We start from the raw sequence: 72089 nt of genomic DNA on the forward strand, positions 1-72089 counted from the left end.
AAATGAGTGCTTGCAGTTACTGAGTTACTCTAAGAACTGATTTCCTACAGCATCCTCAGCAGCCTGTTCAGTAGCACGCTCGTTATTTTGTACTTGATGATTCACTGCTCTCTCTAACAGTATCTTAAAGTTTGAAAAATTGCTATTTAAATGTAAAAGAAAAAAATAGTTATTTCTTTGGGAGTCATCAAGATGAGGTTAGCTTTCTTTACAACATTGAAAAGCATGTATTCTGAAATGTTCACCTTAGTATTCTTTTAAACATGATCCTGTTTTAGGTTCAGACTATCAGATAACAAATGGTAAACCAGTGTTATCTGTGGGACACTCCTCTCCTTCTGCTTCTATTTGCAGGAGTTAATTCATAAAAATAAGAGCAGGATTAATCTGAGTGTATACGTAAATATATAGTACTCTGTATTTCTCACTTCAGTTATAAAATGACAAAAGCCATCAACAACAGACATTCCTTTATTCATGCAACAATTAGTGTTCCTAGCAATGTAATTTTAATTGTTTTCTAAGAATCAGAAAAAAATCTCTTAAATACAAACCTAGTATTTACAGTGTGTTTTCCTCGGTACATTTTTATATCGGCTTAGCAATATTTAAACTGTGATATTTGCTAACTTCTGCGATCTCAAATACGGAGGTATGGGACACAAGCAGAATTATCCCTCTCTCTTTAAACAGACTATTCCAGCATTTTGTTTTCAGCATGTTACCAAATTCTATGTACATAGTCATGTGAGGACTGAGAAAAATGCACAGGGATCGTCTTACAATCAACACATACTAATTACAAAATTTACTCATGTCCTACTTTTCTGAAATTAGAAGCAATATATCCAATGTAGCTACTTAAAGAATATAAATTGTAAAAAAACCCACAACAAACAAGTATGTTCTTTGCATTTTGCAGCAGTTAGGTTCCCAGGAAAAAAGCCAAGGCCAAGAATGTGACTTCCGCATTAATATAGCCATTTGTTCAAATCAACATGCAAAAAAATTGAGGATACACCAAGCAACCCCTTTTTTGTAGAAGAAAAGTGCTATATATTCTTAATTAAATTTATACATTGCTTTGAAGTATAAGGACACAAAGAAGGACTGGGGTACAATATAGATCAGAACAGATAAACAGGAAAGAAAAATATAAAAGCAGACCTCCAGTTTGCTGGGGAAGAGAAGAATCAGGTAGAGCTATTCAGATAAACAGTCTAACTGACAGGCAAGAAAATGACCTTGTCAACAACATTTATTAAGGACTACAGTCAATGGACCTGTGAACGTGAGAAAGGATAGGAGGTGAATTAATAACCTTTTCCTCGCAGTTTTGGATGAAAGTGAGAATGACAGTGTAACTTGGAATGGGAACAGAGAGGATTTTAGAGAAAAGATGGGGAATTTGCTTTTGCCCATGCTATGCAGACATACAGGAGGTAGTGTTAGAGAGGCAAAATGAAGTGCAGGAATATAGTTTCTTAGTTCTGGAGTGAAATCCTCTTTTAAGTGCAACCAATTTAACAACACATCTTTTACAATTTCCTTTTATCCTAAAAGTAACTCGTCCTACAGTAAACTAAACTGCTTCAATTCTAACCCTGATAGCAGTTTATGATGTCAATAAAGCTTCCTCAGTGAATCATTGCTTAACAAAACATTAATATGTTATTTTCTAAAAGATTGGTAAGAAAAAGTAGCAGCTGGGTGGAAGACTTCAGATTGTGAAATTTGGGAAACTTTTATAACATCTAGTATTTAGTTTCTCCATTTTCATCTTTTTCCTCAGTTGCTACTGCAATCACTGAGGATAGAAATTTTGTTTGTGAATGGAAACTCCATTATACTCACAAAATGAGTTTCCATCCATGCAAATGCCAACATAAAAAGTAAGGTTTCCCTTGCTACTAGGCCATCTGAAATCAGGCATCTGGTCTAACTGCTATTTTAATGTTCTAGTTCTTGTGCAATTACTAATTCCTGAAAACAGAAAATAGAGGCCGATATATAAACCTGAATTTAACACCAATTCAGTTCAGGGGAGAAGCTTCCACAGATCAGTAAAAATCCAAGACAGGCACAACAAAGATGGAGCAGATACAGCACTTAAATTTTTACTTGCCCTTAACAATGACCTTAAGTAATTATAAGAGACTTCTCTTGAAAAGAGCTATGTATGATTACTTTTTATTCCAGTTGCCAGTGTCCTGAGGGCACTACCAGCCCTGACTGTCCCTGCCTGGCCTCCCTGGGGGTCCCTCACCTGCCCATGCTCCAGGACCCCATCTCAGTCCCCTGAGGCCATCAGCCCCTGCCCCAGTGGTGCCACAGCAGGGACCTTCTTGAGGTCCCCACAGCACTGCCCTGCCTATCCATAGTCCCTGTCAAGCCAGTTCCTACCTACCACATATGTCCCCATCCCTAGGGAGGTGCCCGATGATCAGGCCTGAGGCTGGTCATGGTGCCCTCTGCTCTTGAGTGGGGTGGTGGGAAGGGCCTTTGCTGCCAGGCCCTGCTTGGTATTATCCTCAACTTCTGTCCCATGGGAACCACTGGCCCTCACTAGGCCCTGGCATAGAGGAAGAATTGTAGGAGGAAGAAGGAGAAAGAAGCTGCAGGTGAGTTCAGATGCTGTGGATGAGTTACCCTCTGCTGCTGGCAGAGCCTTGCAGGATCTTTTCTTCCCATAGCCATTGCACCTGTCCCACACTGCCTCATTCTCTCCCTGGAAGGGTTTCCATTGGGAAATTAATTTCAAAGTCAAGCAGCAGCAGGAAAGGAAAAAAGCAGCAGAAAGAAAGAGAAGAAAAAATGGTTTTGTTGGGCTGCTATGCTTTTTTTTAATAAACAAATCTGGGGTCACGTCCAAAGTTCTTGAGCCCTTTTGTTTACTTTTAATTATGGCATTATTACATGTTGAACAGTTGTTCTTCACGGTTTTTAAAAACCAACCTTATTAGAAACTGCCAATTAATTAATCACTTTTTGAGTACCCTTGCAAAATATACAATAGTAGCAAAGTAGAACCTGTCAACTGAAACAATGACAATAATAAATGTGAAATGTCAAATGAAACAAAATGTCAAATAAAACAATGGCAATAATAAATGTAAATTATTTGTTATGGCTGTACAGTTTATATCAAACTCCTAAACAAAACCTTCTATGATTTTCCTTTGCATGCAGTGGCACAAAGGCATGTATTTCAATAAATGTGTTGCCTAGGAACTGAGGAGAAAATTATTGCTGGTCTCACTGTAACACCTGGGAACTTCCAAACTGAACAGGAATCTTCCCCAAAGATGGCATTTCTGTTAGATTTTATTAAATAAACGTAATGCCTAAAGCACACTGGGAAACCAGCACATGAGCTCTAATTGCTTGTGTTTTAGGATCTGAGAAGAAATTATTTCAGAAACTTAGCCAAACTCAGAATTCCATGTGTGTTTCTTTAGAACCTTATCTTTGCTAATGATGAATTCTTGGTAATACAAAAAAAAGTTTGCCTGAGTTTTTTGAACTCAGAGTATTAGTAATGTAAACTCACTAAGAAATAACTAGCATCCAGTCCAGGAACACCATTTCATTGTAAAGTAATACATTCCATATATAAATTATACACTGTCATGGTTTGAACTTGGCTGGTAGCCAATCACCATGTGGACAGTGGTTTACTTCCCCGCCCCTCCCCCCCCTCCCCCTTCCCCGATGAAATAGGGGAGGGACAAAAAACCCTGAAATTCATATGAATAAAAAAAAAGTTTAGTCATAGTAACAAAACAACAGTAACAATAGTAAGTCCAAGCAGGTAATATACAGTAGTTGCTCACCGACCAGTGACAGGTACGCAGCCTGCCCCCAGCAGCAATCCTGACCACATCAGACATCCTGTTGTGCCAACGAACGTGGAAACCAAAACTGAGAGAACACGCTCCCTTATATACTGAGGATGACATCACATGATATGGAATACTCCAAGGATCGATCTGGGCCCGACCCTCTAGCTGTGCTCCCTCTCAGCTCAAGGACAGTTAACTCTATCCTGGCCGAAACCAGGACATACACTTATACTAAGTTTCCTCTGTCTTGCATTTGAGTCAGTTTATTGTCTGTCTTGACAATGCCATTGGCCACAGTGTCAGAGGACACAAATGAAGATAGGGCTATTGAGATACTCTATTTACCCTAGCTTTGCTATGGTTTACTGCCTTTACATCTTCAGGTAATTGTTTTAACTGGACACTAACATACTAACTTACTCCTAAACCAGTGTTCTAAGCAGTGGTATTGAACTTTTTGTATTTACATTCTCCACTTCCGGCTGCTACCTAAGTAGCTCTTGTGAAATTGCACTGGCTAAGTTGGAACAAAACTACTCAGCCTTACCTCCAGTTTGAAGCCAACTGAAACCCAAAGAGATTTCTGAGAACAGGCACGGAATGTTGAAACAGAAGAAAATTACTTCCTTGTGACTAAAAAATTTGGCTGAGCCAATTCTGGTATAAGGGAAGAAAGTTAAATGCAGCACTATTTGTAATCTGAGTTCAAAGACACTGACATGAATAGCATGAGTAGCATTTTAAAACTACTGTTAAAGATTTCATAGAATGTGTAATGACTTGATTTTAATATTGGTATAAAAAAGTAATTTTTATTCATGTAACAACAGCATGCACATTGTCTACAATGTATTACTAACTTCATTGCTTGTACACACTTAAAAAGAGAATCCAATAAAAACAATACAATCAATGTTTCTGTTAGTGTTAGCAAACATTAACAAGATCCAGCTCAAAACTTTCCTGCAGAAAAATCTGAAGAGTACAGAGCCAGGAAACTGGAAAGCCTTGAAGAGTCAGGCCACTAGGAAGTCAGGGGACATGATGGCATGTCTGCTGATGGTGGGAAGATTTGTTGCTCCTGCAGTAGTTGCCATCCCTGGTACCTCATCTGCAATCTTGGCAGAAAGAACTGCAGCTACCCTGTCTTTTGAAGGCTTTGCATTGATAAAATAGTCATGGTTAACACTTCTTTTCCTGCAACTATGATTTTATCAGTTAATATAGAAAGCTTTGTATGTTTATCGTATTTTCAGAGATGAAGATTCTGACAAACTCTGGAAAAAGAAATGGGAGGTAGGAATGGCTAGAGAGAAATGGATGAAGTATAAGTAACTTTCCCAACAGCCTACCTCCCCAGCTGTCCCTGGCTAATTTATCACTGGTCTAAGCTTCTCTTAGAGTGGCATGCAATGACAGCTAAAGAACTGGTCTCTGCTTTTCCATACCTGCTAGCACAACCACAGCCTTTGAAAAATTCATGCAGTACTCATACAGTCAGTGCAATAGATTATTTGTGGTAACAGCCCATGCCTGGGCAAACAAGTGGGCTAGTTTAGTATGTATAATTGATTGTAAAATAAACTGAAGCAGGGGTGACTCAGTCTTGCAGCTTCTTCTCAGCGTTTCCAGTAAGAGATAGGAAACTGCCCTCTTTTAGAACCACCACTGGGACTAGATGCCTCCTTTTTGTTCCAGCATGAGTCCTGTCATAGAGGCACAGTAAGCCCTAAGAATGAATGTCGCCAGAAAGAGACAATGCTAGAAAGTCATCATTGGAAGAAAAACATTCCTGATAACGAATTTCTTTGTGTTTCTTGCTGTGTTCCTCTGTGTTCTCACAAACTGCAGCTGAGGACTAGGTACCTGCTAGTTTCTGTTGAACAATATGAATATAGGAATTTTACACGTATTCTGTTATGCAAGATGTTTCAGTCACACTCTCAATTTCCCAGTGCAACATAATTCCAGAAATAATATCTTTAAAAGTGGTGTTCTTACAGACAGCTGAAATTAAACCTTCTTCTCCCTGTCCCCATCCCCACCCCCACCCCCCCACCTGCCAAACCCTTAACTTTTAGCATTAAGAGTTAAGCCCTTTTAGCATTAATCATTAAGATACCATTAGGACAGCAAAATATATTACTGATTTTGTTGTAGGCACCAAGTGTGAAACATATAATACAGCAATTAGCATAATACAGACTGTCACAGTATCCAGCAGACTCTCATGTTCCAAAGGAGAGCTCCAATACTTGCTGAATCTGGAGCCATGAACGTTGTTGGAACTTGTAGTCATAGTGCAGATTGCTTTAAATTTTCGGCATTTTGGCAGTTCACCCATTTCTCAACAATATTTAATTATTCTAAAAACATAGATGTCAAAGATGAGAAAGAATAAATTTCATACCTTTATGTCCAAACAAAATTAATTTGTTACGTGTATGAGAACACAAAATGCAGTTCTCTCTTTACTTATCTGACCACAGATATATAAATTTGCTCACATGTGTTGTTATTTCTTTTCTTTATCAAGGACTAAATGGATGTTCTAATACTATTAACTGCAATTTTTTGAGTTTTTTTAACCTAAGTTCCAATACCAAAATCCTGACTGACTAATAAGCAAGTAACCAAACTCTTTGTCCTCCCCCAGTGATTTGATACAATGATAAGCTCAAGCTTCTCTTTGGCCTGTACCTTAGAACTGAACCTTCCAGACTGCCCTGTCACTGGCAGGTGCTAGACAACCTACACTTGCTTGCTATCCCTTCTCATTCTGCAAGTTTTATTACGTTGTGATGAAGTTGTCTTCTCTAGAGATATGCACTGAAAAGGCCAGTTTCTTCTGTTGATCACATACCTGGATTTCTGGCTCACAGGCAAATTCTTAACACATTGCTTCAAGTTCAACAGGGCAGTAGCTTTGCAGCTGGCTGAAACACAGATACTGATCTAAGCCCTGCTGACTCATAGCGAAGACTAGACCTTCAATTTATGTTGAAATCACAGGGTAATGACCACTGCTATAACTGAGTGCATTATTAACCTTTAGCCATAAGCTGTTCTTAGGCCTTTAAAAGCTAGAAATTAAATTCAAATAACAGATAACAGAAAATATTTTATGCATTGAACTCCTTTCTCCTTTTTGTAAGACAAACTTGCACTTTCAATTTTGTTATTCAAAACAAATACTGTCAAATAAACAAGATGGGAAAAACAGAAACATAGATGCTAGTATTTGTTTCATGAAATAAATGAACATTTTCCTAAATACATTATTAAGAAAAATTTTGTGGTCTAAATCAACTAAACTGGCTAATCAAGTGCTAGGCTGCAAGCAGATGAAGACCAAAGCAGTAGCAGCGAGTTAGGTATTTCCAGAGTATAACAATGTCTGTGAATACAAAGCTAAACAAAGTAGCAGTGAAATAAACCAATTATTTCAAAATCTGGATTCATCCTATTACATCCCTGCACACATCCTGTAACCCATACAAAAGTTTGGGGTTTTTTTCTTTTTCTCATTTTAGCAGTCCAGTTTAGAGCCCTCTCCTTGAACTTCCAAGCACCAGGAATGCCAAGTGAAATTCCAGTTAACTTTGTACACTTGAGACCTCATGCGGCCACTGTTGCCTCTTAGAATCAGTGTGTCTCTTTATTTCTTTTACTTCATGGGAGTCATACTAGCTGTTCTATCTCAAATAGCCAGACATACAACAGTTGTATTACTTGAAAAATGAATTTAGAAAATTCTCCAGCTATTATCTATCTCAGAAAGATAGAAAATTGGCAGCTTGAGACATGCTATTATGTTTCCTAAAATGTTATACTCTTAACATGAATCTACTTGTAATTTTATTTTTTGAACAAAAATGGGATTATGGGAAAATAGTAGACTGCTTTCTCACACTTCCAAATGATTTTTAAATATCAGAATTGTGAAGTGGTAGTCCTGTATTTAATTAAATATAAAAGTTTATTGCTTCAGCTTTGAATTGAACTTAATGTAACATGGAGTCCAAATTTACAGAATTTTTTTTAAAAGTTCTCATTCAGATGTGTAGATTTAAAATAAAGCTGCTTTTATAATTTTTCCTTTCTTAAAGGACAAATTAAATAAAGGTGAATTAAAGTGAGTTTGAAATATTACACAGGAAAATGTTATGTGAATTAAGCCAATAACATATATTTATAAAAAAAAAATTTAACAGGTAAAGGTGACTGGACCTGTCTTCACAAGCATCTCGACTTAAAGAATGTATTGAGAAAGTTAACAGTAGTCCAAGTACAGGATGGGATATGAATAATGCCTTCCTTTAAAACTGCTTTATTTTCTCTTCCCTTCTTCTTCCTCATCCTTTCCACATATTTGCAGCTGGCAGGCATCCTACAGATTTGAGTGGTCAGACTGTTTCTGAAGGTCAGACCCAGAATTCTGGAATGTTTAATCTGGTTCTGAAAGAGAACCTGAGTCTCCGTGAGATAACATTGGCATACAGGGTGATGAATGGGTGAATACTGCCTTTAAATTTCATTCAGACTAGGTATTAGTTGTAAACCCATGGGGTGACTGATTGGGTAGAAGTTTATTTTTCATAACTACTCATGTATTTAGTTTTTACTTTCTCATGAACATTTGAAACATTCACTGCATTGCTGGGTGTAGTGCTGCAGATGTAGCTTAATGTTTATGGCTAAATCAATTAAATCTGATTTAAGATTACAATTTACATATTGCCACATAATTTATTAACTGGGCATACTGTATTTATGAACTAAATTTTAAAATATTTCATAGTGGGTAACACAGCTTACAGTAATGTTGCCTCTGAAAAATAAATGCCATAATGAGTTCCATAAAAATACCCAGCATTTTTTTGATTCATCCCATAAAAACATTTGGATGATTAAAGTAAAGGTAAGTGATTTAATATTGATTTTTAATATTTGTATATTTTGTAATATGTTATACTGATATTTTATTTATTATATAACATTTTAATGTATTTTACCTGGCTTAAACTAACAAATCCTGAGAATTACCACATTTTTAGGACTACTTTACTTTCCTGTTTCCACATAATGAATTTATTCTTCACTCACATCATGTCCTACTAGAGGCACACAGATATTAATATCAATGGATATTGTTCCTTTGAAACTTCTGAAAAGTATTTTCTAAGCAGTTTCACCTACATTTATGGAAGAATATTTCAGTCATTGAGAGTTCATATATTCTTGATGGTGAATACAAATTGTAGTGTTCACACAGGTCTCACACAGGTGTCTCATTGACACAAAGGTGATTATTAGAGTGGATAAAGGGTATGAAATGGTTATAGTCAAAGGAAAAAAATCCTTGCTAACGATGTAAATGTCAGGATAACCTTCAGCTTCAGTAGTGTCAGGTTTTCATTCTGATAGTCTTACATCAGGCTTTTAAAATAACTCCACTCAATGGGATACCTACTTCTTGCATACTTCAATTGAGAATCAGCATTTGTAACTCTATCCTAAAAACCTTCTTGAAAATTTCCTTTTCCCTTCTGGAAAATTTAAACTTCTCTTTTGAGATTTTCACATTTAAACATTATTTCAAATACACAGTTATATCACAGTTATACTCTGCTTTTTATATGCTTTTAAATGCTCTTCCCAGAAACTGGTGCATTAAGCTATATGCATAGTTCCCCAAGGGAACACATCTCTCAGCAGGATTTGATTTAAAATTCTTTGCTTGTGAAGAGTTAGATAATTATTTAGTGAAAAATATTTGGTGTCACACCAGTTCCAAATGTCAGCTGGGGCATGTGTTAGCATAACTTGTGACAGCTAACGTTAGTAGCAAAAATAATGGAATCACAGTAAGGACAAGTTAAGATGGCACCAGATTTGCCAGAAAATTCCTGATGTGTTGTCTCTATAAAGTAGTTTGAGCTGCTATATTTAAACAAACTCACTTTGTGTTCTTTTTCTTCCACCCAGGTTGTGACAGCTATCTCTTACATTACTTGCCAGTCTTAATTTATTTAGAATGCTTCCCACTCTGTTTAATTCCTCCTCAAAGTTTCCCTCAGATAACTAGCACTCTTCCAAAGAGAATAAACTCTAAGTGGAGTCAGGTTATAATTTTCTCCTTGGTAGTAATCTAGTACTCTGAAATATTTTTACAGTCAGAATGAATTTTAACAACTACTTAAAGCTTCTGCATCTGCATGGGTGTGAAATGCATGCTTGGAACAACTGAAAGACTATCTAAGGTTTGGTTAAGATTACTAATAGCTTATAGTTGGAGGCATAATAGGACCTTGAAACAGACACAGTTAAAAAATTGTGTCCCCCCCATCTGTTTGTCATTTCCATGTATGCAGTGGTGTGAAAAAAAAGAAAAGTGCATATAATATTAACTAAAGAAATAACAGGCGGGAGAGATGCACATCTGGTGATATTTAATATAACATAGTCCAAGAAAATTTGAACAAATACTTATGAGTTATTTCTTAATCAGATCAGGCAGGGTCTCCAGTGCACTCTCTTTCCTCCTGTCCATCTCTTCACTGGGTTTGCCCACCTGTGCTTATGACAGTTCTGACATGGTGCAGACGTGCTGCCCTGGATCAGGCCTCTGGAAGCAGAGCTGTGTGAGCAGGAGCTGGGATAAGCCTCACAGTGGGGCTGCCCCTGCTTCCCCTGGGAGCTGCATCAAGCTCAGGTCCACCTGACTGCTTTGCTGCTGCCCTCAGTGCCCAGCTCCCCAGCCCTTGTACAGCAATAAGTGCTGCTGCTCCCTGACAAGACCAGTCACAAATGTACTTCCATCATGTTCACAAGTCTAACAGTGATGTATCTGTATTGTCTGCAAGCCTCAGCCACTGCTCACTTTCTTGCTTTCTATTACAGCTTCTGTTACCTTCCCTCTTCTTTTTCTTATCATAGTCCTTCAGCCAGGCTACAAAACTCTATCCTGTGTTTCTGATGTCAAACAGAAAGCACTAGGTATGTTCTCTCAGTTTTAAGACATCCACAGTTAATCCTGAGAGTTTGACTTTCTCCTGCTGATGCATCTTAAGGCATCTCAGGTCTGAGGACCATCAGAGCACTAAGAGGCCCTGACCTGCCTCATATGGGGTCCCCACCCACATACCCTGCCCATGGGCCTGGGGCTCCAGAAGAGGATGCAGAGGGAGGCTGCCAGGGCTGATGAGGCCCCTGCCCTGTTGGCCATGTTGTTGGCATTTGTTCCTGGCTCCCTGTCACTTATGCAGCCACTGGCCCTTACTGCTTCCTGATCTAAGGTTAAGAGTTATGCTACCTGGCATCTCAAACAATTGTTACCCCTTAACAGTTGTATCTAGTGCCATTGATTCCTTCAAGACATTCTGCTGGTCTGGACATGATTTTTCATCCCTCAGGCCTCCTGAGTGTGTCAGTGCTGATGTCTCCACATGGAGAATTCAGACTTTTTATGGGGAAGTTGGACAGAAACAGACTGATAGCTCATTCCTCAGCTGATCCTCACCTCTTGAGAGGTGCTAACTATCAGTAGATAGGTTCATAGCTGTCTTGTTCTCCTGGGCCTCCCTTTACAATATCATTTTCTGAGCTGCATAGGTGAAAAGAGCACAGCAGCCTTCTAGCCCAAGTAAATATGGCTGTCACTGCTTATAACAAGACACAGGCTTTGTGTCTAGCTGATGAGACAGGCCTCAGGACTTTAATATGGACTTCACTTGAGCTGCCTGAAGACTCAGGATGGCTTGCTACACTCTTCCCCACAATCCAAACTGAAGCCATCAACCTTGAGATCCAGAGGGTCTGTGGAAGTGTGAATATAACACCAAAGAAAAAGGTGGACACTAGAAGTTTGTGCATGTAATTTTAACTGTATACAACTTGAACAATAAATGTTAAAACCATGGTAATTGGACTAACAATAATTCATTGATTAGACTGCTAAAACAGTGTGTTTATATTGCCCAGAACAAGATTGAGTTTAGCAGACTATTGGGAATTCAAGCAAGCTACTCTAACTTGGATCCCACAAACTGGTGACAGCATGAAGTGCCCTTAGATCTGTCAAAATCTTCCCAGGCATTGCTGTTGGTGATATGTCTCCTGCCACTTCTGATGGGTATGCTATAACTCTCCTGTTGTATTTAGTGATTTAATAATGGCTGGAAATCCTCTCATCCTTTTTCACCCTATTGTTCTTCTGTCACTCTGGATTGGCTCTTGTAGTATAAGGTGTGGGGGTTCAGTCTTATGCTGAATGCAGCCCTTTCTTTCTGCAAGGCTTCTTTAACATCACCTACTTTAGTAACCTAGCGTATGATGTAAAAATATGAGTGTGATTTAGTTGATGGAAGGATGTCAGTTTGGCTTAGTTATGTTTTCTCAGAGCTTCAGCTTCCCTACCAAGTCTCCTTTAGTAAAACAGGTAATGATGACCAGGGTATTTTAGTTACATGCCCCAAAACAGAAATCTTCTTGTTCCATTACATTACACATTATAAGTGTCCAAACAAAGATCTAGTACAAAACTAAACTGAGTATGAAGTAACTTTCAAAAACTGGTAGATACAATCCCTCAATCAGAAATTAAGAAATGTATTATTAACGTTTTTCCTGAACAACTATTTTATGATTCTGTGTATAAATGAAAATATAATTTAAATTACTGTGCTACAGACCCCTAAAATGATAATTTTCTCTATAACTTCTCCTTAAAAATAAACAGTTTAATAAAGATCAACATTTCCAGTCAAATAAATCACTTAATCACTAGAGAATCTTTGTAAAAAAAAAATCCTGTTATGGCTTAACTTCATAATTTGGCTACTGCATTTGGTAAGAGCTAACATACAAAGGGTTTGGGATTTTTTTCCTTACATCTATTTTTATATATCCTGTGAAAAAAATCTACTTGATCAACCTGATATTCAGTGAACAGCTGAACAGGAAAATTGCAAAATTTGCAGCTAAAAGTCTCTAAACGCCAGTACAACTGACTTTGACTTTTCAATTTCTTTTTTTTTTTTTTCAATTACAACTTTAAATTTTTATATTTGCTTTTTAAAGTTACTATCAGTATTTTGTTATTTTTCTAGTTTAGGAGAAATATAACGGGCAACCATCAACTGGAAATCTTCATTTTTAGAGTTTTGTCTGTGCAAGGCAGTTTTTTAAAGCTCAATCTACTACTAGATTATTTTTTTGATAGAGGTATTCCAGGGACTTCATGAATTAACAATTTTCATGCACAAATTTTCTATTTTGTAATACATATTAATACTTTCCAGATTTTATAGTTCACATATATAATCATCATGATGATTATTTTAATCATCAGTTAAAAAAGAACCTGCCCAAGAATCACTCATAGAAACATTATTTTTGGCCAGGAGGATAATAGTTAGTGAATGAAATCAGATTTAAGTCTCTTAAACAAACAGAAGCTTTATATATTTAGAAAAGGGAAAATCCTTGAAAAACCCTGGGCAAGTTTATGCTGCATCAATAAAAACATGGAACAGAATTGTGTAATTTCAGCTTTATTACACTTAATGGTGAAAATTTCCGGTAAAAGGCTAGAACAGTTTGAAATATTTGACATTAAGACACTTCTGAAAATCAAAGCAACAAATGAAGGATTTATATATTTATCTGAATATATGCCCAACATCCAGACAGAAGTATCTAGCTGGTAAGAAGCCTTGTTCATGCACTGTGGGGCTATAATTTGCAAAAATGCTACAAAACCCATATAATACTGATCCCTTGAATTGCAAAGAATGTCATATCAATTGATCCATCCTTTAAAACAGAATGGATTTTCTGAAATTGAAAATAACTTTTTCTCAGAAAAATCTGAGATTCCTGAAAAAATTCAGGTGTGTCTTCTGTCAGTTTTTAAGACAGGAGGCATCAAGTATTGCAATAACACTTCCCAAACCTAACAATCATATGATTTTGTCACCTATTTTTGAAACTTTGTCTATACAGACTGTACAGCTTTAATATTGATTTGACTTCTTTTGTAGTGGTGTCTCTAACATACTAGCAAGTTTATTTCTGTACACATTTCTTTCAGGGATTTTTTTAAAAGCCCAAATAGAGAGACTTGATACATTCTCTTTCTAGATGCACATTCACAGCAGTGTTCTCTGTCAGTAAAGAGGCAAAGTCAGTAGTAACTAAAACTGTGTCACAAAAGAATTATACCATCTGGCCTCAAAAAGCACTTTTTTATGCTGCTGAAATCTTTTTTTTTGATGACAGATCACAGAATCACAGTAGTTGAGGTTGACAGGGACCTCTGGAAGACATCTGGTCTTACTGTGTACTTAAGCACCACCTACAGCCGGATGCCCCAAATCATATCCATATGGCTTTTGAATATGTCCAAGGATGGAGACTTCACAACCTCTCTGGGTAACCTGGCCCAGTGCTCGGTCACCCTCACAGTGAAAAAGTATTTCCTGATGTTCTGACAGTACCTCTTGTGTTTCAGTTTGTGCTTATTAACTGTGGTCCTGTTGCTAGGCACCACTGAAAAGAGCCTGGCTCTGTCATCTCTGCATCTTTCCTTCAGGTATTTATAGACATTGATGAGATCCCGAGCCTGTTCGTCTCCAAGCGGAACAAGTCCCAGCTCTCTTAGCCTGTCCTCATAGGAAAGATACTCAGTCCCTTCACCATTGTAGAGGCCATTTGCTGAATGCTCCATTAGCTCAATTTCTCTCTTGTTCTGGGGAGAACTGGACACACTACTCCAAGTGTGGCCTCACCAGTGCTGAGTAGAAGTGATCTGAGGATGAGGACAGTGAAGCAGTATGAACACAGAGGGAGTGTCCATTTCCACCTGCCATATGAATGGTATAAATAGATTAAATTCACTGATTAAAAAAGGGAGTTGCCATCATGGTAAGACCAGCATTTAAGAGAGAAATTTTGCAGATTTACTCATTCCTGCTCGGTATATGCAGAATTTACTTTACATCATAAATCATTACTAACTGCCTGCCACTACAGGCCATGTATTTGCTGATGAAACAAACTATGAGGCAGATCAAATTTCATTTGTTTTTGTTCACACTTCGAACCAGGCAGAAAGAAAACAGAAGAGACTGTCCAGGTCTAGAAAATACTGAAACTAGTGTTTCTGAAAAGAAATTAAATAATTAGTTCTTCTCTATTTATCTATTCATTAGATCCAAGGGTAGAAAACAATCCACAGAATTTACTATGTGAAAAATGAATGATCGTTGTAAGGGATTTGTCACATTAGCTCTCAATATGTTTACAGGTCAAAGAGCATGAAGTTTACAGAAAACTGGCAAGGTTTGGTTAGAAGTAAAATTTTATGGTGTTGAGATAAAAACAGGAGGTGATTTGAGTTTTCACATTCAGGCATATTCCTCAATCAGTTTAACAAATGATGGGAATAACTATAAGAATTAATTGTAGGATACCAGTTTAACCCCTTTACTATCACTAACCAAGTAAACAAACCTGCATATACTTCAATGTATTTCTCAGCAGTGTAAACTGGTTGGATTTCCCAAGGGTGAAAATGGCACAAAAGTAAGAAGAGAAGATCCACTACTAATGTCTTAATAAAGATAATAATTCAAGAAAATGTCTTCTTTGCCATATATTCAAAACAGGGAAAAGTTAATGTTGCTTCTTTGGGCCTATATTGGTGGCAGAATTAGACACAGGGCAGATTAAGAGTTACATGACCTAATTAACATAGATACAAGACTCTAAACAGGCAGAGATGTTAATGCTGTACTGGCAAAAGCACATGACTGCCCTAAGGCAGAATGTAATTTAGAGATATCTTGAGCTAGTTCAGATCCTACAGCAGAAGACTACACACCTGTAGGTTTGCTTTGTTCACTTTCAAAAAAAAAAAAGTGTTCAAAAAGAAACAAGACCAGACCATTTTTGCATAAATAACTAGAAAACTACACATGGACAATCAAAATGCTGATTTTACATTGTTTCCAAAACAAATGCGTCATCACAGAATCACAGAATCACAGAAACATCTAGGTTGGAAAAGACCTTGATGATCACCTAGCCCAACCATTAACCTAACACTGACTGTTCTCAACTACACCATATCCCTAAGTGCTATGTCAGTCCTGTCATGACTTACATGGAATTAAGATTTTACTAGAAATGCGAAACAATGAGGATAGTAAAGAGAAAAGATAACAAATTAAATTCCTGGTCCTGCAAGCCAAGCAGGCAGGCTAATTTCTACTCTGTTGTGACTCTGGGTGCTAACATATCCTAATCCACAGGCCTCTTCAAAACAGGGAAATATACTTGGTAGAAGTGTTAATTACATCTTTAAATACCATAAAGTAGATAAAAATTCAATACCCAAGGCTTTTCCTCACTGGAAAAAAAATCAGACACAAAGGAAAATTCTTCATTAAAAAAGGTAGTACTGGTTTTTCCCAACTTCCTTTGAGTGAATTCTGACCTAGGCCAAATGAGAGAAAATTATGTGGAGTGAGATACCACAGAAGAGATAAAATAATCCACAGAGGAGAAGGATTTTATTCAGAGTGCCAAGTATCAGAAATAAAGTTGTGGAAAAATTTAACAACTGAAACATTCAGCAAACACTGAAAAGCTGCCTGGAAAATGTGTTGTAAGGATCCCAGGTAATCTAATTTGCATCCTATTTTATAGCTGGTAGCGTCAAGAGAGTATTGTACTGACAAAATGTTGTGCCATGTTTCTGGGAGATAATCTTACAAGGTGAGAGTGGGTCTGTGCACTACTTGGCGTTTAAATGAGAGGGGATGGCTTTGAGATGCTTGAAAAAAACATGTTTTAAATATGCATTTTTTGCCTTATCTGCCTTATCTGATGGCAAAAACTTATTCGGTTTTGCAATTCAGAAAATGGCAGTTCTCAGACTTTTAAAAATGCAACTCTATTTCTTAAACAAATTCACACGTCTTATCTAGCATTCCTATGGTGGGTTTATGTCTGATCAAAAATACGACACACCATGATACCATGCAACAGGAGAACTCCTATGACTTGTGAGACTACAGAAGCTGTAGCTGATCAAATACAATATCATGAAGCTAGAAAAAGGCTACATTTAATAATCCTTCCACAAATTTAACATTTTTTTCTTTAAATATCTGTTTGTCTTTCTGCAAGGTATTCCAGTATGAATTTTGATATTCTTCTGAGTTAACCATCAATTTTTTCCTAGAATATAGTTTCCCACTCCCACTTTACAGGAACTTTGGGTCAGAAAAAGACCTCCTAGTTAAACAGTTCTCACGTCCTCATCCTTGTCACAATTTGATCAAGCTCCATCTAAAGTTTTAGAATTCACTAAATCCATTAGAAGTTTGTTCCACAACTATCCTCTACTGAAGATTAAAATTCTAAATTAGTTATTTTGCTCCTTTGTTTTAAAATTTTCTGTTGCCTTTTGTCCTTCTCCTTATGGTTGCTTATTATTACATGGAGCACTTCACATTGCTAGACTGAACAACCTTGTTCCTTTCAATTATTTGTTGGAAGATAAACTTCTCTAGTAATCTTTCTGCACATTTTCTCCTCTAAAAGTGATTTCTGGGAAGTTGAATATCCGAGTGGTACACAGTATGCTGGATAGCAGCTTGTAGAACAACTTTAGCAGTTCCCCATTAGCTCTGATATCAATACACACATAAAATGTAGGTCATATTTGCCTTTTCCATGAGCAACCTTCATCTAGTCCAACAGATTATTCACCTCACATTCTATTACCATTTTTGTCTGAGTACCCTAGATACTTTCCTGGAAACCAGTTGCATTTTGTCAGGTAGGTTGTGTATCCAGCCTTGAATGTCAGGAATTTAAACTTCTTTAACAGCTTTAATTAATGTCTCATTTTAAAGCAGTTTATAAAAGCTGGTTGAATCCATTGCATTTCACTGTAGATTGCTTGTTGAGGAACAACAGTATCACTCAGGCAACGTAATCAGTCCAAAAATACATAATATTTTATTTCCTCTCTTTCTCCCTATCCCTATGGCTTTCTCCTAAAATCTGTATTCTACTAGCACAGTATAAACTCTTGAAAGTTCACTCCTATTTAATTCCCTGGCTTATTCAATTCCCTATTTAATTCCCAGACTGTGTCTAGACTGGACACCACAATGCTACACTCCCCAGTTTTCTTAAGAATGTTGTTTTCAGCTGAACACACTATTTTTCATAGCAAACTGAACTCACTTCTCTTTTTCCCTTCCCTTCTGTCACCTTCCTGTGATGATAAAACCAAAACCATTAGTTGGGAGGGTGACAACTGGATGTGCATAATAAAAAACCTAGCTGACCTGGCAGATCAAGGGAGGTTTTTATGTCTCATTAGCAGTATAATAATTTAGCAGTTCCATGGATTATTCTTACTAGTCTAGCATGTAGGCACTCGAGTGAAGATCACAATATTTTTTCAAATGACACGTCCTACTTATATTTTAATTAGGGAGAACAAAATCAATAAAACGCAAAGAAACACAGACAAAAGAATACTAATAAAGGGGCTCTTGGGCTGAACCACAAACTGAAATGATAAAAAGTCAATTTCAAGGTTTGGGAGCTATCAGTGACCAGCAGAGGAACACTACACTGGGGAGCATCTATCTGAGCTCCTGGAGGCTTGGGAAGGTCACTGCTGGCTGTGGGGCTGGGGCAGCACCTGGAAGGGACCCAAGGTGGCTAAGGTGGAGGGTAGGGAAGGCCCAACTGCCAGGGAAGTCCATGGCCCTCCAGCTCCAGCCATCACCCACTGCCTCTGCAAGCTGCAGCAGCAGCAGCAGCAGTAGTCGATTTCTCATTTGCAATTTATCTATGCAAATACATAGACACATATTCTCTACTCTATACTGGTTTTCTCTTTGCAGGAGGTCATCTCCATGTAGTTTCTGTGCTGCTAATGAATACTTGAAAATGTGTGCTTCTCTTTGAAGAGCTGTGACACCAGGGGAAGAGAGGATGGCTAGGAACTCAGGAGGGTGCCCTGGCTTTCACTGTGAAACCAAAGTCACTGATGGTATCTCCTGTTTCAGCCTTATTTCACTTGTCTCTAAAATGTTTGGGCTCTTGAAAAGGGAAGGACACTTCAGGACAAACCTATACTGCCCAGAGATTAGCACCAGTGGTGACAGCTAACAGATCCCTGGACCCCTTCCCAGTTGTTCTTGCACAGATCAGTAAAATAATTCCCACTATATGCAAACAAACTTGGTACTTCCTTGTACACTTCAAAAATTCTCATGGTTGATGTCTGCAAGCAAATTAACTTGTTCAATGACTGGAAGCTCCTGCAGGTGGAAAATTTCTGTGGTACAGTAGGGGAATAATATTTCCGAATGATGACATTTGCAAATGTCCAGTGGGTTTTTTTTGGTTGGAGATGGGTTTCCACACTCAAGTGGTTCATGTGCCAACTCACTTGCCTAAAGTGGGAAAGTACCGTATGTGGAAAAACATCCCTTTCACTTTTTCCAACACTTATAAAGAACATGTTGAATTTTTTGGTTTCTCGGAAGAAACATTCATGAGGACTTGTTTCGGGTGCTTGATTATTTGCAGAGCGAATGTTGCTAGAAAAAATCGATGTGCCGTTTTTGCTGCCGCTGCTGGGTATGCGCCACTCGCATCCACTGACCTCCACTGTGTTACCTCCCCACGCCTGCCGTGGGTGCTTCTGCCTTGCGGGCGGTGGGCGCCACACCACGCTTCCACCAGTTGTTAGCTGGAAGTTTAAAGCAGAACTTGATCTGGACTTCTGAACGTGAAACAAAACACAACGCTGCCCTCACCTCACCCCGGGCTGATCCGCCCGACATTAATCACTGCTATTAATGTCACGTTGTTCCCGGTGCGGGGGACTTTCACTCAGGGAGACCGTGGCGCCGATGTGCACAGTCCCGGCCGGCACACAGACCCGGGCCACGGCCTGGCGGGGCTGGAAGCCGTTTCACCGAGAAGCTGAGGGGCCAGTGCGGCGGGCAGGCAGAGAGGCACCAGCAGCGGCCACTGCAGCCCCCTCCCCGGCGCGGGGTCGAAGGCGACACCACCAAGGCAGGGGTCTCGCCGGGCGGCGGGAACCACGAGACACCGCCCACAGCGGCCCGGGCGGGGCCGGGCTGGGCTGCCTTCCTCGGAAGGAGGGGAAAAGTGCCACCACCTGCCCCCGCGGGTCCGGCCCTCCCTTGTGGTATTATTTAGAGGAGCGTTGCGGCCGGGTGTCGCTTGCAGTCGGTGCCGGACAGCGGCCTCTTAGCACCATGAACGGTGGCGGTATCGAGAACCCAGTGTTTGAGCCACCCAGCCCCGACCTAGGTCGTCAGCGCCAGGCGAGCCCCGCCGGGACAGATGCCGGCGTCCCTGCGGCGGTGGCTGAGGAGGGGCCCTGCGGGTGGGGCCGCTGCGCCCCTAAGGCTCTGCAGCTCTGCAACAATCCTGAGGGCTACCTGGCTGCCTACAGCCTCCTGGCTATCTTCCAAGGTAACCCGTCCCTAACGTTTTGTCCAGAGCCGCAGGCCTGCTACCCTCCTCTCCGCTTTCCCTGTGGGACCTGAACCCTGCAGGCCTTCTGCTGCCCTGGGCGTATTTCACTCTCTGCCCTGGAGCCGTGGGGGAAGGCAGTCGGGAGCCTGGGCTGAGGAAGACAGGGGAAGAGTGGTGGTGATTTGACGGGGGGGTATGGGGAAGCAGGGTTTCTCCAGCTGCCAGTCTGGTGCTGTTGCTGAAAAGTGACAGTAGTGGCTTCACTAGGGGAAGAAGGTACTCTGGTGCCCTGGGTAGGGAAGTTGCTCATACAATATTACTCTGTACTTCATGCTGTTTCTCCTTTTCTCTTTTTCCCACCTTTTTGACCGCTGCTGAGTCTGTCGTTCTGTCAGCTCTGTGGGTCGCGCTCTCGTCTATACTGTGTCCCCGTTGCTCACAGGGAAATAGGGCTCCATATGTGCTTCACAGGTTGAGATGTGAGCCAGGGAATAAAATGCACAATATAAATCAATAGACAAAATTGTAGTCCCCTAGCATGTATTTTGTTACCTGCCTGCCAATTGAAAAGGTACCTTGGCATGATTGGGCAGGACTTTAGGTAACTAAGATGGCTTTAAAAAAATCTGGTTTTGTTCTGTTGATCCCAGTGCAGCCATCTTTCTAACAACTAGTGGTTTAACTTAACCTTGGGGGGTCCTGAACTTTAGCTTGCTCTTAATTTCTGTTGTTCAGCTGCAAATATGCTTGTCCATATTTTGGGGTTTCTGTAACAAGATTTGTTAGGACCTTGGCATGCCTTAGGTTTAGAAGGTAGTAATAATGGCTGAGGGGGAGGGGAAGCATTAGAGTATCAAATGCACAAACTTGAAGTTTGTAAACCTTAGATGTATGCCCTTCAAATGGCGCTATTAGATTAATGTTTAGAACCCTTCAACTTTTTTGGACTAGCTAGAAAAGAAAACTCTGTTTCCTGAAAAATTATGAGGCTTTAAAGCTCATCCATGTTGCTTATGAAGAATAAGACCTCTGTAGAGTGATGGGGGGAGATGTAGAAGAAAAGATGCAGTGCTAGAAGAGCAGGCAGCCTATGCCAAAGATATGTGGGATATGGATGTCAGGGTTTCTGCATGGAACCACACTGAGGTAACTGGGATGGTCTGAGGAGAAAGGAGCAGGAGGTTGTGCTTAAAACCTAGAAGGATCTGACTGCTGCTTGTGTTGCTTGGAAAATCCTTAGAACAAGCAGTGTCTGTCAGTATGTGTTTCTGTGAACTCTGTTTTCCACCTGTTTAGAATCTGATCTTTTCGTAGCATACACGTTGCATTAGAAAAGAAGTATCTAGAGAGTTTTGGGCGGAGCCTGTTGATCCTTGCTTGTATTTGAAAGGCCATGCTACAGCTGGTAGAACCAGGAGGTGATTACTGTTGCAGTTGTCCTGCTCTTAGCTGAAACTTATTTTCTCTAACATAGTAAAAAGAAAGGGAGGGATGGAAGAACTTCTTACATGGCAGATTTCAATGGGAGCTGAGTAGTTGAAGACTTTTAGATGATGCGTGTATATTTTTGTGGATTAAGAATACAGATAGGCGACCAAAAATGCCCTGAATGTGACACTGAAAGATTTTGGATTATATTACACTAGTCAAAGGGTCTTGAATATTCCTAGCACTTCTAAATTTGCTGTAGCAATATTTCTTAAAATGCAGTTTGCTGTGCTGATCTGATTGCCTACTCAGCTGAATAATGAGTTCAGTATCATTTAAATTTTATCTCTTAGTAGTAATGTGGATAGGTTCCTGGTCATAAAAAGGTTCTTCTATCATAAGAATCTTTGTCCCCTTAGGATGCTATGGGTGTTAGTTATGATTCTTATCCAGGTCTTGGTCCTGTTATCTAACTGTAGATATATGCCAGACCTCAGAGAGGTACCTATCTAATCTAGTTCAGATTTAGGGGTTTAATAAAAGGAAACTTCTGATGCTTGTTTTGAAAGCTCATGTAAGCATGGCTGTTAAAGACCTTGTGGCATTCTTAATGATGTGTTACCTAGATTTTCTGAACAAGTACCTTTCCTTTGGCTAGATCACAGAAAGGAAATCGGGCACTGAAGAATCAGGTTGCAACTCTTTGAGAAGGAGACAAAACAAGAATAATTTTCAGACAAGAAATTCACTGCTGCATGTGAAAATTTATGGAAAATATTCAGGTCTTGCAATGTCAGAGTTTAGATGAAAGCACACAAAACTCAACAGGGATTTTGAAGTTATGTGAACTACTATTGTCCTCTATCTTTGGGTCTAATTATTTGATTTACCCTCCAAATTACAGAAATCATCAGTGATGAAAATAAAATATATGTGTAAAAATTGTACCTCTAGGAAAGTGTATTTCCTAATATATTGAAGAATAACAAAGTAATCCTTAACACATTTTTGATGTATATAAGTTGTTACACTAGACTTTTTATACAATAAGTGAACATAGTAGGTAGTTATCTGCAGTGACCTGATACATGTGGGTAGATTTTTGTATGTGTGTGTCTAACTGAAGGCATGTGTTTATTAGGTTATTGTCTAGCTGTCCTAGAAAAGAGGTTATTATTAGCACCTGATACGCTATATTTCACCTTCTCAGAAGATTCTAGGTGAAACTTAACTCTTCATTTCCAGCTGTTTCTGTTTCAAGTACATGTTAAACCTGTATTTCCAGAATAAAAACCACATCTTTGCGTATAACATGGTTACATGACTAATACCTGCTTTCTGTATGGCACTGAGAGTTGCGTAAATGTATGATTGTATCTTGTAGTACAATAACCAGATATGCTGCAGTTCATAGCTGTAGTAGAAAACAAGGTAGAAGTTATTTCACTATTTGGAGTACAAGAAGGACTGTTTATTCCTTCATTCAGTAATCATTCCTTATTTAGTAATAATTTCCTTATTCAGTAATAATTTTATTAAACAAAACAACAGAACCACTGTTTGAGACTGGTCCAGTCTAATGTGTCTGAAAACTTTGGATAGCACGAATATTTTATACCCTGATTGGATTTGTTACTGGAATGACTTTTTAAATATTTTTGGGGTTTTTTTTGTTAATTGAGTGTCTGCAAAATACTGCTTATAACAACTTTGTTGCGTGTCTGCAAACCACCATACTTATACAACTGTAAAGCACCTTCTTTTGTTAAATGGATGAAGAAAAAATACTTCTGTTTGTCGTTAGAGCAAATGAAGTTGGTTTATGGTTAATCTGGATTTTGTGGGTCAGTACACACTGTACCTAAACTTCTAACAGATGTGGCAGGACAACAAGGTTTTACATGAGAATAGTTAAAAAATAATTTCTATACTGCTATTTAAGTGTTGAGCTGTCCTTGTAGGATTTGTTTTTCAGATCAAGTTAGTATCAGCCATGTTCTGTCTTTTCTGAAGAGACTTTAGTGATTGATCATTAGATGATGACATTAGAGAAGTTAGGCTGCCATTCATCACATCTATGTTTTTAGAGGTGAAATATAACTTTCCGATAAAATTAACTGCAAGGTTTTAGGTCTTTAAAATGCAAGTTAAAGGTGGCAACTTAAGCTACAGGTAAAAGGCAATGTTTTCTAGTTCTGTAATCAACTTGCTACGTAGCACACCTACTTCATGTGAAAATGTAAGGCCTTGGTAAATGTTTGAAGTGCTGGCAAATGGGAAAAACTTGTTTGTTCATTCCTTCATGCTAGTATTATTCTTTGGTAAATGCTCCTTAAGAAGAAAGCTGCCAAATGTATAAATAATGGCAGTGGAGGAACACCTGAATACTTCAGTTAATCCCTTATGAATTTAAGTGTGGTGATAAGACTGACAGGTGAAGTTGACATCCTTTATAAAGAGGCTGTAGTAGGGTATTAGAAAATCAAGACTGTGCCAAGAGCTGCCTCCTTATAGAAAGCTGAAGTGTTTAGTTACGGTGGGGATTGCACTGATAAGAAAACAGCTGGTTGGTCACAGATTTGGAGTATTTTTTTCTAATATGTAGAGCACTCTAGGCAGATCTGTTAAAGTTCAGCCTGTGGAGTTGCACTTCTGGATGGTGCAATGCTTACTGAAAACTAACTCAAATCTATTGCTGTCCCCAGTCATCTGTCCTTCTGTTCTTGGAATGACAGCAGAGAATCGTGTTTGAATTTTAGAAAGAAGGATGACTGTAGAGCCTGTGTCATAAGAGATGCTCATGAGTAATCTGTGAGGTTACAGAACTCTTAATCTTATTTGCAACTGTGACTCCCAAGACTACTTAACTTTTTCCTGGGGTATATATTTTATTACAGGCACAGTTTAACTACCATTGTTATCTGACACTGTTACGAAGTACAGCTATTCATCTCACTGATAACAGAATCCTGTCTTGGGACTGTTAAAAGTAAACTCTTCTAAGTTTAATCATTTGGTGTTTCATATACAGGCAGGATGGGAGTTTGAAGTTAGTAACTACAAACAACACTTTGTAAAAATGGCCAGTGTGTATAAGCATGCACTGGCAATTGCAGCTTAGTTCTACTTTTAGGATCATTTTTTTGGAGTTCGCCTGTGCCTAAATAGGGCAGCTTGTGCAAGGCCTTTTCTCCAGGTTGTCTGGTACTTTTACTTTGGAGAACCTCAAGATTCAGAGGGCAAACTTTTTTTCTCAGTTAAAGTAAATCACCCCAGTTGCTCTGAAACAGTTGCAAAATATTTTTAAATGGCTTTACACTCTTTTATATTATAGGAAAGGATGTCTGTTCAAAAGCCTTCTTGTATCTTGCCTTTGTGGGGGCAGGGAGGAAGTGATGTTTGTTTGGCAATCATTATTTGAAAGCTATGTCCTGAGCTTGCTTCAGTCATAACTTGTATTCTAATGCAAGTCATAACCTTGACTGATTTCTGTTTAACTTGTACAGTATCTTATGACACTGTAATGCATTCTGTTTTAAAACTATCTATGCTTCAAACTGATTTTGGAACCTTAATACATTAACAGAGTTTGAGGCATAGTATTTCGCTGGCTTAATACTTGAGTGTTGAATCCTTAATGCCCACAGGAGAGACCAAAATTGGTCACAGATTTGGAGTATTTTTTTCTAATATGTAGAGCACTCTAGGCAGATCTGTTGAAGTTCAGCCTGTGGTCCTGTGCATTTGGCTGGCTTAAATTCACACTGTATCAATCCACTATATACCTGGATTTTAAAGCTAATAAATACCTTAAAATGTATTTTTGTAAATATATTAATTTTAACCCTTCCATTACAATGGTAGGTTTACCCTTGCAGCTCTATCAAAGTATCTTTGACTAATTATCTCCTTTTTTTTTTTTTTTTTTAGGTATTGTGGTAAATGGCCTGATTAATATTAGTATCTCAACAATTGAGAAGCGTTATCTGTTGAACAGTTCCCTCACTGGCTTAATCTCTGCAAGCTATGACATTGCTTTTTGTATATTGTCACTGTTTGTATCTTTCTTTGGAGAAAGAGGGCACAAACCACGATGGCTTGCTTTCTCAGCATTTATGCTAGGATTGGGCTCACTTGTATTTTCCTTACCACACTTCAGTAGTGGAAAATACCACTATGGAGCTAAATTCGAAGGTAAGCTTATCCTTATGTTCTGAAAATTGTTTAAAAAAGAAAAATCTCTGTAGGAATTTGGTGCAACTGTTAATTTGGTACAACATAGTTAATCTTTGTCAAAGTCCTAAAACTAGGGTAGTATCTCTAAAACTGAAAATAAAATGATTCTGTGAAGTCTGTAAGTTCAAGAGCTTTCTCTCTGCACAGTGAACTTTCTTTTTCAGAAGAGATCTGAGTGTCAATATCAGTTCTTGTTCATAAGCAACATTTGAATAAAATGCTTTTTTGACTTGCATTGATGGATGGAATTAAAATTCATCATAAAAAAATGATCTGACACTTCTTTGTAAATAGGAATGCAGGTTAGGTCAGCAATGTAGAATAAATGTTAAAGGAGAGCTGTTACACTGTCTGTTGAAAGGTGACTACATGTTGCAGTTCTTTTGGGTTTTGATCTATCAAAAGCATCTTGAGTAATTCATTCACAAGTTTCACTACGTTCTTCTAAATTGTTGATTAAAACTTGTGGGTTTCTTTGAAATAAAGAGGGAACAAACCGTACGGAACTATACTGAACAAAACAGTACTGAAATCATGAGAGGAGCCAGCTCTCAGATCTTACACATCTTTTCTCATAGAACAAGACTTTTAAGTGCAGTGTGAATGCCAACTATTTGCATCTCAAAATGGCACACCTGTAACTAATGAAGATATCAAGATACGTCCAAAGCAGGATGATATAATCTTTTAGGATTGCCTTAATTGTTATTGCTGTGTTTAATGAGATTTATGCCTTCAATGACTAAGCATGTTAGAGTGCTCACTAAAAAGATCAGTAGCTATTAAGCAATCTGATGGAAGTTTCTCAGTCTTCTGGTTGTTGATTCTCAAATTAATTTTAAGTGTTAATCATGTCACACACTTGCATGAGCTGTCCAGACATTGACCATTAGTTAAATAACTTTGATAAGCTATTGTTCCCCATCTAATAAATGAGGATCTGAGGCAGAAGTTAATTGAACTGAACAAGGCCAAAAGAAAAAACTTCAGTGTTTGGGGGTTATAAGCAGGTGGTTACTTGTTACCCCTTAGTAGAGGGGCAGCAGCTTACTTGCTCCTGGCCCTATTACAGGTCCATTTCTCTACAATTTCAGTTTCAGTATTACCCTCTCTACTTCACTAGTATGGAAGGGAAGCTGAATTTAATACCAAAAACCAGTTGCAACCTGATTGTAGTTTTTTAATTGAAACAAGATACTGACAGGGTGGGAGTGTGAAGGGACATGGCTAACTACTGGAATTGATCTCTTCCCCTGCTACCAATTTTGGTTGAAATCTCAAAGAATCTGTTACTGTTTCATCAAACTGCTGCCCCTTCATCTGCTGCTAAAGATGCTGTAGGTGTTGATACCTTATTGGGGATCATGTTTTACATGGATTTTTGAAATTTAAAAGCTGTAAGGACAATTTTAAATGGAACATGTGCTTTCTTCCCCCTGGCACTGTAAACTGACTGTGTTCATGCTGTTTTGACTGCTGTAATGCAGGTACCTATGCTGTGACTGTGTTGAGCAGATTTAAGGACTTAAGCTGATTTAAACAAAATGCTATCAAAGATAAATGACTACAGAGAGCAGGGAATATCTGCACCATGACAGACTAGATGTAAATCTGCAGGTGCTTTGCAACAGCATCCTTTGACAGTTAAGTAAACCACAGTACATGATTTTGTAGAATGTCTGGTTTAACTAGTTCTGATGTTGATGAAGCATCTTAACTACATTTAGTTGCAGAATTTTATAGCACTGCACCCCAAAAACCTTCCTTATTGCTTATTTGTTTGGATGAGTAGTTTACAAAGATTGTAACATATTGGGAATACTGGGAGTAAAATCTTTTATTTGATGCTTTGTATTAAAATCTACCACCTAATTTATTTTTTAACAGTTCCTAGTTGGTTACTTGATTATTTGCATTACATGTAAGTACAGTGAGTTTTACCTGCAGAACAACTTCAAATTATAGTTCAGTGCAATATTTAATATGGCTGCCATGTTAATTAATAGATCTAGTCTGGAATACAAAATACATCTAGCCTCCAGTATAAAGCTTACAGACTTCCTGGAACTTACTCTTGTATGTATCCTACTCTACAAAACTATTCAGTTGGAAATACTTAGCATAGTAACACTCTTCAGGAATAGTTTAATCCATTTCATATTGAAAGAGTAGATAACCAATGGTCTACCTATTTGCAAAAATTTTTAAGCACAGAAAACATGTCTTGTCTGTAATCTCCAGAAAGACTTCAGACTCAAATTTGTAACCTTGAGGTAATTGCTGTTTGTTCTGTTAACTTTTTAAGGGTCTGGTAATCTTTTTTGGTAATTTTTTAAGGATCGTCAGTGTCTCAGCTGGCTCTGATATTTGTAGTCAGAAGCTCCATCTAGTGGTTTGACTGTAATGAAGCCATTCTCTGATTACTTGTAGACAGTACAGAGGACTGTAAAAACTGCAGATGCTATAAGCAATGTACTTTTAAACTTCTGTCTCAGATCTTATTGAAACATGTTTGAATTTGTAAAAGATGTCTGTCACAGCAAGTGTGAAATGTAGATCCTCACTTGACACGAGGAAGATAACTTCATTGTGATGACAGTTGAGCACTGGGACAGATTACCCAGAAAGACCGTGAAGTTTATACCTCTGGGGGGTTTCAAGACTCTGCTGAGTAAAGTCCTGAGCAACATGGTCTGCATGCAGTTTTGACACTGTTTGGATTAGGAGGTTGGACTACATGACACCCTGATGGCCTCTACCAACCTGAATTATTCCATGAGTCTCTTCAGTAACTGGATGTGTCTTTGGAAAAAAGAAATATCTGTGTTAATAAGTCTTATCATTTGAGTTGAAATGTGTGTGGTGTGATTTGAGAAGAGGGAAAATGACTTGAACACCTTTCTTCAGTTCTCTATTCTACTGGAAACTCATATGGTGGATAAGTCATTTAGGGTCTGAGAGCTAGTGAATCTTTTCAGAAGGGCATTAATTGATCTTCCTTCCCAGAACATGCCAAGGACAATTAGAGAACAAGACTGGCATTTGGGTACTAATGGTGACAGAATATGTGTGATACCAGCCTCTAATTTGACTGTTTTGTCTTGCACCATCAGTATTTCTGTGGTTTATCTGTTAGTCTCTTCAGAGAACAAAACTATCTGATTAGTCCAAATAATGGGTAATGCTGCTGTCCTCTACACTGCTTGGTCTATTTATCTACACCTCTTAGATGTTCTGTAATACGGTAAATCTGCCTTTAGAATCTAAGAACTTGGTCTTCATTGAGCATGTTCATTGAAGCTTTGAGTGACTTTGCAATACAGTGCTTAAAGGGAGACAGATTTATAAGTTTAAAGAACGGCTTGGTTTCTATTTCTTTTTATTTCTCACTCCTCACAACTCTCTTTAAACTATTTTCTGCCCCACAAAGGGCAAAAAAACCCCCACACCTACTGGCTGCAGTTTAAGATGTGACTAGTCTTGACCAGTTTTACTTCTAATGAGTGTAATTGCTAAAGTGTCTCACACTTGGTTCTGCCTTCTTGGCTAGTATGTTGCATTAGATATTTGGGAATATTTTGTCCTTTCCATAACTTGGGTTCAGATAGATGTATTAGATTAAAGCATGCAAGAAAATTTACAATGACTCATTCTGTTGGATGGTGTTTAATGCAGTCTGCTCTTCAAAATGCAGGTCTAATCCCCTGATTTATAGAAGGGAAAACAAGTTTAATGAGAAGAGGTAGTTAAAAATGGTCAGCCAGTGATCTTAAACTTCTCCCAGTGCTTGGTTTACCTCAGGTCAGACTTTCTTGATTGTGTAAAAGCTAGTCTCTTTTCCCTCTACCATTCTTCTGACAGCAGCAAACAGGTTTGTGAATCTAATCCAGGTTAGATTTAACCTGTGTCACTTTACCAATCTGTTTAAACCTTGGGTTGGTAAAAGATGGGCATGACAGGAATGGCTGAGGTAGAGAGAGTAAACTGTTGTTTCATGGCAGCTTTGACTTATGCTGGTTTAAACTAATCTCATAGTTTTGTGGTAAATCATCTTTGCTTTTAAAATGTTTCTTGGAAACATGGAATATGGTCTATGACTTCACTCCGCAAATTCACGTGTACTTGCTGACTTTAAAGAAAAAAAGGAAAGGTCCAATGGCTGATGCAAATAAAACCATTATAATTGTATTAAAGTGCGTATTGATGATTCTTTTAATTTTGTAGTTAGGCATGATCACGTGGTTCTGAAAACAAACTAGTGTGATAAACTTCTTTCATCTCAATGTCAGGATAAATTTCCTAGGGCATATTAATTGAAGAGCTAGAAAACTGAAGAAGCTATAATCAATCAGTTACACAATGACACAGGCTTTTAGATTGACGTGAACTGAGACATTGGGATGGGGATTCATGAAGAACCACAGTCTGTCAGAGTTTGATTGCCATTACCATATGTAATATGATTATTTCATGAAGCTATTTCTAGATCTCAAATTAGGATACACTCTTGTCATTCAACATTGTTCATGGCATTTTCTTGCTCTTCATTACTTGTTCATTGATCTGTATATTTTAACAAGGTACTATTATTTGTGTACTACAGTAGAATAGCTAAATGCTGTGTTAGACTTGTCTAATGGGTATTAGAGGCTAACTTATAACTGCAGGTATATTCTATATATGTGCTGTACATTAATATATGTATATTAACAAAATACTGTAGGACACGGTGTCCTTCTATAGTCAGTTTTAGATGCTGTGCATGCAAATAGTACAAAATTAACCTGATTTTCTGCAGAAAAGAGGAATATTGCTAAAGAAAGCAGCTTGACAATAAATGGAAAATATACTCTAAAAACTTGTAATTTTCAGAGTGATTCATAACAAAATGTTCCCCATGTGGTTGCACTATAACATTAAAATGAGGATTGTTCCTTAGTGGAAAGGAAGGAAAATTTTAATGACTCCTCTTGAAATGAGGTTTTCTCATCACTCTACATTGACCAATATCTCTGCAATCACCTGTTGTGTGCTACATGATTCCACCACCACTGTGGTACTGTTCCTTCTGGAGGAAGGTGTGATAAAGCCCATGGATGCATTTATAACATCAGTTTTCTTTAAACATCTGCTGTGTGGCAGGTGCTTCCTTGTGTTTTATGTCCTGTAAGCCCGAAGCATGGACGAGCTTGCCCTTTGTTTCCTTAAGTAAAAAGGGGTCTCAAATGTAAAAGGACCTGGGAAAAATTATATAATAATTTTGTAGCAAAGTATCGAGAATTAATCAGTCTACTCATCTGATCTGTTTTCATATATTTGCCCAGTATGGCTTATTTCCATCAAACTGATGGGTTTATCCTCTTCCTTAGAGTTCTGTGCTCTTCTGTGGAAAAACCTGGAAAGAACCATGCTCCTCTTTTTGATCTTGTCACTTGGGACTGTCTGCTACTAAAAGTGAAATGATATCAAGAGAAAGGAGAAGAAAAAACATACTCCCTGGCTTCACTTCCTCTTTTCCCTCCTCACAGCGCCAAACATTAAGCTGTTCTGCCTCTGCTTCCTCTGTGTGGGTGTGTGTGTGCATGGACAAGTACAGAGGCTTTACATTAACTTCTCATTCTGGAGATACAGCAGTGTGTACCTATGAGAGATAGTGATGTGGATTTTTGAGATTCTTTTTCTTTTAAGGAAACACTTCTCAAAACATTGTATGAGAAGGGAGGATTGGCTTTGCTTGTGACTGGTGACTGCATTTTCCTCTCCAGCAGTTCAGCTTCCGTTGGGTTGTTCAGGCTCCTCTGTCACTTAAGAGTGGAAATTGTTGTTAATGCTCCTTAGAATCATTATAAGGTACAAGAACAAAATTAAGTGTCTGTTACCTAGGAGTATTTGCTAACCTGTTGAATGACCATTTGACAGTTTGTTTTTTTGCATACATCTGGTCAATAATGATTTCAAAAAGCCAAAATGTTTAATAAGGCTCTTTCATCCATCTTTCATTTCTATCAAGGAAACAAAAACCAAGCCAGGATAGTATTTCTTTTGGGGGATGTGATATCATAGAAGGTAAGGGCCCTGTCATATAGGAATATATTAATAGGCCTGAAAATTAAAATGGGAACCTGGCACTAACAGCACTTACGTAATTTAGCTTTCAGTACAGGTTTTTCTTCAGTTGGGCTGTGATGAGCTGGGTAACAGAATTGTAAAGTCTTGCTGTCTCTGTCTTTCAGACACATGTCAAATTCCAGGAACAAGCTCTGCTAACTTCACTTGCAGTGCCAGCACAAAGTCTTCGCTTCCCAACTATCTGTATGTCTTTATCCTGGGACAGCTGCTGCTGGGAGTTGGAGGAACTCCACTGTATACTTTGGGGACAGCTTTTATTGATGATAGTGTCCCAAAACACAAGTCTTCCCTTTATATAGGTAACTTTTAAAACTGTTTATAACACATTGTTTGGGTAGATTATAGACTGCAATGTCTTCCAAATGCTTTTATGAATTCGTTTAATTAAATCAATCTTGTAATTGTTTACTTACATGCACAAAGTGTTTCTATATCAGTTACTGTGCAAGTTAGGTATTAGTCTGGTATAAGTTATCAAGTCTTTTCAATAGTTATTTTGCAGAGCATGGTAGAGCTACTTTGTGCACCTCTCCTGCTGGTTTTTTCATGTCAGTAACTGAAGGTGATTAAGTGGTTAATGTAGCCTGCTTGCTAACAACAGAATAAGTTGTAGCAAAAATTTGCTTTTTAGTGTCACAGGTGTTGAAAACTGCTGTATATCAAGTCAGTAGACAGACTTTACTGTATCCTGTAACAGTTTTATTTGTTTACCTTCTAATCGTAGGCTGTCCCCTCAGTGCAGGGACACTCCTGTGCATCATGTGATCAACGCAATTCTCTAGCCACATACAAATTTGGCACTTGAGGAGGAAATATTGGAAGTATCTTTCCTTAATTGAAAGTAAAGGGAAACATGGAGAATGTGTTTGTCTTACTGTGGGGCTGTTCGCGAGCTAAGGAATACTGATTCTTAGCAGTGGTTTTTAATCTTTCCAGTCAGCATTCTCTAGGTTATGTGCATTTTAACTGCGAAGTTCATGCAGTCTTAAGTGTGTTTTCTGTGGGATGAAGATACTTGCTATTTTCCCTATTTTAGATGTAAGATGATAAAAGTATGTTAGCTATACTGGTAACTTGCAGGAGGAATCAAAGCATCTTAGATTCCTAGACTTTTTCCAGACTAAATCAATGTTTTAGGTGGCAAAATTGAAATCATCATCTATTTGCATGCAATTCTTGCTTAATTGTTCCAGGCAAGCCACTTCATTTGATGCCAACAAATAGAATAGTAGAATATGTTAAATCTTGAATAACAAAGCTTTTATTTTTGCTGTTTCTTTATATTGAGAGAGGAGATTATTAGAGTTTTTCTGAGGCCAGTGAAATAGAGCAGAATTAGGACTGTCTGCATGAGTAGGGGTTCAAGAAGTGGCCTGAAAACTCAGGAGAGTGGTGTCAGTGTTCATACTTATAAACAGACCAATACAATAAATTAATGCTTATGCAATCTTCATACAGCTGCTGAGTTCAGAAGAACAATGTATTCTGCCTAGTATAACAATAGTAGAATGCAAGTTAGTGGAAAGGTAGCTACATTAAGCCTTGATTCTTTTTCTTGCCCTTATGCAATGTATTGAGGATTTAAAATATATGGTGTTGCTTTGCCTAATGCATGAAGGCTTGTGCAAGGCAGCAGAAAAAACCCCTAACACTTTCTGCTAGTGTCTGTAAATAGCTGCTATCATCTTAGACTGTAAGCTTGCAACACATAAGTTGGTAGTTTCTGTCTCTTTTGAAACTGGGTGCCTTTTCATGAGAACTGTTCTCTTGCTGAACCGAGGCATCTACATCCGAAGCCAATGAAAAGTTAAGCAATTCCAAATAGTAATTTAAACTGAATGCTCTATTGGAGGAAATAGGCACCTTCTAAGCTAGGTTTGAAGTTCTGTCTGATGAATGGAAACTTAACTCAAAGTTCCTATGAGCTATTATTTCCAAAATACAGGAAAACCTGGAAGATGTCAATATTTATTTTGACTTAGTGATACTTGAGTGTCCCCTTCTGTGTCCTTTCCTCCTCTTGCACCCCTTCCCCCTGCCCCCATCATTCCTTCTTGCTGTCTAAAGAGAGTGAAATAATACTAAATACTCAGGATCCAGGCACTCTGGAAACAAATGGGAAATCCAGATTCTTTAACCTGGGGAAAAGCATAGAATATCAGCAGTAAGGATGCATGTCTTACCAATTATTTAGACAAATTTAGTTACTATTAGTTGCAAGCCTTTATCTGCAGAGACAGTGCTCCTGCCAGCAGTGCTACAGTGCCACAGAAATCTGGCTGGTAGGCCAGAGAAACTATTATGATGTCGAGAAAATCGTGTCCTAAGGCAGAAAAAAATGGATAACCTAAGAGTGCTCTTTAGTAGGATATGGTTACATCTGCAACTTTGTTTTATTTGGTTTTGTATTTTTAGAACTGTCAGGAGCTGTTAAGGGCTCTGGCTTTCTATTTTAAGGCTCATGTCAATAAATTGAAGTGCATATGATTGAGTTCTCAATGAACTCAAGTGGCAGATATTACTCCAGTCAAAAGTTTTAATGGAACCCTGGCTTCTGGTCTTGGGAGATCTAAAAACCAACCTAAGACTCAAAATACAAAAAAAAAAAAAGTAGGTTCTTAAACATTGTGGGCATGTACTATTAATGACTGATGCTTGTAACAACCTCACTTAAATTTTTTTCACAAGTTAGCTTGTGATTGTAGGCACAAGATGTGCAAAAGGCAATCTAATAATGCATAAAGATGCTGTCAGTGAAGTATCTTTTGCTGAACCTCTGAGCTGCAGCTTTTAATGAGACCTGCAAATTTTCTTGTTGAGGGACAAGTACAAATTTTGTCTTCTACATGCTATAGTTGAAGTAACGACAGTGAAAGAGCAGGTTGTATTACAGAAACCATTTGGTCTGAAGATGATTTAAGAATTTTTTTAAAAGAAATCTTTAAAAATGTATGGTGAACTTGATGTATTTTCTCTTCTAGGAATTGGCTATGCCATGTCACTGCTGGGTCCTGCTATTGGCTATGTCTTAGGAGGGCAGCTACTTAATATTTATATTGATATCCAGATCCCAGAAAGGCAAGATACAACTCAGTCTTTTGCTTTCTATTTTCTTTTCCTAATAATTCTCATTAAAATCTTCAATGTTTCTCCATGTGAGGAGGAGAAAGAGATTTTGTTGGAAAATACTGCATTTTCAAGAGCTTCTTTAACTTGGTAACAAGTTGCATTCACAAGGGCTTCTAGCAAAGGAGTTACTTCCCACAGTCAGTAGTCACTCCATTGTGTGTGGAAGTTTTTTTTGTAGTGCAAATACTTAGTTCTAGCTTTTTGAGATATTAGTTATTTTAAAGCTGATTAACAAAAAATACTTTGTCTTTTGATTAGTTGCTTATTTAAGGTTGGTTTGCAACTATTGATTGCTTGTGCAAAAAGTTTTCACTGAGGTGGGATATAAGGGGTAGGATACTGCTACTTATGTCCTGGGGAAGAGCTTGCTAGAAAATCTACCAGTTGAGTAATAGTCCACTATTAAAAAATAATGTTATAAATTGTACTACTGTCCAAACCAACAACTTAATTTACACTTTTATTTCCTGTGGTTTAGGGACTTTGGATCAATGCAAGGGCATTCTGAACTTCTGTATTGGCTTTCACATAACTCATATTATGAAGATTCTTTCTAAAACCAGCTTTTTCAGTATCTTAATAATGCTACAGGATCTTGAAACTGGGGCCAAGCAGTGACCTTTAAATCAGAATGAATTTGACTAAGGAGTTGAAAGCTGTATTTGATAGAATGCAATATTATTATAATAGAAATGATTAATGTGCTTTAAACAAGTGAATGAATTTAATACATGTAGAAAACAAGAAAATTATAATACTGATTTAACAGAAAGCCTTTGAATATTTTTTTTTTAAAATCCAGCTCACTGACATCTGAAATTGTTGATTTGAATTCATGAATAGTAAACCTGATTTTTCCAAATTATTTTTCCAGTACAAAGATGGATCAAGATGACCCACGTTGGCTTGGAGCATGGTGGATAGCTTTTATTGCATGCTTTCTTGCAATTTGGCTTCTAATAATACCTTTTTCATGCTTTCCAAAACACCTACCAGGTAAATATTTAACAATAATAGGCTACTTTGGAAGACAGATTAGTTTATACTTGCAGATTATAGACTGCTGGACTGAGCGATTGATTCCTCTTTGATTCTGTTTCTCAGTTAACTGTCTTTGGCTAAAACCTGATGATAAATACCTTTTTTCCAGTATGAAGCCTTTAAGACAATGCAAGTGAGCTAAAGGGGGGATCTTGTGTACCTAATGATGTATGGTAGGACTGGAAACAGGTAGAGCATGGAAACTGGTGGTCAAAGTGTTGGAAGATGCTTGCAGCTAAGCACCCAGGACTGTATTTAAAGCTATTGTGTTACCCACTGTCCTGGTTCAGCTAGGATAGGGTTAAGTTTCCCCAGCAGTTGGGGGGAAGCTCTAGCCGGGTTATTCAATACCATGCTGACGTCACCTCCTGGCGCCCAAGCACGGGAGTGCGAGAGAGTCGGTTAACGCGTGTGTTATGCGAATCTCTCTGCTCTCACTGCTGTATTGGTAGATATCTTGCTCTGTTCATTATTATTACTGTTACTGTTATTGTTGTTTGTTTTGTTGCTGTTGCACTGTTGTATTAAACCTCTCCTTATCTCAGCCCCGGGGCTTTGTATTTCACTCCCTTTGTGGGGGAGGGGCAGCAGCCGCGTGGTCTCAGACCCCGTCAGGACCTAAACCACTCACCCACTAAGAATCATAAGGAAATTCCATTGATTTAACTCATCATTGTTGTCTTTGACTCTATTGACTTATTGTTTTAGATGGAATAATAAAGCATGAATCAAAGTATCCCAGAACAGTCTTCTAAAAGGAATAACTTTAATATAATTTCTGTTCAGATGGATATTATGTAGGAATTCCTTGAAAGAGCATCTAAAGGAATTTACTACGCTTATCTGGAAAGAGAAATGATGGAGGAAAAGCAACAATGAAGTAGGGAACTGGAGAGAATGTGAGAATGATTTTAAAAAAACCCAAACCAACCTGAATGGGCTTCAGGATCATCTGAAATTCTTAGGATATCCCTGGTAATATCTTCTTATAGCCAAGGCCTTCCTAATGGAAGCATGATGCTTTCAGCCAAATTCTTCTTTCTGCAGCCATACATTATTGATCATTTTATGGATCTGTATCAATAAAATATTCAAGAAGACTTACAATGTCTGAGCTAGTCTTCCCCAGGAAAGGAAACACTTATTTTTATGCTTTTTTTGACTTTAAGAGCATAGGTATTCAATGTTTCCATTGTCAATAAATATGCCCATTTATAGGAACAGCAAAAATACAGGCTGAAAAAATCTCTGAAACTCATAATGACGGAAGTGAGGCATTTGTTGAGACCAAGAATATTGGAAAAAGTTTTAAAGACTTTCCCATGGCTCTCCTGGTAAGGAAATCTTGAATTTACTAAAACAGAGACATTCTGAGAAATGAAATTATTTTTCAGGTCTTATAAGGTCTTATAAGATAATTGCTTCTTTATTGTGTTGTGACAGGGAAGTCTCCAGTGCTGCTTATAATGTAATGTAATGCATATTCATTTTGTTGATGCTTAAGATGGTTAACAAGAAAAGAATTACTGAAGTTCCACGCAAGAGTATCTGCTTTAAAATATAGTGACTTCTAGTTTACATGGTACTACAATGAAACAATTTCCTCAGTGTTATGCTAATTTCCCCCCCATAGATACTGTTGAAGAATCCAGTGCTTATGAGTCTAATAATAGCCAGTTCTTCCGAAGCCTTAGTTGCCACTGGCTTTGCCACATTTCTACCAAAGTTTATAGAAAATCAGTTTGGAAAGACATCAAGTTTTTCAGCAACTCTTGGAGGTAATGTGGCTTTTCATTTTAAAACCTTAAATATATTGTGCTGAACACCTCATTAATATTATAGGTGAGAGCTTATATAGGCATCTTGTGTTTGAGATATTTGTGAATAAACTTATATGAAATGCAGGTTTCACAGCAGAAACAGTATTTTTATATTATTCTTGCCTGCCCTGTGAAAACCCTGGTACTTAATTCATCAAGGGTGCAAATCTACTCATTGTCTGTAGGTTCAGAAGACTTGATGCTCATACTCCAAAGTAGAATGAGAATTTTATGTGCTGCTGAAACTGTAATTTAATCTTCTTATTCTTGGTGAAAAACATTTGATTTTCCTCATTTAAAGTCAGCTGAAGGAGCATTAAACCTTAGTCCCTACTAAAGGAAGCGAGGTAAAGGGCAGCTGGAAAAAAACCAGTGCTTTCTGTGAGTAAGGGGTTGACTTGGCCTTTCCCTTCTTCAATTCCACCATAACATTGCAGTGAGATATCTTACAATAACATGAATATTCAAGATATAAAAGCAGTTACACGTTTTATAATATGACTGGCTTATTGACACTTATTATCTGATATGCAGAAGTAATAGGTAGAACTCGGGAAGGCTATGAAAAGTTGAGTACTGGAGAAACAAGTAGAAAAATCTGATGGAAGAGCTGTGCTAAGTAGAGTCACATGATTAACTCTGACACAATTACTTCTGAAAAACAGCAACTAGATCAAGACAGATAGGCCAACAGATGCTTGCAATATGTCAGAAAATATTTCTGGAACATGTCTTGCTAAATTGCTTCATCTGTATAGTGCTGCAATATAAGCATATGCTAGCTGAAGTGCTCTTTCTCCAACAGAAATATGTTTGGGAGGGACTTCCTGAATGACTTACTCCCCTGGATAATACTAGATAGTACTATTACTATTCAGACATGATTGCTTCAAAACAAAGTATCTGCAAATTTGACATAGAAATACATTGGAATATGTGCTCAATTGTTAAACAGTAATCAGCAGTGAAGTGGAAAACTGAATGTTCTTTTTTTTTTTGTCTATGGTCCTTGTCTGAATTTCTTTTAATTTGCATTGAAAATATTGACAGTGTTAATCAAATGTACAGCTTTAAAGAAATGCCTCAACTAATGTTGAAAGCTAGCTGTACCTGAACTAATGTTGAGCTAGCTAGTCTAAGTGTTACTAATGACCATGGTAACTAAACTACCTTTGACTATGGGCATCCGCGGCCTGCGCAGTTCTGCCACTGTACCTGAACTTCTTTAAAATTAGCTGTCTTGGGTCAGTGCAAGTTATGCTGAATTCTGTGTTATGTTATAGATTAGCCATATAAAAATGCTTAGTTGTATATCTGGAGTCCTAATAGTGCAAAGAGGATAAATCTTTATGGACTATATGGACTATGACAGCAAAACTGACCCACTGATCTAGACGTTAAAAATCTTTCTGTAGATGCCTTATTGAATCTTGTGCTGTCTCTTGTATAATAGTGCTTATGTTATCTCATTAAAAAGTTCATAACACAAATGTATAACAAAGAACACGAACATGTGAAAAAAACACTGGAGCAATGAAAGAGCATTTTCTATTTTCATGAAGTGGCCTGCTGGTGTTCAGAGATTCCTGCCCAATATGTAGTACACCTAAGTAATCTAGTTTTGCTGTGTTGAACTTGGGTTTTGGCAACTCTAAATTATGCTGTCCAGAAGTTGAACTTCTGGAAAGGCTAAAGATAATGTAAGGGTATAATAAATTACTCATGCCAATGGATTCTGGTAGGATGGTTTGAAAATGACATCACATGGACTGCATCTGAAGATACAGGTAACTGTTGTGATTTTATTCTTAACATAAAATTTCACTCTAAATTGCTTCACTAATTGTATCTTGCATTTTTGTGTAATTGCTGGTGTCTTGTTTTCCTCTAGGGCTTGTATTAATTCCAGCAGCAGCACTAGGCCAAATCATAAGTGGCATCTTGGTTTCCAAGTGCAAAATGGATTGCAAAAACATAATCAAGTTCATGATAGGCACTTGTTCAGTGGCCCTACTATTAAACACAGTGTTTTTATTTGCTAAATGTGGGAATGAAGCTTTCGCAGGTGTCTCTGAAACATATAATGGGTAAATATATTTTAATGCACTTTTGGGTTTGCTGTTAGTGCTTAAAATAAATAAGCTACATCACAGAATATGAAACATTTAAGAATGTCATATTTCACCTTGATGTATGAAACCGAAATGTTTTATGGCACTCTAAAACCTTGTTCTTGGAATCTTTATGTAGCAGATGATTAAGAAAATACATTGCCTGCAAAATGTTCTGAGCAGACTGAACCTGATTGACAAAAAAAATCCCAGCTTCTGTAACTGTAGCCATGGTATTGACTACAGCTGATTTTGTATATCTGTAGAAGTAGCATGTGTTTTTTATCTTGTTTTATTAACCAACTCTTGACAAACTGGTAGTTTGTTCCTGGGAGTCTGCCATGTGCAACAATTTCATGAGAGAGCACTGAGGTGCACTGCAACTTAAACTGATGGCAGATTTTCCCTAGAAAGATGAAGTAATTATTGTAGCATCAGGTTCTAACACATCTAGCTTCCATTTACAAAGTAAGCTTTCTTTTTTCCTGGTAGAATGGCTGATAGAGGTAGAAATTTAATACAAAGAGAGCATAGCTCAGTGACCCAAATTGAAGAATAAAATGGGTGGAGTAACAAGGTTAACTGAAACATAATTCAAAATATTTTTGGCTAATATTTAGGAAAGACTTCTCTAAACAATATGTACTTTTCTTTCCCTTAAGCAACATAGTTCTCACTCCTACTGAGAATGCAGTCTATCACTTATTTTTAGATATTTGTAGTAACTATAATAAATTCTAGGATGAAAATTCTTCCTGTTGCTGTGAACAAAGCGTAGTCTGGAAACAGTATGGCAGTGGGGAAAGTCAGAAAAATGGAAGTAAAAATGAAGCAAGATTAAAAATAAATGTCTGCAAGGATAAGGATTCTCTAGAGAATGGATTTAAAACTCTGACAACACTGAATGTATGTGATCAAATCGCCATCATAGGCACTATGTTGTATAAAATGCCCAAGTATCCCTTATTAAGGAAATAACTGTAAGATTATAATGTTTCAATTCTTGTTGTTTTAAATAGTACATATTTCTGTAGCATGAGCAGTGTTTAAAAGCAGGAGGAAGGCAGCTAGCTGTGCCAAAACTGTGCTCTCAAGTGGTTGGTTACTCTGTCATGAATTGACAGAGCCAGAGGCAACCCCAGCTGTTTGAGGGTCTGCCAAAGAGCCAGATGCTGCTGTGCAAAATAACACTAGTAGGCTGGTAACTAGGGACTGCTAGCTGCCATTTTCCCAAATAGCCCATTTTAGAAAAGGGTTAGGTACCACTATCTTGTACGAAAGCAGAATCTGTAAGTTATGCTCCAATGCATAAGAAGGCATTTGATCCTAAATAGGATGGAAAAGAGAATCTTTGCACCTACTGACACAATAGCATAAAATGCACCATGAAAATACAGAAGATGGGTTGGGAGAGAAATTGGATTTATAGCCCCTAATGCACATGCAAGCTGGTAATAATTCTAGGAAAAAATTATAAATATCTAATCAACCGTTAGGTTTATATCGTTTCTTCACTTGATATTTATGATGCTTTTTGAATGACTTAAAATGAACATATAACAAATAGAAGTATGCAGGAAAATCACATCTTACTCATGGAGGCGACTGAGTGCACAAATATCACAGAATATGAAGGCTACTAATTTTCCTAGGCCCTTTAAGGGAATCATAATGCAAAGAGTGACATGAAAGACTAACCAGATATTTGTCAGGTCTCTCATTTACGTAAATGTGAAAACAGTAGAGTAGATAACCTTAGGTTAACAGGACAGAAATTCACAGGGCTTAAGGACAGTAGTGATTAAAGTAAGTCAGGCTTCCAGTTCTCTAATGGAGTAGGAATTTAATGCCATGATACTTTATCCGTTCATTTGTATTTCCTTTTCCAGAAGGCATACAAAATGAATAAACCAAATTTCATACACTGGTGACTGGGGAAAAAAATAATTCTTAAAGCCCAAGTTACCACTCATTCTGATTCCATCTTTACAACTTGCTGTATCAGTTGACAGTATATTCAAAGGCCAGTGTTGATATTCAACACTTAAAACATGGCTCTGCTTTAGTGTCTGAAAAAATGTTAGCTGTAAGATTACATAAGTGGACACTTGAGAACTGTGAAAACTACAATGCAGACTTGTTGAAAGTTTATAGCCACGTATTGAGCAAAAGAATCTGTATGTGGCAATTGAATACTGAAGAGCTCATACAGAAAATAGTATGTGAATCTATCCATATTTTTATACCAGGTCCTATGATAATAAGCAGCTGACAAAAGGTACAGCTGAATTGATTTTTGTCCTAAGTTAAACACAGTTAACTTTTACTTAATAGCTTTGTGTAACTTCAGCAGTTATGTAGTTTAACTGTTGCTGAAGACATCTTACCTACAGCAATTTGGAGTTAACCAGTCCTGAAATAACTCTCCATTCAGTATCCATTATAAAAATGGTTCAGTTTTGTCTAATTCACTGTTACATGTTGGGCTATAGTTTGTTGGACAAGTGACCTGCATCAGAGTAGTTAGTGCACTAAGTGCCAGTTCAGAAACTGAAGAAATGAAGGAATAAGCAACTGAAATATGTAGTAGTAGCTTTAACAAATTAATGTTTGTGGAAGAATAGCCAAATGTCTGACTGCTGCTTATGCTATTGAACAAATGCTTCTGAAAGAATAAATTATGAGAGTGCTCAGAGAATTGACTTGAAGTTGATGCAGATTCATTTTTGTGGAGACTTTGAAGAAATTCTTCATGGTGAACATTCTCTTGCTATTGAAAAATAGCTTGGAGGTGGGGTGGTGGGGAAAGCTTCTGTAAGCTTGGTGCCAGAACTGCATGAGTACAGGATTACTTCTGAGTTCATACGTATGTTAATGAACAAATTATATTGTTTGTAGTAACTCTTTATTACTCAATTAGGCTTTAAGCAGAACTAATGTGGTTTACTTCATCTAGTAAACACTTCAAAGAATTGTTTTGGCCAAATTCTTTTGCCCAATATTTCCTTGAAAACCTGAAGGAACAGAAATGATCACTATTTCTGTAGTTCTGTTCATTCCCACAAGTCTCTGGGACTCCTTGTTTTGTTTTGCTGTGAAAGAATACCCAACTCATAGAGCTTTTAAAGACCATTTAATGATCTCATCTGCTAGACTCCTTTAGAAAAGTGTTGTTAGAACAAGAAGTTCCATGTCGTAAGAACCTCTGTACACTAAACTGTATTTCTTCTGTATTTTAGTATTTTTCTCTGACCCTGCATAACTAAAGTTCAGTCCCTCTTTGTAGGTCAGGGAAGTGAGAGACATTGTCTGCATGTGTAAACAGGACAAATCTTGCCACTGAACTCATTAAATACTTCTAGGCTTGACATGTCTTATAGCCTAACAAGGCACTGTATGAACAAACTTGTGATTAGTGGATTTGCTTATGGTGCACTGTAGTGCTTTAAGCCAGCACAAACTAACTTTGATTCTTTTATGTAAGAACTAGTGTAACAGTAGGGTTCAACCGTACTACAAGCAAATGAAGTATATAGGTAGTTATGATGTCCCTAATATTCTGTGTGTGGTTTGAATTCTATGTAAGTAATCAGCTTAATTCCTAGATACATTATTTCTCCTCTTAGTATTTGTGACTATCTTGAAGAAACCAGCCTTCAGGTAATGACTCTGGAACTTTCAGTTTACAGTATGATATTTAAACTACTGGTAGTGTCAGTATCCTGATTTCAGGTGACTGAACTCAGCCTGTGAAGCTTTTTTACTTATTAATGCACTACTATTAGAGGAAAAAAACAAAGGCTGTTTTTATTCTCTGCTGTTATGTCTTAAGAAGGTCCCCCCACATCCCAAACTGATTTTTCTACTGATAATATAGTGGGACTACTTCAAATACAATCATACTATGGCCTATACTGGAAGTAAATGCTTAAATTGAGAGTAGTTATAGTAAGCAAGAGTTAGTTTTATTTGTATGTCATGACACTTTGCATTTAACATGTGCAGTTGTCTTGGACAACATGTCCAGTTGGCTGGAACAATGTACATGTCTCCATAACAGTGTTAAAAATAATAAAAATGCAGTGGGTTTGCAACTGTACTTGAATCCAAAACAGGGGAAAAAAAACTTGGAATATGGTCAGTAGAATAAACAACACCATCTTGTTGCATTTTTTCTTAAAACTGTAAATTGAACGAATTCAAATATGTAAGTGTGTGGGAGAGAGGAGATGATCTAAGGTAAGAATTGGGTTGAGACACAAAATTTCATCACCTGTTTTGTGAATGGAAATTGGAGGAATAATCTATGAAAGAAACAATAGCACAAAAATAACTGTGTAGAATAAATGGGAATATTTTCTAGAGTTGTAACTACTAGGAACAGGGCTTATTTTTAAACAGTTAAGTGCATAAATCACCTGAATTGAATATTTTGAGACTTCTTTCCTATAAATGCTGCATTACTTATTTATATATCTGCTGTTTTTAAATTACTTTATTAATTTTATTACTTTTATCTATTAACTCTTACCTTTCAGAACAGGCACGCTATATAACTTAACAGCTCCATGCAATGCAAACTGTAGATGTTCACGCTCTATGTACTACCCAGTTTGCGGCAGAGATGAAGTCCAGTACTTTTCTCCCTGTTTCGCAGGATGTGCATCACATCTTTTCAACAACATGAAAAAGGTATTTTATGCTGACATGATCTATTCTTGTTCCTGCAAAATGCATTCTCTATCAAAAACGTTCGTCGCTTAGTATGACAGGAAATAGCAGTGTTTCTGTATCTAAGTGATAGTTACTACAAGAAAAAGTGATGTGGATTGGAAACAAATGTCTAAGTAGGATGAATGTTGGTATGTGTCAGAGTCCAATACTCTCTGATCAGGTGCTTTTAGATATTCCACTTGTGGAGGGTGTGGTGTTTAATGGCAGATTTACTTACCTGATGACAATTTATGTCACACAGGATTTCTGATTTAGCAGCAATATAAAATATACTGAAAACACAATACAAATATGTTACACTTTGCAAAATACAGCAATTGCAGTACACAGTTCAGTCACAATACTAGTGTGATTCCCATTACCGGTTTCTATAACATGCTGACCATCATGATGCTGGACTTCCCCGGTTGTTGGGAAGGCATACATGGGTTGCAGCAAGCTCAAGCCCATTGCTCTTTTTGAAATTCTGCTAGTTGTCTGGCTTTTTATACTCTGTGTTGGCCTGAGTCACACTCCCTCCCATGCTGGTGTGGCTAACTTAGGGAGTCTTTCACACTCTCTTAATGAACTCAGGGAGAAATATTTACACCATCAGTTGATCCACTCAGCTGACATAGCAGGTTTTTTTTCTGCATAGCTTTCTTTGCAACAGCTGTGGTCACTCACAACTTTCATTGTTCTTTGAGCTTCATGGGCACATCACTCTTTCCCATCTCCTCCGAGCCTTCTTCCATGGTAGGGGTTTTAGTCAGTCACAGTATGTTTCTCACTTGTGCAATGTCATGTTGCAAATGTTACTTCTACTAAACTTTTTAATGTTGAAAATACATTAAACCTGAACATACTTTAAATAGGTATCTATATATTGATAGAAAAAATCTTCTTTTGAACACTGTGTCTTGCCCTTTCTTAATTGTGTCAGTAACTGGTGTTATCTTCACTGATTTGTAATAAGATTGGGTGCAAAAGTTAGTATTTCAAGGCTTACTCTGGAATTTCTGGGTATTATGTACTGCACATGGTTTGCCTCTAGCTCTAAAATCTTCTTTAGTTTTAAGTTTTTTATGCTTGTAACTGAAAACTTGCTCCACACAAAATGGGGACTATCACCGTCTTTTTTAGATCACAAAACCAAAAATAGCTTTTGCTCAGGTAAGCAGGGTCAAGTTCTGCTGAACCAGTTTTAAAAATGAGGGTTACAGTGTCATGTGATTGTCAGGAAATGGACTGTTTCCCATACTGTAAAGTCAGGGTTTATTCTTGTATTTGGTGTGATGCAGACCCAATTAGTGTCACTTAGTGTCATTCGAGCTAAACTTTGTTTTATAAATTATTTGTAGACTTACCACAACTGTTCCTGTATTGGGAAACCAGAAAGAGAAAATGGTTCAGAAGATTTTCTTTATGAAGCTGTCCCTGGGAAGTGTCCAACACAATGCAAATTTTTACCTTTATTCCTGACCTTCTTCTTTTTTGCTGTTGTTTTTACATTTATGGCTGTTACTCCAACAACTGTGGCCATTCTCAGGTATGTTTTTTGGGCTGAGAAGTAGGTAGCATTCTTGTGAAAACTCAGGTCAGTGAGATACTCTAATTTGTTTTGCTTTGGAAAGTGGACTTAAACCAATGTGCAAGGGATTTGCTGTGGTAGCACTTTGTGTAGTAAGCAGGCAGTACTTGAAGCAAAGGGTAGTTATACCACTGTTCACTGTCTCTGTAATTACATTTGGCTAGTAGATGGTTTGAATCTATTAAAAAAAAAATCATCTTTTCTACTTGTAGCAAAATCCATATTTTATGAGAGCACTCCTGACTTAGTCAAAGCAAGAAGGAATAAATGTGCCATGTGCTTGTATGAAGAAAAGACTCAGCTAGCTTGTGTAACAGTAATGCCATGATTTCAAATTGTATCAAGAAAAGAACAAAATAGCAATCAGGAATTGTATATAAATTCCTCTCTCAGTTCAGAGTTCTGTCTTGCAAAATTGTAGTCTGTCAAGAATTGTAGACTGCCTTTCATATGATATTGATGTTGTGTGTATTTATTGATGTATGTATGGTAGTCATTAATATAAAACATGACAGCATATATGTGGCTGTTAATCAGTGGTTTGACTGTCTTTCAAATTGCTGAAACTCATATGCATGAAAACTAGATAAATTTTTTGTTTTAAAACATGGTTGTCATGAAGGTAGACCTGTTTAACTTTATGTTGAAATCTAATACTCTTGTACCTCTAATACTTCTAGAGAGAAAATTTGTGATGCATAGGCATACATGCACTATTCACATGATGCTTTGGGAAGGTGTGGTTAGATGCTCCGCCTTTTCTAATTTTCTAGGCAGTGGATTGGGGGAGGGAATGATACATTGCAACAGTGCTTTGCAGTAGCCTCCTGTTCAGGGTTGGTGTAAATCTGGAATTAACAGCTTGTCAGATCAGCGTGGAGGCAGAATAATATGAAGTGTTGCATTATCTTCAAAACTGAGCTGACATAGTTTATTTAGATAATTCTAAGCAATAACATTTGGAATTTTGAATCCTTGTACCCTTCAAATGAAATGGTGAAACAGTTTTTATGGAAGACAGGACTGTAGAGCAGTTTAAATGTGCAAAAACTAATTTAAATAGCTAAATATGAGGTAAGTTACCATGGTATATTCTGATATCTTTTAAGTGGGCCTCTTCTGTGCAACTTCAAGTGTAAATCCATGTGTTAGTGACAGTGTTTTAGTGCTAGAAATAACCACCCATGCTATGCAAAACTCATTCTCCTTCCTCTACTTGCTTTTATGGGTAGGGGGATCCTAACAGTTACTGCTGATAAGTGCTCATCATGGATGTTTTCCTTTGGCTAATCCTCATATATACTCCAGAATGAGGGAGTAACTCCTGAATGTTTAAATACTTTTTTTAGCACTGACAGTGCTTCAGTGATACAGTTTATTAAAGAAAACAGTGCTGAAACTAAATTGTATAAACTAAATGTTAGGTTGTATTTAATCTTTATGGTAGTATCTTTAAGACACTGTCAGGATAGAATGTTTTTTGCTGGAGAAATATCTGAAAGGTAAGGAGGTAAATTCTTGCTAGTTATTAAATTAATATATCAATTTATATAGCATAGGCCAGAACTGATTAATTGTAAGGTCAGGTGACTATGTGTAAAGGTTATGGGAAATACAATACCTTGTGCTGTGCTGAAGCCTAGTTTCAATTCATGTATTGCTGCTTTAGGAATAGCAGCTCAGAATTGCATCCTAGCACAGTCCTTAAAACCTTGGTTGTTCTGTGGAAAAAATGTTCAATAGTATATTCAACACTATATCAGGGTGTTGCTGGTAAACCAGCTTTTTACTGATACTATTTTATTAAACTAGTTCAATCTAAAATTCTTAGAGCTATTGGGAGTTGCTTCTATCTTGTCAAAACACCTCTTGAAGTTATTTGGGTACTTGTTCTGCACACTGGATTTCTAAAACCCTCTGCAATTAACAGCTTAAAAGACTATACAAAGACAAAGCCTATTCACTGAGGGACAAAGCAGAGAAATGAAACAGTTAAAACTTGTTTACTGAGTCTTAAACTGCAAATCTTCTCTACAGGTGTGTGCCAGATAAACAGCGCTCATTTGCTCTTGGAGTACAGTCAGTGTTTCTACGACTACTGGGTATGACTTTCTTGTTGAAACACTTGCATCTGAATAGTCCACTTATTTGATGTTTTTCTAGACTTAAGAGGCTTTCAGAGGAACTTGAAGCAGCCTGTCTTTGGTTTATAGATTACACTTGTTATAAGGCAGATGCTGTCTGGACTCAAATCCTCTTTAAGTAGGGCATGTGTGCTCATTTTAGCTTTTCTTGTTATTGGCATGAACAAAATACAGGTAACAGTCATTCTTTCAGCAAAAGGCACCTGCTGTCACTTCCCTTAGAGGGAAGCCTAATCAGAAAGTTGAGATAAGAAAAAGTGATGTAATGGAAAACAGCTTCATGTAGTTAACATCTCAAGTTCCAGAAGTTAAAAAAAAGTGACACTGTCTCATACAGTTTTATCCTTATTGGCTGTGCCAGCATATTTTAAAATGGATAGGTAGAGTCTTCCCTCTTCTCCCTTCCCTCTCAATTCCTTTGACTGATTTTAGCCTTTATTGACGTTGCAGACGTTTGCTGAGTTTTTATGTAGGAAATCTAGTGATGAAATTCTAAATCTAAGCATCTTCAGGGTCTCAGTAAGACAGGTAAATTACCTTAAATAAAACTTAAAGCTAATTGTGGGTATCTGGACCACTCATTTGAATTTTCTCAGGCATATTTTAAATCTTGTTTTAGTGTTAGACACTTTTTAAATGGCATATGTAATTCAAGACTGGGTCAAGGCTCAGTTACTGATTAGACTTTTATGTCACTACTTAGTACTGCAGCCATTCCCTGCCATTTGAGATCGAGTATCTTGTAGTGTGAGTTCTGCTTTGCTGTACCTATTGAAACTCCAATTAATGTAAGTCATTCTACCATAAAGTATAAGAAGAGTAAATATCCTGACAGGTAGAAATTAGTTGGGAGGTAGTGTTAAGTGTTACATAACGGCTCCTCTGTTTCATTTTACACGAAGTTATGTATGGCAGAGTCTTAACTCTTGACCACTGTGGAGCAGAGGGTAGGATAACTTTTTGCACTGCTTGTACTGACTGTGGATGAAGAAGGCAGCAAGTAACAGCGTTACTACCAACAAGATATTTATACTGTAGAGTTGAGGAATCATACATGGTTCCTAGTCAGAAGAGCTGTAGTGGTGACATGGCTGCTTGTTAGCTCAAGAACAGTTTAGGCCTTGAGTAGGTTAGTTAGACAGGCAGTGGTGTACCTGAAGTATTTATTATAGATTTAACTATACCTGGATCCAAAATACTTGTGCTTTATAAAGCAGTGTTGTAACAAAAATCACACCAATCTAATAAATTCTATGCAGGAATAACTTTAAACACTACTCATTTTATGTGAAATTTTTCCTAGAAGCTTGGCTACATCTGAGGGATGGAATAAAATGTATAATTGAATATATTAACATAATAATATTTTAGTTCTCTGCATTTGGAACAGGTTAGTATATGTGATATGAGGATGGGGACTTCTTTTACTTTGGTTAAAATCCTGCTTCCTTGATTAGCTGTTTTTCCCCCTTATTTTAATCACATTTTTCTTTTCCAATGAAAACTGAGGAAGTTACGAGAAGCTTAAGTCTTTGAACAAACTTCTTGCTTGATAAAGTGAGAGCTGTATAGAGAATTAACTGATACTCTATGCATTCTACCTATTAATTGAGAGCAATGGAAGAGGTACACTTGCTATGTAATATGGGACTTAGATTAAAATTTTTAGTGTGTGGCTCTCCTATTTTACCTTCCCCACCAGCTTGGCATTTCACTGTCTGCATTAAGACTAGGTAAGACTTTTCCAAATAACTCAAATGTTCTAACATGTTACTGTGGTTTTTAGGTACTATTCCTGGACCAATTTTGTTTGGTGTTGCTATAGACAACAGTTGTACTCTGTGGGATATTAATGAATGTAAAACTGAAGGAGCCTGTTGGGTTTATGACAATGAAAGAATGGCTTATCTGCTGATGGGCATAAGTAAGTGACTTCTTCATATTAAGTACATGTACAAGGTAATAGATATATTGACCTTGATTGCTAGATGGGAATTATTTTAAAATAGACCCTTAAACTTCTATTTTTTAGCAGCAGTGGGTTTTTTTAAAAAAAATATTTTTGTGTAAATCATAAAAAGCAAAATATCATGGAAGGACCACGGCCACATTAAGTGGCTCTTAAAAACGACCTAGAAAACTTTTTTTAATAATACAAAACAGGTTTGCTCTTCAGTCTTTCTTCATTGTCACACTTTACTAAATTTTAATGGATTGGCGCACATTTCAGTCTTACCTGGCTTGGTCTGTTGGCAGCTTAAGGTCTGAGGAGCTTTCTTCCTCTTGTCATGTTTCAGTTCTTTTCTCTAAATTAATATCAAGGTCTTGAAAATGTCTCTGAACACTAGTCAAAAAATGTTCCCAACTTGTTTAAAAATCTCTTCCCTTCAAGCGTGAGGTATGCATGTCTGGGGGAGGGAAGGCAGGCTAAGCTTGCAGCTGTGATAACTGCTGTTGTCCTGTCTTCTGGCAACTGTGATACTTTCAGTGCATAAACTGAACTGCTAACATCTAATCTTGAAAGTCAAAACGCATGAGTCACAACTTCAGCTTTCAGTATCTCATAGGCATATTTGTGATACAATACAATCCCTCCTCTTTTCCCCCCTGTCCTTTCCCTCCCAAATTGCACAAACACCCCTGTGTACCAGTGATGAGTAAATGGAACAACTCTTTAAGGTAGCTGAGGAGAGAATACTTAACAGGTTTGTATGTGGGGAGTTTGAGAGGCAGAGAGAATATTGATGTGATGAAGAACAGTACTGAAACAAGAAATGAGGAAAACTTGCACTTCAGACTAGAATGGGGTGAACAAATACAGAACTGAAGTAATGGCAATAGCTGCTGCAAGCAAGAACTGGCAAGCAGGTGAGGGGTCTGAAGTCACCTGAAGACTGCCTTCATCTGCCCTTTGCAGTTCATGTAAAATGCATTGAAATTCACAGCATCCATTTAAAAGTCTTATGGTGTAACTCACCCTGTGAAGCTATAAATTATTTTGTCTACTATTGAAGGTGACTGCAACAAGGACTTTTCTATTCTTTGCATTCAGGTGCTGCTTGCAAAATCATCACAATCATCTTTGTGGTCATGGCAGTATGTTTGTATAAGCCTCCACCAACAACTGCAGCCCTGTCACAAAAGGATTCAGAAATGGTATCTGCTATGCACACATAAATCATGAGCATATCAGGGGCTTTTGAAAGAAGCCACTAAGAATAAGCCCTGTTACAACACTTGTACAAAAGTTCTTGTACACCATTACCTAAATGTAAAATATCATATTCAGTTCTTGAACAACTTAAAATATTTGTGAATGTGTGTAGTGTTCTCTAACTTGCTAAACATACTTTTTAGTATTCCATTATGTATATCCAAAAAAATGAAATTTATATTTGCAGTCTAATTTATAACTTAAGTGAAACAAGGTGGAATTCGCCAATCAAAATCCAGGAAACATGAGCTGAACTGGGCTGACTGTGCCCCATTTCCCCCTGCTTATAAAGTAATACCTAAGTGAGACTAATGGGAGGAAGCAAGTAACTTGGTATATTAAAGGGAACTGTGGATGTTTAAAATGGACTTACTTTATTGTGCACATAATCTGGCTAGTGCCTTAGTTGGGGATTTTGACTGTAGATACACTTGGGAATATGCAAATATGGGTGTGTTTTAAAAATATTTTGGCATAAGATCACTTTTTACTATTTGTAGAAAAATGTATATAGCTGTTATAGGATAGCTGGGTTTGTAACAGCAAAATATTTGTTAATTTAAGTGCCTGAGTTTCTATCTGGAATATATACAGAAAGTTGCTGTCCAGCTGCTTTCTTTAAGTATTGTCAACATTTTTCTATAAAATTTGAAAATAAAACCTATTTTCTTGTTACTTCTGTGTATGCCATGTAATTTCTAAGTGACTGAGTTCTCGACTTCTCCAAGAAACACAATGCTGAAAGCTAGCAAAGAATACGTATGGAAGCATTAAAAGTAGGAAAATACAGCTTTAGTTGTTCCTTTTGACTTAAACACTGCATGCTATTAAAATTGTATTTATATAGCAAAACCAGATGTGCTATACAAATTAGCCACTCAATCAGATATTAAATTATATTGCCTGCTACTGAAATGTCACTCAATATTGTCTGGAAATTTTTAATGAGCAAGTTATCCTCTGCACTTGCTTTACTTTATTAATGTAAACTTCCTTTCTGTTGCACTGGCTATGCATGTCACTTATGTAGCAGTGTGTGCCCTTTTCATCTGGTTACATGGACTGTACTCATTGACTAGTAAGATTTTAAACAAGTGCAGGAGCAAAGGATTATGGCATATGGGTCATGTTTCATCTAATTCTTTAAATGCAGCTGTTAAACTAGGTAGATGTTAAGTATACAACTCAGGAAGAGGACCCTCCATAACTGTTTAGAAAGAACTATTCAGGAAATAAAGTAAAATAGACTACACCTCCTGAAAACACAACATGGCTCTTGAGGTAGAGGAGGAAAGGGGCAGAATACAAAAACTGAATTTAGTTGAATGTCTCCTGATAACATAGTTTCCTGATAAATGGACTTATAGCAAGATGAGTAACTTTCCTTGAAAGAGCTAAATCTTCTATGAAGTTTGGGAATATGGTCTAAAACTCTGAATTCAGTTTCCAACGCTGACATAATTTGTGTCGGGTACAGTAAATCACTTAATCATAGTAAAGACATGCAGTATGGTAGCTAAACTCGTTGTACCGGGTCTGGCTGAGCCAGAATTGGTTTTCCCCTGTAGCAGCCCTCATGGTGCTGTGTTTTATGTTGGGAGCTGGCAGGGTGTTGATAGCACACTGGTGTTGTGGCTACTGCTGAGTAGTGCTTACACAGCACCAAGGCTCTTTCTGACATTTCCTCCCCACAGTGGGATGGGGTGGGCAAGATCTTGGGAGGGGACACAACCAGGACAGCTGACCCGAACTGACCAAAGGGATATTCCATACCATATGACGTCTGCTCAAGTATAAAGCTGGGAGAAAGGAGGAAGGGGGGGGGGGGGGTGTCACCCTTGGTCCTCCGAGGCAACCACTACGCATATTGGAGCCCTGCTTCCTGAGAAGGCCCGACATCGCCTGTTAATGGGAAGTAGAGGATAAATCTGTTTTCTTTTTTTTGCTTCTGCACGTGGACCTTTGCTTCGCTTTGCTTATATTAAAACTGCTGTTGTTTTACCCACAAGGGCTGGGGGTTTTTTTCCTATCTTATTTTCTTTCTCCTCTTTGCCCTGTTGAGAAAAAAAGGGGAAGGGGGGGGAGTGATAGAGTGACTTGGTGGGTACCTGGCATTTAGCCAAAGTCAAACCACCACACTCGTAAGCTTGCTTCTCTTGTTCTGACTTAGGCTGTGAGATTATAGTTTACAGTTTCTGCTGCTTGATGTGATTGCGCAGATTATAAAACTTGTGGGGCAGAGCAACAGGAGGTTCCTTTTCTGAAGAAGTTATCAGCACTCTTAGTTTCACTGGAGTGGTTATTTGGGTGGAGAAAGAGAAGGAAGGAAGTATTGCCATGGTGTAAAATTACTGTTAATGCTAAAGGCTGTTGCAATTTATAGTCTAGCCAATGACTTGTTAAAGGTTACCCTTGCTAGTTTAGGAAGGTGTTGTGGTTTAACCACAGCTGGCAACTAAGCAGCACACAGCCACTTGCTTAGTGCCCCCATGGCAGGATAGGGGAGAGAATTGAAAGGGTAGTAATGAGAAAACTTATGGGTTGAGATAAAGACAGTTTAATAGGTAAAGCAGGAGCTGTGTGGGCAAGCAAAGCAAACCAAGGAATTAATTCACAACTTCCCATCTCCATCAGGCCTAATGGTTACTTGGGAAGACAAAAAGCCGTAACTCCAAATGTCCCCCCTTCTTCCTCCAGCTTTTTATGATGAGCATGATGTCATACGGTATGAAATACCCCTTTGGTCAGTTGGGGTCAGCTGTCCCAGCTGTGTCCCCTCCCAACTGCTTGTGCACCCCCAGCCTACTTGCTGGTGGGGTGGTGTGAGAAGAAGAAAAGGCCTTGACTCTATGTAAGCACTGCACAGCAGTAATGAAAACATCACTGCCTTCAGCACAGATCCCAAATATAGCCCTGTACTAGCTACTGTGAAGAAAACTAACTCTGTCTCATCCAAAACCATCACAGAGGGGCAGCACAATGATGAGAAGAGAGACCAAATATTTAGAACTTGTAAATTTACCCATTTACCTTGCATCATAGTGATGTTAAAAGAGCAATAGATAGCTGAGGGCAGTAGACACCGTGTCAAAGGCTTTACTAAGTAAAGGTAAACATCCCAGACAAGCTGAACAAGTGTGTGTTAGGTATTTGGACTGGGAAGGTGAATTAAAAACTGCCCAAAGGACTGTGCCCAGAGGGTCAAAGCACAAAGTCCAGTTTGAGTCAAGTAACTAGTGCTGCACCCCACAGACAAATACTGGGGCCAATCTAGTTCAATCTCTTAATTCATGATGGGATATGATGGGGAATGATGGGATAGATTGTGCTCTGAAGGAGTGGCTGATAGACCACATGGTTGTGCTGCCATCCAGAGGGACCTTAACAAAATGGAGAAATGAGCAAACAGGAACCTCATGAAGTTCAAGGGGAAGTGCAAAGACCTGCACCCAGGGACAAATAATGCACCAATAACATACAGGGGACCACCAAGCTGGAAATCAGGTCTTCAGAGAAGAACAACCCTTGTTGTCCACCATGAACCCAAGGGCCATTGGCGGCAATACATCCTTTCTGCAAAAAGAGCTGATAGCATCCTGGACTGCATTAGGGCAAAACACTGCCAGTAAGTTGAGGAAGTTCATCCCTCCCCTGTACTCAGCACTGGTGAGGACATTAGTTCTGTGTCCAGTTCTGGGCTCTCCAGAACAAAAGTGTTACAGACTTACTGGAGGGGCTTTGGTACAGGGCTACAAAGATGATTAAGAGACTGGAGTATCTTTCATACTGAGAGAGATGGGGAAGCTCTCTTCAGCTAGGAGAAGAGAAGGCTCAGGGATCTGAGCCTTGAAGAGAGCGAAGACAGACTGTTCTTAGTAATGCCCACCTGTCTGGACAAGAGGCAATGGGCACAAACTGAAACACATAAAATTCTCTCTGAACACAAGAAATTTTTTTCTTTAACTGTGAAAGTGATCAAATGTTGGAACAGATTGCCTGAGAAGTTATGGAGTCACCATTCTTGGAGATGTTTAAAACTTGACTGGACACAATCCTGAATATTCTGGCTGAACTTTCTTGAGCAGAGGGGTTGGACTACATGATCTCAAGCAGTCCATTCCAACCTAAATGGATCTGTTTTTCTGTGAGATGCTCCTCAGTGTGGCCTTTGTCCCATTCACCATATGATGTGTAACTTCTATATGGATTCTTGCAATGGAAGACCTATCTGTTCTTGTGCAGTGTCCTTTGGTTTCTTTTTCTGGGTTTTGTTGGTGTTTTTTTTTGTTTGTTTGTTTTATTTTGGTTTGTTTGTTTGTTTTTAATATCAGCTTCTATCTCACATTGAACAACATTTAGCTGCTAATACTGTGTGTATGTCTCACTGGGTGATATAACGCTGATAACAGTACTGAAAAGGCAGAGGTTTTCAACACTTTCCCTCTGTCTTTACCAGCACTGTTGGGCCCCAGGCCTTGGCAGCAAAAATCCAGGTCGATGCAAACACAGACCCACCATCAGTGAAGGAAGAGTTGGTATGTGAACTATTACAGGAGCTTGAGCCCTACAAATTGATGGGCCCTGTTATTGTCCACTCAAGGGTGTTAAGAAAGCTTGCTGATGTCATTGCAAGACCGCTCTCCATAATCTTTGAGAAGTTGTGGAGATCAGGGGACGTCCCAGAAGACTGGAAGAAGGCTAATGTCACCCACGCCTATAAGAACGGCTTAAAAGAAGGTCCAGGAAGTTACAGGCCCATCAGTCTTACTTCAAAGTCTGGGAAAGTTATGGAATGAATCCTCCAGGGGGCCATCACAAGTCAAATGAAGTATGTGATTGGGAAAAGCCAGCACGGATTCACCAAGGGCAAATCAGTCTTGACAAACCTGATAGCCTTATATGACAAAGTAGCCTGCTCAGTTGATGTGGGGCAAGTAGTGGACATTGACTATTTGGAGTATTCCAAGTCTTTTGATATGGTTTCCCACAGACTCCTTCTAGAGAGACTGATGAATTACCAGAGGATGGTGGTAAATAGCTCTTTTGCAAACTGCCAACCTGTCACAACTGGGGTCCTTCAAGAACCCATTGGGCTCAATGCTGTTTAATATCTTTAGAAGTGATCTAGATGATGGGATCAAGTGTACCCTGATGAAGTTTGGTGATGATACCAAACTGAGTGGGAAAGTGGACATTTCAGAAAGGAGAGCCACCCTGCAGGTATCCAGAGGTATCCAGACCTGGATAGGCTGGAAGAGTGGGCTAATAAGAACCTTATTGTCCTGGTTCAGCTAGGATAGGGTTAAGTTTCCCCAGAGTTGGGGGGGAAGCTCTAGCCGGGTTATTCAATACCATGCTGACGTCACCTCCTGGCGCCCAAGTGTGGCAGCGCGGGAGAGTCGGTGAATGCATGTGTTATGCGGATCTCTCTGCTCTCACTGCTGTATCGGTAGATATCTTGCTCTGTTCATTATTATTACTGTTACTGTTATTGTTGTTGTTTGTTTTGTTGTTGTTGCACTGTTGTATTAAACCTCTCCTTATCTCAGCCCCGGGGCTTTGTATTTCACTCCCTTTGTGGGGGAGGGGCAGCGGCTGCGTGGAGTCAGACCGACCCCGGCAGGACCTAAACCACCACAACTTTTGGCGCCCAACGTGGGGCCGTGAGAAGGCTGAAATAAGGACAAAAGGAGAAGGTGTGTTAGGTGTAATTTTTCTGTTCTTATTTGTATTGCTTGCTAAAAAATGTTTGCAAAGCTGGCCAATTTGCTTGCGTGGTGGGGCTGGATTAGTCCTTATATCCACTGTGTGTTCCCAGTGCTGATGTTTGTTGTCAGTGGAAAATGTGTCAAGGGTCTTGTTTTGCAGTACTGGCTACTGACTGCTTATAATGTGCTTGCATCACTGCTTGTGGGGGTGAACCGGTACCTGTTTGCTGCCTGGGCTTTTGTTAGGGGTCTCACCCCCTCTATGGGTGAGCCAGGGGAAGAGATTCTCTCAGTTTTTGAGAGTTTCAGCTATCCCTGGAGCATCCAGGCCAGTGTGCTTGCGGCACTGTGCTTTCTAAATGTCTGCCTGATCTTGTTTTGGGCCATGCGGTACTTCTCCAATAATGGCACCACCTGGAAACCTGCCCCGAGGGCAGATAGTTATAAATGGCAAGGTGTGTGGGAAAAGATGGGCAAGTACCTGAGTCAGTGGTCACCCCCAATGCTTTGGGATTTCACTCCTGAACAAGTGCAGAGTCCTGATAAACTGATGGAGTGTTTGGAAAAGGTGTGTTGCCAATCTGACAAACCCCGGGAGACACAACTCGTTGCGATGTGCTGGGGACTTCCCATGCCTACCGTGTCATCTTTAACACTGTTCACTGCCCTCAAGGGGGAGAAAGGGCTGCAGGATCTGAAAGTGAACCTACTGGTACAGCAGCTGGGCCAGGGGGACAGGCAGTGCCAGTACCAGTCGCCTCCACCAGCACAGCAGCTGGGCCAGAGGGACAAGCAGTGACAGTATCAGTTGCCCCGATACGAAAAACCAAATATACCAAAAAATCCCCTCGCAGTGTACAGGGTAATGATGAGCCAGGCCTATCAGGAGAGCAGGAGGAAGAGCCAGATGTAACCATCCGATTTCTATACCTGAGTGAGTTGCGAGATATGCGGAAGGATTTTAGCCACATTCCAGGCGAGCAGATTTGCACCTGGCTGCTCCGATGCTGGGATAGTGGAGCTGCTGGTTTTGAACTGGAGGGGAGAGAGGCCAAGCAGCTGGGATCTTTAGCCAAGCAGGCTGGTATTGACAAGGCAATAGGGAAACAGGCTCAAACCCTCAGCCTTTGGAGGCGACTCCTGCTCAGTGTGAGGGAGAGGTACCCCTACAAGGATGATGTTCTATGTCGGTTAGGCAAGTGGACTGACATGGAGAAAGACATTCAAAACCTCAGGGAATTGGCTGTGTTTGAAATGGTTTATGGTGATCTGAATGATGAGTGATCACCAATAGATCCATATCAGGCCCCTTGCACACAGTTGATGTGGTGGAAGTTCCTGCAAAGTGGACCAGAGGCACATTCCAAAGCATTAGCAGTAGCGTCCTGGTGGCGAGACACCCAGACTCAAACAGTGGACGAAGTGATTATCCAGCTCCGGCAATATGAGGGAAGTCTCCCTTCCTCCCAACATGCTTTGGTTTCAGCTGTAGAGGAACTGTCTCAGAGGCTCCAGAAAGTGGAAGAAGACATGTCCTACATTCCACCTGCACGGGCCGATGTCTCAGACATTAGAAGCAGGCGCTTTCCCACCCAAGAGAAGGGCAGTGGAAGACACACACCACGGGGCACCCTGTGGTTCTTCCTCCACAACCATGGGGAAAACATGAGGAGGTGACATGGACAGCCCACTCCCACCCTAGCTGCACGAGTACAGCAGCTGAAAGGGAAGACCACCATGAAAGGAGAGTCTTCCAAGAGAGACGCAGCTCCAGTGTCCAGTCGGAAATGCCCCAGACAGAATAGAATGGCCAACACTACGCTTGACCCTCTTGAGGGGACCAGGAAGTCATTCTTGTGGGAGTCACTCTTAGATAAAGTGAGTGATGGTGAGCAGGATTAGAGGGGCCCTGCCTCCAGCCAGGTGGAGGAAAGGGATAATCGGATTTACTGGAAGGTGTGGATCCGATGGCCTGGCACATCAGACCCACAAGAATATAAGGCCTTGGTAGACACTGGCGCACAGTGCACCCTGATGCCATCAAGCCACAGTGGGGTCGAATCCATCTGCATCTCCAGAGTGACAGGGGGATCCCAACAGCTGACCCTACTAGAGGCTGAAGTAAGCTTAACTGGGAAGGACTGGCATAAGCACCCCATTGTGACTGGCCCAGATGCCCCGTGCATCCTAGGTATAGATTACCTCAGGAGAGGGTACTTTAAAGACCCAAAAGGGTACCGGTGGGCCTTTGGTATAGCTGCCCTGGAGGAGGTTGAGCAATTGTCCACCTTACCCGGCCTCTCAGAGGACCCCTCGGTGGTGGGGTTGCTTAAGGTTGAAAAGCAGCGAGTGCCAATTGCTACCAAGACGGTGCACCGGCAGCAGTACCACGCTAACCGAGATTCCCTGGTCCCCATCCATCAGCTGATCTGTCGACTAGAAAGCCAGAAGGTGATCAGCAAGACTCACTCACCTTTCAACAGCCCTATATGGCCAGTGAGAAAACCTAATGGCAAATGGAGACTGACCGTGGACTACTGTGGCCTGAATGAAGTTACACCAGCAATGAGTGCTGCAGTGCCGGACATGCTAGAGCTCCAGTATGAGCTGGAGTTGAAGGCAGCCAAGTGGTACGCCATGATTGACATCGCTAACGCCTTCTTCTCCATCCCAATAGCACCAGAGTGCAGGCCACAGTTTGCATTCACTTGGAGGGGTATCCAGTACACCTGGAATCGACTGCCCCAGGGGTGGAAACACAGCTCCACCATTTGCCATAGACTGGTCCATACTGCACTGGAGAAAGGTGGGGCTCCAGAACACCTGCAGTTCATTGACGATATCATTGTATGGGGGGACACAACTGAGGAAGTCTTTGAAAAAGGAAAGAAGATAATTGAAATCCTCCTGAAGGCTGGTTTTGCCATCAAGCGACAGAAAGTTAAGGGGCCTGGAAGGGAGATTCAGTTCCTAGGAATAAAATGGCAAGATGGGCGTCACCACATCCCAATGGAGGTGATAAATGAGATAACAGCCATGGCCCCACCAACTACTAAAAAGGAGACTCAGTCCTTCCTGGGCGCTGTGGGGTTCTGGAGGATGCACATCCCAAACTACAGCCTGATTGTGAGCCCTCTCTACCACATAACCCACAGGAAGAAGGACTTTGAATGCGGCCCTGAACAACAACAAACCTTTGAACATATTAAGCAGGAGATTACTCAGGCAGTAGCCCTCGGGCCAGTCCGGACAGGGCAGGAGATTAAGAACATGCTCTACACCACAGCTGGGGAGAATGGCCCTTCCTGGAGCCTTCGGCAGAGAGCAGATGGGGAATCCCGAGGCCGACCTCTAGGCTTTTGGAACCGGGGATACAAAGGCTCTGAAGCTAACTATACACTGACTGAGAAGGATATACTGGCAGCGTACAAAGGACTTCGAGCTGCCTCAGAAGTGGTCAGCACTGAGACACAGCTCCTCCTGGCACCTCGACTGCCGGTGCTGGGATGGATGTTCAAAGGAAAGGCTCCCTCCACACATCATGCAACAGATGCCACGTGGAGTAAATGGGTTGCGTTGATAACACAACGGGCTCAAATAGGGAACCTCGACCCCCCAGGATTAGTGGAAGTGATCATTAACTGGCCAGAGAGCAACGATTCTGGGATGTCACCAGAACAGGAGGTGAAACGTGCTGAGGAGGCCCCACCATATAACGAGTTGCCAGAGGAGGAGAAGCGATATGCCCTGTTCACTGATGGGTCTTGTCGCATTGTGGGGAAACATCGACCATGGAAGGCTGCAGTGTGGTATCCCACACGACGAACCACTGAAGCTGTTGAGGGACAAGGTGAATCGAGCCAGTTCGCAGAGGTGAAAGCCACCCAATTGGCTTTGGAGATTGCTGAGCGAGAAAAGTGGCCGAGGCTCTATCTCTACACTGACTCGTGGGTGATGGCAAGTGCCCTGTGGATGTGGTTGCATCAATGGAAACAGAACAACTGACAACGCAAGGGCAGACCCATCTGGGCCGCTGAAGTATGGCAGGATATTGCAGCCCGGGTGGAGAACCTCGTTGTGAAGGTGCGCCATGTGGACGCCCATATACCCAAGAGTCGGGCCACTGATGAACATCAACACAACCAGCAGGCGGACCAGGCTGCTAAGATTGAAGTGGCTCAGGTGGACTTGGACTGGCAGCGTAAAGGTGAACTGTTCATAGCCCGGCGGGCCCATGAGACCTCGGGCCACCAAGGCAGAGATGCAACATACAGGTGGGCTCGAGATCGAGGGGTCGACCTCACCATTGACACCATCACAGAGATCATCCACGGATGTGAGATATGTGCTGCAATCAAACAAGCCAAACGGGTGAAGCCCCAGCGGAATGAAGATCGATGGATGAAATATAAATATGGAGAGGCCTGGCAGATCAACTACATCACGCTGCCACAGACCCGCCAAGGCAAGCGCCACGTGCTCACAATGGTGGAAGCAACAACTGAATGGCTCGAAACTTATCCAGTGTCCCACGCCACCACCCAGAACACCATTCTGGGCCTTGAAGACCAAGTCCTGTGGTGAGACGGCACCCCAGAGAGGATTGAGTCAGACAATGGGACTCACTTCTGAAATACCCTCATAGATGCCTGGGTAGAAGAACATGGCATCGAGTGGGTCTACTACATCCCCTACCACGCACCAGCCTCTGGGAAGATCGAGCACTACAATGGACTGTTAAAAACTACATTGAGAGCAATGGGGGGGTGGAACCTTCAAACACTGGGACACACATCTGACAAAGGCCACTTGGTTAGTCCACACAAGAGGATCTGCCAATCGAGCTGTCCTGGCTCAGTCAAAACTTCCACGTGTTGTAGACGGGGATAAAGTTCCTGTGGTGCATGTTATAAATGCAGAAGCAGAGCCGAAAATATCTTTTATAAATTTATTTGCAATAAGAACAAGTAAAACAAAAGGGCTTGGTACGCCGGGGAGCAGGGGGGGCTTTCTGCTCCGCACCAACACACACCAGGTGGTGCTGCGTCACTCCCCTTATAGTCTACCCTCATGCATATTCACAAATGGGCGTAATTCTCCCCAAAAAGTTCCCACCCTCTGGTTGCGCAAGCGCAATAGAGTTTCTCGAACCTTCCCCTGTCCGCAGTTGTGCAGTAGAGTCTCCCGAACTTTCCCGGGCTTTCTGGTGTTGCCAGGGCTCTTGACAGGGGTTCCTCCAATCATTTTTCACCTGCGCAATCCCGTGTTCCTGGGGTCTTCTGACAGGGGTCCCGCCAGTAATTTTCCACTTGCATAACAACAGTCACTGAGGGAAAAAAACCCTCCAAACCCTTCTAACAATAAAACCATGATAAATCTCCTTCAACTTATGTACATGGCAAATACCAGTAAAGTCACTGTATTTTTAACACGAATCACCACCATATTCTTCACAGTGCGCATGAGGGACCTGCTGGGAAAAATGGTCTGGGTTAGTCCTGTGGTGGGCAAAGGCAAACCCATCCATGGGATTGCTTTTGCTCAAGGACCTGGGTGCACCTGGTGGGTGATGCAGAAGGATGGAGAGGTCCAATGCGTGCCACAAGGGGACTTGATTGTGGGTGAAAACACAATGTGAATTATACTGTGCTTTTGTTAATTTTTCTTTGTTATTGCTAATTGTTAAATGGCAGCTGGACGTGACGCACATGGTATAGAATAAAGGGGTGGATTACGTCCTGGTTCAGCTAGGATAGGGTTAAGTTTCCCCAGCAGTGGGGGGGAAGCTCTAGCCGGATTATTCAATACCATGCTGACATCACCTCCTGGCGCCCAAGTGCTGGAGGGCGGGAGAGTCCGTGAACGCGTGTGTTATGCGATCTCTCTGCTCTCACTGCTGTATCGGTAGATATCTTGCTCTGTTCATTATTATTACTGTTACTGTTATTGTTATTGTTGTTGTTTGTTGTGTCGCTGTTGCACTGTTGTATTAAACCTCTCCTTATCTCAGCCCTGGGGCTTTGTATTTCACTCCCTTTGTGGGGGAGGGGCAGCGGCCGCGTGGTCTCAGACCCTGGCAGGGACTAAACCACCACAGTTATGAAGTTCAACAAGGACAAGTGCAAGGCCTGGGACCTGGGAAAACATAATCCAGTAGTGCAGCATAGATGGGGATCTACCTGGCTGGAGACCAGCTCTGTGGAAAGGGACCTGGCAATCCAGATGGACATATGAGCGAACAGTGTGCTGCAACTGCAAAGAAAGCCACCAGAATGCTGGGTCACATCAACAAGGGCATCTCTAGCAGAGATAAAGAAGTCATTATCCCACTCAGCACTTCTCAGGCCACACTTAGAATACTGTGTTCAGGTTTGGTTGCCGCTATACAAAAAAGATGTGGACAAGTTGGAGAGGTTCCAGAGGAGGGCCACAAAGATGATCAAAGCCTGACATATGAGGAAAGGCTGAGAGAACTGGGTTTGTTCAGCCTTGAGAAGGCTTGGGGGAGACCTTATCACCATGTTCTAGTACTTAAAGGGTGGCTACGAAGAAGATGGAGACTCCCTTTTTATAACGGAAAAGACAAGGGGTAGTGGGTACAAGTTACTCCTGGGGAGACTCTGAATTGAGTCAAGAGGAAAATTTTTCACAATGAGAACAATCAATGACCGGAATAATCTGCCCAGGGAAGTGGTGGATTCCCCAGCATTGGACACTTTAAGATTCAGCTGGACAGGGTGCTGGGACATCTTGTCTAGACCATGCTTTTGCCAGGAAAGGTTGGAATTTAGAGTGTTTAGAGTGCTTAGACTGCTAAATTCATGGACTCATATCTTTGAGGTGGTATTAACTACCACAAATTTGGTGTTTAAGAAGAATCTCAAGTACTGTCCAAAATAAATATAGCTTAAAACTTTTTGAAATTTGCATCTTCTAACTAGCACGAAACCCTAGTGCATATGAGGCTGTTGAAGTGCTAAGGCTTGGACAATAAGCCCAAGCCAGAGTTGACCTATAGATGAATCCTGTATGTTTTATAATTGACAAGCATTGTATCAATAGGTTTTGTACTAAAATTATGACAAACCACCTGTCCGGAGGTAAAAGGTGGGAATATTTAAACCTGAACAATAGGTCTTGAACCGAAATTGCTAACTCCGTATGTAGTCATTAGTGAAATATGTATAGAAAATGTAACTTAAACATCATAGAACATATATCATTCTTTGTGTGTGTAAACAAGGTAACAAGGCCTCAATAACAGGGCCACAAAGACAATTGTCTGGCCCTGTGACCTGGTGTGTGACCTTGCTCATAAATCACCTAGATAAGCTGGGAAAACTCCCTTAGTTTTTTCCCTGAGCCCCGGCCAGGCTCTGGGAAAATCTAACGTGAGACTGACTCCACATATTTCCGCTTAAAACAAAAGGTACCAGCTATTCTGGCTTACTTATTTCAGGTATATAAGGCTGGGCCCGCTCACAGTGACTTTGGAAGCCTCACCTACGGGTGGACGCACCGCGTAGGATTTCCCACTTGCCGGGACAGGCTCTCCAAATCCTCGCTGTAACCGGGGCTGCCCAGCGACTGCTGATCTGGATGATGGTAAAGTATGCAAGTGGTGATGGATCTTTCTTAATCACTATTCTCTCTCTCAGGTAGCAATGATTTGATGCATTACGCTGTATTTTCCTATTTGTTTAAGTGCACTATTCTGTCTTTTCTTACTGTATGTTTTCTGTATTATTCTGTTATATTATTTAGTTATTTCTAGTAAAATACGCCTGCTCTTTCCACTCTGGTGTCTGAGTTTAATTGATATCCCTGCTCAGCAAAACAGCTGTCCAACTAAACATTGTAATTGAGCAAAAGTTTTAATTCACCTGCGAATCAGGAGTAAGCTAAATATATTGCCCTGCATGGCTAGCGCAAATAAATTTTCCAAAAATTTGATGGAGCGTCTGATCATCAGATCTGTAGGATTCCAGGAATGTTACAAGGGAGTGACAGTAATTAGCTGTTACATTTGAGACTAAACCTCTGATCGAAACTTGCTTTGTTCTTGTGTGTTTTTTTATCTTAAAATCAAGAAATTAATTTCTCTCAGTTCTGCAGAGGAAGGATGATGATAAGGTAATCTCAAGCCTTGTTTAGAGAGTGGGAGCTGGAGCCCCTGTTAGAATAAGCTTTATTTGTATTTGAGCACTTCTCCAAAGTGAATAGCTTAACACCAAAATTTACTGCAATGGCAAAAGAACATTCTTCCTGTCTTCATGAATAATGAGAAAGAGGAAAATCTGAATTTTAGTTTACATGTGGCTACCATACACATCATTACTTAAAAATGTAAGGTAGTTTGTATACATACCTTGCTTGCAGAGTCTCTTTGCACTTGATTAGAGGTATCTAAACAAAATGACCTGAAATGTTTTGGTTATAAACAGAGTAGACTGAAGTATGTCTACTGATATGTTATGGACAGAAACATGGGAAACGGGAATGCTGCAGCTTGCTAGCTGTTTTTACATATTTGAAGTTCAGTTGCTGACCATTACTGAGGTGGTGACAGGGGGCCTTGCACTGCTTCCTGGCCTAAACTTTACGTTAAAAGTAGATCAGGTGTAAACAAGTGCAAGAAAATTACTGGAAAAGCATCTTTCAGGTCTGAAAGTCTTCAAAACGGTTGTGGGTTGAGTAGTATTTCAGTTTGGGAATGAATGAGTGTGAAATACTTCTGTAATCTTTTGTTATAGTAGCAGAACATACAGTTGTAATTTATGACTGGGGGGGTTGGTGAGTTTTTTGTTTTTGTTGTTTGTTTTTTTGCCAGCAGAGGCTCTGTTTCTGCTAACAAAAGTCAGATTTTTTTTTTTTTTGGTTGAAACATTGTTGATCTTTAGAATACAGAGTAGAAAATACGCAGCTTTTACAAAAATATTTTGATAATGGAAGTGTGACTAGTGTCTTTTGTCTGCTTGATCTCAGTTTTTGCAGTGGCAGTGACTTTCTGGTAAATACATGGATATGCCTGTTTAATATTTCTTTTTATGATGTGTTTATGCAGCACTCTATGCAACTCTGTTTTTGTATGGGTTCTTGTGTTTCTTTTTCCCCAGACAAATCCCCAGGCAACAAAGGTCAATGTTAGATTAGAGAAGTTTTGCAAAAATATGGAGGGAGACAATTAATCTAATATCTCAGCAATAAATGATGCAAAAAAGCTGGAATACATTATTTGTGTGCTGCTCCCATGGCAAGTATACCCAGAAGAGTGAGTCTGCTATACAGAGGAGTCTTATGAATTTGGCCTGCCTACTCCTGTGTGTGCATTTCAAAATCTGTTTAATGTGAGTGCTGGTAACTGGCTATAAAACACCCAGTCCTCTCCAGTCTACAGAATACCTTAATAAATGCACAAAATGGAAGTCCCAGGAGCACATACAGTGTTTTCTCAGACCATTATTTCAGCATTCATATTGAATATGTGAATTTTTAGCATGAATTGGAGCTCTTGAACAGAAGCGAAATATAAACCAGGAAAATAAAATCCCAGCTGCGTGTGGAGATTGTCATTCCCTCCAAATTATTCAGGAAGTTCTGATAATGACGGAGATAACTTGAGACCTGTTTTGCCCCCAGTATTTTGCTCTGAGATTGTCTTTAAAGGAAAACGTGAGGAAATATTTAACTTGTTTGGAAATAAAAACAAAATCATAAAGTAGGGTCAGTTGGTTTGAAGATAGTGAAGGTTTTGCTATTTATTTAAAGGGAATCAGGGTGCTTAGACAAATTGCAGGGCAACTGTTTAATATTTGATGTATTTACCTTCTATCCAGCTGGAGGAAGGTGGTGTCACAAAATTGAAAGGATTTGGTAACGTATAAACCTTGTAAGAAATGACTCAGCTATGACAGAAATGCAAGCTGTAGAGAGAAAATTACTGCTTTTCAGAAGTTTTTTTCCTACCTAGTCATCTTTTGAAAATGTCTCAGTTGTCATGTTTTAATTGGCTAGATATAGAGGTTGGTTTCATAGATTAGAAAAAGCTTGCTGATTAACGCAAATCTGCAACTCCACTTTGCTTTTCTCAGGCATCTGTTGCCATTCCTTCAAATGGCAAACTGTCAGGCTACAGATAATGGAGGCTCCAAAACACTGAAGTAATTACCTGCAATAAGTGAACTGAAGCAGTTCCAGCAAGATATTGGCAAATAAACATACTAAACCAGCTATAACAGGAGACATGAAATGAAATGAAATGAAATGAGGTCTGAAAATGTGATGCATGGAAGGAAATTCATACAGGAGATGAAGAAGATCACATTGCCATTGTATTTCATTCTAGTCAATGTGAACAATCTTCATGTGAAATGCTTTGTAATCAGTTATTTGTGCCTATGGGAGCACAAGGATATGCAGTGGTTGATTGCACAGGGACATAACCTCCAGGAAACAAACCCTGTAAACAAATCTGGTACTGTATGCACATTACAATATGTGGTAGGATAGCTAGAAGAAAAAAGATACATTATATGCAATTTAAAGAAGTTTAACATTCGGATGCTGTAAAAATAATTTACCCTATTGTAAGGCTGTGTCTTTCATATTCACATGCTAGTCTACTTTTTGTGATTTTTGCTTACCAGTTATATAGCAATCTTTACTTTCCAGCTAGCTGGGTTTGATTTTTATCAACATTCTCTTGAATGTGGCTCTGCTTTTCTTTGTGTGCCCCATCATTTGAAACAACACTGCAGTGAGGAATCTCTTTAACTTCACCAAAGAAAACAAGACAAATGTGACTTATTCTTGTCAGTTTCCCTTTTGCAACTTTTTGGGGGTATTTCTGTTTTCTCAAATACTTGAGCTGTTATGGGAAATCTACTTCAGAGTCTTTTTTGCAGTTAGAATTTTTTTATTGGTATATTACATAAAACATTCCTGTTTTCTTGCCTCCTTCAATAATAAGCTGAAGTATATTGGACTTTTTTTGAATACTGAAGCTACAGTCCAGGGAATAGTTAAATAGATTTTTTTTAGCTTTTTCTGTATTTTTCAAAAATTTGAGGCTATATATGTGAGGAGAACTAGTAAGTGCCTCACATTTGCTAAGTTTAAAAATTACCCAAGTCTAATGAAATTTTCCTCCTTTTTAATAGTGAGAATCAGGCATTAAGGCATTGAAGTCAACTAAGTGTCTTAGCCCAGTAAGTCTAAGAACCTACTCAAGAGATTTTTGTATGTTGTTACTTGGTCTCCCATGCAAACTTTGAAGTGCTTTAAACAGTTGCCAGTGATCAGTCCTCAAACTAACTGGAGAGATATTGACTAATGCAATGAAAGTTTTCCTGTGTTATGTATCAGTGCATTTTTTTGTTTGTTTGTTTCAAGGCATGCAAACTGCAAAAAAAAAGTTGAGCTTATGTGTGAAAAGCAAACAGTATATGTTTTCTGGGGTTTCCTGCATTACAGTCAAACAACTCAGTGTTAAGTGGTCTACTGGAGAAAAAAATGCTATCCAAACATGCTGTGTAAAAAAACTTCAGAGTCCAACAGTCAAGAACTGGAATACTAAGCAGGTAAGGTGGGCAAGAATTTAGGCAATCAGTACTAGATGGTAAGTATTTTGATTTTCTTTTTTTCCCTTTGAATTTGTACAGTTTTCATGATGTGCTAAAGATGTACTTGATTTAAAGTAATTTTAAAGCTTTTGTAAGTCAATTCAGAATCATGCTGTTCAAAATTAATTGCTATAAAGGATGCATTTGGGATGATACAGATGTGTGGAATGAACAATGTTGTTAAATAACAATTCCACGTACTAACCTGATTGAGCTTTGCATTCCTTTGTATTCTTTGCTGTGCACTGTTGTGTGGTGTTATTTTTCTGGTTTAGGTTTTTTGGTTTTTGGATTTTTATTCTTTTTTTTGTGCAGTAGTGCTTGTAGCAGGTAAGATGGTTATTACTGGAGGCTGCATGCATTAATTGAGAAAAAAACTTTGCTTTTTTTCCCTCCCCTTTTAATTAAAGTAACAAACATTAAACTGCTTGGGACAGCATGGGTACTTCTAATTAAAATTTCTGTGAAACTCAAAAATCATAATGAGCAGCTGCTATCATCACTGCATGAAATATTTATGGAGATACCACTGTTGGGCCAGAAAATTTATCACATAATGGAGAGGTTTGATGTGCAAGTTGGAAGCCCATAAGCTACAGAGCAACAGTTTGTTGACAATAAAATGTGATGGAAATCAGTGTGGACTGGATAGAATTTGATCCAGGAGAACATCTGTCCTGAAAGTTAGAAGTAAGACTTATTTGTGTTAGATGCGTACAAAAGCTACATAAATAATGGAGAGCTGGAAACACATAGGTAAGGTTTAGGACATTATTGCTTAGTCCATGAAAATAAAAGTTGTTCAAGAATAGAATATGAACCAATTAAGAGGTATATTCCCAGAATAATCTAATTTAATAAACAGGGAAAAAGATCTATTCACATTTCAGTTAGGTGTTTTTATATTTAACTAGCTTTGTGCTAGTGGTGTTTCCTGCTCAGCGAGAATATACTATTACATGCTATTTGTTAACAAAGATTATTGTCCCATGAAGTCAATTTCAGGAGAAATGTTAGAAAGAAGAGGTGGAATTGCTGCAGGCATAAATCTGGAAAAAAATTGTGCAGCAGTTTGAGTGGACATTCTATGTAGTGCCTTGCATACATATAATTGCATATTAAAGTGCCTTTTGGAACTTACTTTTCAATTTCATTGTTTGGGGGAGCTTTGCATTTTGTGCATTGTCTTATGATGACAATAAGTTCCATTCAAGATAATATCTCTTGTGTACATAATTGGCAATATTAAAGTTGGTATGGGCACAGTGATTAGGTTTGTCTTTTAACAAACTAAACTAGACTGACAGCAATAATCTAAAGAATTCTTCCATTTTTTGGTTTGTGTAGTTTGTTTATATATAGACAGTCTCTGCAAATACTGTCGTTTTAAAATTATCATCAAAATCAGCTGACCTGGGCTCGATAGTGCTCAATGCTGTCACTATGTGCTCTGTGGAGAAAGTGTTAAATCTTTTTATGCACACAGTGAATAGGCTATAGTATCTCATTTATAAGACTGTATTCTTTGAATAGATTCAGACTCACTTCAAGTGGCATTTCTTTTGCCTGTGAACTCTGTAATGGTTTGCACGGATTGCTTGGTACATTCATTATACATTTTGTTGTCCTTCACTTTCATATTGAAATGAATAAAGCAGAAGGTAAAACTAGTAACCATCACCTTCTGCTTTATTCACATTATTTGTGGCAGACAAAATATTTTCCTTTTATTTCCATTTTAAAATTTGATTTAAAAGTAGCAATATCTCACACGTTCTATATGGAATTAGAAATGAGGAGCATCCGTTACTTTTTGATGTAAAGATGCAAAACCGCTAGAAAGATGTGCTGATTAGGTTTATTAGTATTTGCCTGAACAATAATGTCCTTTTAGCATACTCATAACATCAATTGTAGGTGGTAAGAGAACATAATTAGGAGGCCAGCATATTACATATTTTAACATGAACATTGCTAGAAGGAACTGTATATTCCTTCACAAGTTCTATATTTACTATTTTACTACTGTATTTTTTACATAATATTGAAGTTAATTTTAGAGAAAACAGCAAATCTTTCAGAATGTCAGGTACTTACTTAGCCTATTTAAGCTCTTGGGACAACAGAAAACTTACCTTTTCTTAAATTGTAGCTCTTAAAAAATGTGACTTTGAGCACTGGAAATATATGCTAAACATTAAAATAAATCTGCTGGTGACAGGCTACAAACACCTTTTATAGCTTTTGTATTCAGAGCTGCATCCCATTAAAATGATTGTTGAGATTGCAATAATAGGCTGTAAGGTGACAAGAAAGTAGGTAGGTGTTTCTGCCGTGCTCAAAACAGTGAGTTGAGCCACTCCATCCTTTATGTGCATAGGTTGGGTTTTTTGCCCCTTAGTTCCTCCCTCTTGTATCTTTATAATCTCCTGATTATATCTTCAGGATACTGCAAATGTGATCAGATTAGTGGACTGTCTAGAACAACCTTTGGGTACTATGGAAGTATTTTTGTTTGGTGTTGGGCTTTACTGTGAAACAACGTGATTACAGATCTGGGTTACAGAAATGAGCTAGGATATGGTCTTGGTTGTAATGTGTTTTTTCTAACCAAGTTCATTAATGGCTATCTTCATTCATGGGTGATTTAAGCCATCCTATGAGGGATAACTTTGTATCTTTGAATGCAGACCAGTTCATAGTATCTGCGTTTTACAGTAGATAACACTGTGCTTCCACATCACAGAGAGAGATTCTTTCCTTCATTCTTTAGTGCAACTTGCCCAGTCATCTCATGCTCCACTTGCGGAGTTACTA

General features: G+C 39.1%; 1 protein-coding gene across 1 annotated transcript; it reads left to right on the forward strand.

Moving 5' to 3' along the window:
- The first annotated feature begins 20151 nt into the window (after positions 1-20151).
- Positions 20152-52593, forward strand: SLCO4C1 (solute carrier organic anion transporter family member 4C1). The gene is made up of 13 exons (XM_074812352.1): positions 20152-20384; positions 25746-26009; positions 32285-32479; positions 35162-35258; positions 36184-36305; positions 37569-37684; positions 37984-38128; positions 40062-40257; positions 44820-44973; positions 46356-46543; positions 48623-48687; positions 50516-50653; positions 51782-52593. Exons 1-13 carry the CDS (start codon positions 20165-20167, stop codon positions 51904-51906), a joined length of 2025 nt encoding a protein of 674 aa, XP_074668453.1. The 5' UTR covers positions 20152-20164; the 3' UTR covers positions 51907-52593.
- The last annotated feature ends 19496 nt before the right edge of the window (positions 52594-72089 follow it).

This window comes from Strix aluco, chromosome Z, assembly GCF_031877795.1.
Source record: "Strix aluco isolate bStrAlu1 chromosome Z, bStrAlu1.hap1, whole genome shotgun sequence".
Classification (NCBI taxonomy): domain Eukaryota; kingdom Metazoa; phylum Chordata; class Aves; order Strigiformes; family Strigidae; genus Strix; species Strix aluco.

Excerpts from the sequence above, each read along its gene's own strand:
- SLCO4C1 (XM_074812352.1), top strand. The coding sequence starts at position 20,165 with ATGAACGGTGGCGGTATCGAGAACCCAGTGTTTGAGCCACCCAGCCCC. Across the intron at positions 38,129-40,061 it reads TTTTTCAGCAACTCTTGGAG|GGCTTGTATTAATTCCAGCA; the intron begins GTAATGTGGCTT and ends GTTTTCCTCTAG. Across the intron at positions 46,544-48,622 it reads ACAACTGTGGCCATTCTCAG|GTGTGTGCCAGATAAACAGC; the intron begins GTATGTTTTTTG and ends TCTTCTCTACAG.